At 44.8% G+C, this 72,089-nt stretch overlaps 1 protein-coding gene and 1 long non-coding RNA gene across 8 annotated transcripts; one reads left to right on the top strand and one right to left on the bottom strand.

Moving 5' to 3' along the window:
• Positions 1-1,633: 1,633 nt before the first annotated feature.
• Positions 1,634-52,502, bottom strand: LOC142924574 (uncharacterized). 2 transcript variants are annotated; one of them, XR_012941687.1, is made up of 3 exons: positions 50,669-52,502; positions 3,448-3,599; positions 1,634-2,246 (listed from the first exon to the last, which is right to left on the bottom strand). It is a non-coding gene; the product is annotated as an uncharacterized LOC142924574 (long non-coding RNA). The 2 variants fall into 2 exon arrangements; XR_012941688.1 differs by lacking the exon at positions 50,669-52,502 and adding an exon at positions 4,340-4,468.
• Positions 7,208-24,571, top strand: HBP1 (HMG-box transcription factor 1). Of its 6 annotated transcripts, none has more exons than XM_032954275.2 (11): positions 7,208-7,625; positions 11,204-11,423; positions 13,400-13,751; positions 14,158-14,272; positions 14,417-14,537; positions 14,804-14,931; positions 15,197-15,359; positions 15,857-16,001; positions 19,768-20,004; positions 21,144-21,285; positions 22,622-24,571. In XM_032954275.2, the coding sequence occupies exons 2-11, from the start codon at positions 11,264-11,266 to the stop codon at positions 22,640-22,642; spliced, it is 1,584 nt and encodes a 527-aa protein (XP_032810166.1). In that variant the 5' UTR covers positions 7,208-7,625; positions 11,204-11,263; the 3' UTR covers positions 22,643-24,571. The 6 variants fall into 6 exon arrangements, with proteins under 6 accessions (XP_032810166.1, XP_032810162.1, XP_032810164.1 ...); XM_032954271.2 differs by lacking the exon at positions 7,208-7,625 and adding an exon at positions 8,602-8,704; XM_032954273.2 differs by lacking the exon at positions 7,208-7,625 and adding an exon at positions 9,101-9,249.
• Positions 52,503-72,089: the final 19,587 nt, after the last annotated feature.

The following is a 72,089-nucleotide window of genomic DNA, read 5'->3' on the forward strand; positions in this document are numbered from 1 at the left end:
TCTGCATCCTGTACACCACATCCAGTATACATCTCTCTACGGCTGTGCCTACGTTTGTCACGTACCACCCCCTCCAATTTATTATTTATTAATTTCTTCTATTTGACGCGATAATTCGCGTGGACATTTAAAGCAGGCAAAAACTCTAAACGCGTGACGGTAATTCATTATAAATGTGGATGGAAAACTCGGAGAAAAATCCACACGACCACGGGGAGAGACACACTACAAAAACGCCAAATATACAGGTGTCAGGGTCAGGATTGAACCCCCGACCTCCTGTATACCAGGCGAGGTCGCTAACATGTCGCCAACGTAGCGCCTACCAGCAACACGAAAAAAAATCTACCAGCGATAGGAAAATCACGTCCGCACACGGCACACCGCATCCAGTATACCCTCTGGCTAGGGCTGTGACTACAGCCGACCAGCTACATGAACAATAATGATACATTAGACGGGTGGTGGGCGGGAAGAGAGCTCCAGACTAAGGTAGCAGTAGAGGCGAATGAGCGACATGGCACAAAGGAAAACGAACCACGGAATTGTGCTGTGGAATACATACCAATGCTCTGTACCGGGATCCGCCTTTATATGTGTACAGCACAGCCCCTTTTGTCAAACCAAAGCTGTATTAGGGTCTCCTCACGTCGTGCGTGTTGCGAGGGCTATTTTGACCATACTTCACCACGCTGGTCAGTGCGAGTCGGTGAAGTTGGGCAAGCATAGACGTTGTAGCATAGCACAGTACAATAGCGTTCACTACCCTCTTGAGTATGCACTACCCTCTTGAGTATGCACATTACAGTACTGTATATTGTATTCCACAATGCACATTCATGTAAATACGACTATTGCAGCCTAAATTAAATCACTTCCTATACAAAATAAAACAATTACATAATGTACACTGTTTTAAATACAATGGTATACTCATTTCAATTAACTGACCCATTGAGTATTAATTACAGTGATACTACGTTTCATTTTTCAAACTTAATAACGCACATCCTTTGCAGTGACGTTTTCACCATCTACTGTAGTTGGTAAAATGTTGGACATTTGAACGTCGAATAATGGTCACAAGATGCTCCCCACCTTAATTTCCAAAGAAACACAAATTAACTTCCATTATAATGTCTGCTATTGTATGGCTTCCATGAAGGGTATTCATCTCCAGTACGTAGATCCCCGTGACATCTAAATACCAGACGGTATCTTAGAAAAACTGAGCATTGCTAAGAGGGGAAAGTCCTGGAGGCAAATACTCCACGTGCACCACATTCCTCTTGAACATTAATATTCGTCTCTCTGCAAGGGCCTTGACGAACGAGTTGAGTTATTTTGAAAGTACTGCTTCAACCACCATCAGGATTCCATATTTACGTTTCATTTCCAACAGTGTACATCAAACAATACCAATAGGGAATATATCACTGTGTTGTACTGTATATGCAGGATCTTGCAGCAGTCGCATTGACTGCTAATATTAAAGGTTGGGGTATAAATAAGCGTGTATAAATTATTAAGCTCATGAGACATGTATCGAATCGAGTGTAAAAAGTTTCCCAACTCTTGAATTTACTGTGTAAAGGGTTCACATGACGCCACAAACCACTAAAAGCCATTACACTTATCACACGTTTTATTCTTTAATCAAATGATGACTTTGAATTGCAGAAATGTGTTGCATTGCAAGGACTAACTGCTACACCCTTTTTGAATTGGCATGTTCCTAGTGGAAACAAAATATATATTTAACTACTCATGATAACTGGGCAGACACTTGCAGTGGCGAATATCAGCAGCAATACGTTAACACGTGGCTAGCTGCAAGTTTCGATGGCATGCTCCCTTGTGTTGTAAGCCATTTAATATAACGGAGAGTAGCGCCCTCTAGCAGGCGAAGAACGCTAATGCAGACATCGTATAAAGACAGCTGCTCTTGGCACAGCTTTTGAAGGGTTGTTTCTGGACATGATAGCATATGTAACAGTATTACTGTAGTGGCATTCCAAACACAAATCAACAATGTCCCGCTTGATGTATGTGAAGTGAGCCTCCATTAATCGAATAGTAACATCTGTAAATGCTGTACTATAATCATCTACAGCCATGATCAGTCCACTGTTGTGGATGACGACCTTCCATACGCACCATCCGTCATGCTATGGCGATGGAGCAATAACATATCTCCTGCACACGCGTTCCCTCCTTTGGCTACCACCGAGTTGCCTCCTGCCCATCTGTGAAAAAAGAGATTTATAAGCTCATTGGATTCCCCCAGTATAAATAAACATTGTGATTCTATTATCTCCAGCCACCGGGTCTTCGAGCAACGTGTAATGGCGAAGTCCCCTCTTGTTACCATTGAAAATTATTCCTCGAACTTACACACGCGCCGTAAGCCACGCGCCCCTTTCAGTCGATGTATTAATAATAAATTACATTAGTAAGGTGCATTTCATCCGTAGATCCACAATGCGGCGTGTAGGGAAAGCAGGAAGTAAATATAATCAGGGTAAACGACCGATAACTAGGGGGTAAAGGCGAATTTAAAGAGGTAATATTTCAAGACAGACTTAAATATATCCATCGACTCTGTCTCATTAGCAAAGGCAACGCGTTCCATAATCTGTGTGAGCTGTACTGGCAAAAGCCAGATCACCCCAGGAAATGAGCTTTGACATCGGAGTACTGAGAAGGCGATCCCAAGGACCTCATTGGAATAAAAAAAATTGATCAGTTCCCGCAATGCCAAGGGCACAGCTATCCATGCTTCTTTGCAACACTTTTCAGCATTTTTATTCATTTCATTTCGCAGTATCCAAGTTTCTGATTCATGTGATAGATGTATTTTTATAACATTGTTTTTTTTAGTCGCTCACCCAAAGGCAGAGGGAAAAGGGAAGGCCTTAAGCCAGAACTTCACCTGCGAGGGTGGGCGAGTCAACAGTGTGACTGAAAGCCACAAAAAAACAGTGAACTCTGTAAAGGAGATTGGGAATTTAAAGATTTCAATGCCCGTTTTACTGAAAAGTGTAGCCAGAAAATTTAGCAAACAGCATAGTTCATTCATCATATGACTGGGACTGACAGCGCCGGCCCTAGGCGGGAGGGTGTGGGGCCCGGAGCAAACCCCACAGTGTGGGCTCTCCGACGCCCTCAAACTACAACGGAAGTATTCTTAGTTTTTTCGGTAAAGTCACGTTGAAGAGAAACAACAAAATAACAAAATATATATAAAACAATAAAAATTCTCACGACGTTTCGACCATAACTCAAACGGTCATCATTATGGTCGAAACGTCGTGAGAATTTTTATTGTTTTATATATATTTTGTTATTTTGTTGTTTCTCTTCAACGTGACTTTACCGAAAAAACTAAGAATATGAATTACTGCAGTCACGAAAGCTTTAAATCAAAATTTACAACGGAAGTATTACATTGAGACACCGTGACGTCGAAGTGCGGCCCCCCCCCCGCCCAAAGCGCGAGGCCCGGGGCGATCGCCCCGATTTTCTGTACCCAAGGGACGGCTCTGGCGACTGATGTCCAAGCCATGAGTAAGGGGCCGTCCATAAATGACGTCACGCACCTGGGGGTGGGGGGGGGGGTCAGACATTTGTGACGATGTGTGAAGAGGGGAGGGGGGGGTTGAGAAATGTGACGTCACATCAAAATGCGCAACTTTAAATAAATATAGACAACACGTTCTATTTAATTAAATAGACTTTTTAATAAATGTTTTCTCCTACAATATCAGAGTGCAGCGCCACATTAAATCCGCACTACAATGACAATAGTTTAAAGCGATTTGAAGCATGTTTTATATATTTTTTGGGGGGGGAGAGGGGCAGAGCTTTGTGACGTCATATTTGAGGAGAGGGTCTGACTTTTTGTGACGCCGTGTGACAAGGGGGGGGGGGGGATCAAAAATCGTCCAAAATCGCGTGACGTCATTTATGGACGGCCCCTAAGCTAAAGTATAATTTATGATTAATGTAACAGAGGCAATTAGAACATAAACTCTTCTACTTATTTCCTCGCACTGCTCGATTTTGGTATTCCCCTACCGTCGCATTTTTTTTAAACCCAAGTTCTTTTTTCTTTTCCTTCCAGAAACGTATTCAATTTGTTCTCAATAGCGCTACGGTAATTGTTTCTGGCCGCTTAAACGATTTTTTTTTGGGGGGGGGGGGCTGCTTCCTGCGGACCGCGATTGAACAGACACACGCATTCTCGGCTCGACGGCGCTCACGTGTGAAAAGCCCACCTATATATGACGTCAATAAGCGAATATCTTGCTCAGACGTTGTGGAATGTAACGAGACGTACCACACATACGACGTGCACGATACGTGAGCAAACACGTTTATCCGGAGGCAGGCCCAGCGAGCAACAAGTGTTATGAACCACGCAGTGTCACACAGGATACCTCAATTGGTTGCATGCATCACTCGTGGAAGAGCCCCCTTAGTTAAACGATGCCCCCACCCGCCAACCCCCTTGTGCCCCCCGCCCTGCCCACCCCCCTGCCCCCCCCACCAGCCCGCCCCCTTGTACCCCCCTCCGCCCACCCCCTTGTGCCCCCCACCCCGCCCATCGCCCAGCCCACCCCCTCGTGTCCCCCTCGGCCCACCCCCTTGTGCCCCCCCCTCCGCCCACCCCCTTGTGCCCCCCCCCCCGCCCACCCCCTTGTGCCCCCCCGCCCACCCCCTTGTGCCCCCCCGCCCACCCCCTTGTGCCCCCCCCCGCCCACCCCCTTGTGCCCCCCCGCCCACCCCCTTGTGCCCCCATCCCAGATGCCCCCCCACCCCCCTCGCGCAGCCTTCCCAATCTCCCTCCCACCCGCACAGACCCCTCCCCCACTCTCTCACGTGCCCCCCCCCCCTTGTGCCCAACCACCCTCCCCTCCCCTTCCCTCCACCCCCCCGATTTAAGTTGCTGCACTGCCCTCTGATTGCCCACAACGTCTTAGGCACCGCAACATTTGACGAGACAGCGATGTTGTTATAAATACTTGAATAAGTGTCACTTTTTTCTATCTATTCCAGTCCATTTCACCTAAGTTATACCTCTTTAAATACACGTATCTTTAAATGTATCGTTCAAGAGCAGTTGTATAAATTATTATTGATGCAACTTTCCTTTAAAATTTCAATAACATCATTTTTAGCACTCGCTGAAATGAGACGAAACTATGGCAACATTTTAAGAATTGTATTTCGCCGAAACGTCTTCCAACAAGCCTGCTCAGCTCGGAAGAGTAGACCAAACACTCGGGAGATCTGTCTCTCGTGGAAGTCCTTCCGTCAATAGTGGTGTAAGCAATTGCAGGGTTGTAGTACCTTTAAATGTAAATATAACCACACGGTTACCTAAAGAACAGTATTGAAATGCAAAGGATAGTACATGTTTAAAAAATGCCCCACTAAGATCAGCACGCCATAAATTAAACCTTTGTTTAAAACAATACCGTACATGACACTATATTAGTTCAAGTCTCAAGTTTATTTTAAACGGGTTAAAAACTCAAGCTACCAGGATGAACCAAATTTGCAAGAGTGCGCGCGAGCACCAACATTCTGAATCTTTATTCAGACTGGAAGAATCCGATGAGCCATGAAGCTCTTTTTCACAGATGTACAAACATTTGGCGGGTCAGCAAGTTACAACAGACAACAATTACAAAAGAAAAACAAACAAAATACAGAAAATCAGAGAAAACTGTGCCATTCAAACGTAGATAAATGTTAAGTTAGTGAGCACCTATTAAGGCCGGAACATCCCACGGAAGGGGTATTTACGTGTGGACAGCATACCCATATATTGAAGGTTATAGGACACTGTGATAGTGAATGCCATACCTATCAATCCAAACGCTTTATCCGTATTGTTTTAAAATCCATACGGCTTAAAGCCGATCAAATACGGGCAAAAAAGTGTTTTGTCTGTGTTTGTCCCTTGCGATGGAATTTTGTAAGACGAACGTTGAGATTCATAAGGGCACGGGTGGTGACCAAATGAGGTCTGAATTGGTCTGTAAATAAGGTAAGGGCACTGATAAGGGGCTTGACAGGTGTGGTGAATGGACTAATTGTTTATGCATGTGATGTTTAGATTTGTGTACAATGAATTTTTGGTGTATCTTGTAATTGTATTGTTTGTTGCGGTTGCACCCAAATCAAGAGCCGAATGGCTCACAGGATAAATCCTAATAAATGATACTGAAAACTGAAACTGTGATTTTTGCACACAGCAATCATTTACGGTGGGTTTTTCTGGAAGACTTTGCTGGTTTTTTCCTGGATTTTCCCGTTGTGCGTAGTCACTTCAAGATGTTCTTTGTTCATGTTTTTGTTTGTTGCACCCGAGTCAAGAGCCGCGTGGCTCACAGGGCTATACCTAATACATGAAATGAAACTGAAACAAGGGTGCAGACGAGGACGCGACGGAGTTGCGAAGAGACGACACAATGAGTGCGCAGTGTGCGTGTGTCAGCTGCCACTCAACCAGTGGGGGAGCGGTGAGCGTCGCTCTGCGCAACGAACCCCGGCCAACCGAGTTCCATTCCTGCTCACGACCAACACCACATGTGACGATTATCTTGAACCGGTACCCTGGGCCTCATCCCCCTAGGTCGACTCAGCCTCGAATGAGTTACCCGGGGGGGGGGTGTAGTAAACGTCGCCACTGGGGAGACAAAGGTGTACCTTCACAGGTGCTGCTCGCTAACTACACTTGCCCCACTAGCCCGTCAAGGCTACACGGGGGATCTTTGTCTCGGGCTGACCCCCCTCCCCCGTCCATTCATTCAGGGGAATCCGCCCTCGGCCACGCACGGCGACCAATTAAAGGGACCCCGCTCGAACCAATCACAGGAGAGGACTTGCAATGTTGCTGGGCCAGTCCAGCCAATCGGCGCGCGTCTCCAGCGTGCCAGCCAATGGGAAGAGCCCGCTTTGCTCGGTCGGCGTTTTACATTTCCTACCACGCACGGGCGCGCGTTGCGTACGACGGGATCCGATTGGGTGAAATGTCTGCGACTCGACCAATCGGCGTGCGTGTTTTGGTTTTGGAACCACGTGCATCGCGCGGTCCAATCGGGCGCGAGACGGTCGCCTTATACGCTGTAGGGAATTCGAGCGGGCCGCTCGCCCTGATTTAACATGGGGTAGGGGGAGGTAAGGGGCCGCGGCGAATTGACGCCGCTTTGTTTACGTTTCGCGGCAGGGGTGGCTTTAGAGTCACGTCCTCGGCTCTCTGGTTGGGAAAGAAAGGCCCGTTTCTCGAAACGTCGCCCGTTATATATGTATTCTTGGTCACGGCAACGGTGTTATTGACGAAATGCGTTTGATGTGTTTTTTGCTGTTATTTGTGCTCGGGTGTGCACCGTTGCAACCAAATAACTTGTTCCCTTGGGAATTGGGCAGGCGTAATTAAAACATTGCGACAGTGAACCACCGTGTGGTGAAGTATGGTCAAACAATTCCCCGATCAATGACCGATGGAGAGATGGCGATCGATTGGAGGGGAAGGCTTTCATCCAAGTGGATTCATGATTTGTGTTTAATATTTACAGGGCAGTTGTAAATCCATTTCCAGCCTGCCGAACACCAAGGTATCCATTACAATTAGACTACATCCGTTGTGGTACTATCTTGTTGGGGAAACGCTTCGTGTGCGTTTAATGTGTATCGCCCTAGACAAGATAGCTGGGCCAAGGTAAAAGCGACAATATGGAAAACTTTGTGTTTTTTTTTATTGTAGCTGCTCACTCCCGAGCTATAAATTCCCTGACAGTGCCATTGTCTTTGTACTGGTCGCCTTGTTAGCGTTCTCTGGTGTGACACTGCTGAGAACGAGGCCTTAAAGAAGGCTGATGTAAGCTAATACGTTTCAGAGACTGACATATATTATCAGACCACGTCTGTTTGCATGCACACCGCAAGTACTGAGTGCGGTTAATGCAGACGCGATTACTTGCGAAATGTTTATATTTGGTGCCTGAACATCTTAACACCATATTATTGAATCCCTGTAGTCACGAAAGCTTTAAATCGAAATCTTAACACCACTTGTGTTTTATTGCCAGAAAGGGTCAAACCGCTTCGTATTCATATTCTTAGCTCTTTCGGTAAAGTCACGTTGAAGGGAAACAAAATATATATAAAACACTTTATATGACTTTACCGAAAGAGCTAACAATATGAATTACTGCAGTCACGAAAGCTTTAAATCAAAATTTAACCGCTTCGTATTGTTTCGTAAAAGCGACAGTCCATCTACAGTATCTTTACATTAAATTATGTTTTAAGACATAAGTTTGTTTCTAAAACGGCTGCCCGCATGTTCACCACAAGTATGTGCGTTTAATGCAGTGACATGTTTCCCTGCAAAAAAAAGGTTTCAGTTTGGTGCTTTAACATCTTAACACAACTGTTTTATTGCCAGAATGGGTAAAACCTATTATGTATATTTTGATTACTGGCCAGGGAGGACCCATGATCTAAATATACAGCAGCAGCAGGCGTCAGGGTCGGGATCGGACCCACGACCTCCTGTATACCAGGCGAGGTAGTCAACATCTAGCCATAGGAGGTGGTGGCGGGGGGGGGCGAGCAAATCGCCGCGGTGCCTGACGCCGCCGTGGGGCTTGCTGCGTCAGCTGGCGTGACGAGCGCCATGGCGAGCGGCTCGGTGAGTCTCCACCTCCTCCTCCTCGCGGTGTTGGCGGCCTACAGCCGCCCTCACTCGCGAACCTGAGCGGGTCGAGAGCGCTCGCAAGGGCGGCGGTCCGCGCACGGGAATAGTTCCCTTCCACTTCTCCTTCTTCTTCTTACCCCGCGCGACCTCCAAAGTGGAGTTAAAACTCCGGAGGAGTCAACTTCGAGCGTCGGGGGCTCGCCAATTGTTTTTGTTTGAATGAAGTTTTTTTGAGTTCTCGAAACCCCTCCCCTTCTTCCTCCCCCTCCCCTTCTTCCTCCCCAACCCCCCTGCCCTCACCCCCTACCCCCCAACCTCTTACCCCCCTCCTTTCTCCCACTTCCCCTCGCCTCTGTTACCCCCCCCCCCTTTCTCCCGCCCCCTCCGCCCCTCGCCTACCCCCCCCACACACACACACCCTCCCCTCCACTCGCCCCATTCATTGATACGAGACTTCTTGTTTTGATTCGCTGCTGCCACCGCTGCCCCTAAAACTCGGACGGCGAGTCGCGCCGCGCGGCCGCCGCCGTCGTCGTGAGGTTCGTGGTGTTGTTGACCGCGCTTGGCCGTGTCGTGTGCTGCTGCTGCTGCTGGCCGCGACGACGAGCCTCCGCTGCGTCGGTGGGTGAAGGGGGAGTCCTCCCCCCCACACACCCTCGAGGCTTGTGTCCGAGTGGGGTTTGGGCCTCTTTGTTGCTGCTGCTGCCGAGTTGTGTTTACGAAAGGCTCTGGAGGAGACGGCTAAAATGGCCGCAGGGCGCCCCCCCCCACTCCTCCTCCTCTCGCTCGCCCTCCTCCTGTCCGCTTCGTTAACTGTCCGCTCACTTTTTGTTTAAGCGTTAGGACAACAACAACAAGAACAACACAGGCGCGCGCGGACGGGCACGTCATTCGCGATTGTCGTTTGGAGTTTTGTCCTTCCTTAAAAGTTTGAACTTAACGCGGCGCCACACCAAAGCGAGCGGAGGGGTCAGTGTTATCGATGTGTCGGAATTGTCCATCGCAGGCATAGGAGGACGGGGGTGCGTGCTAAGATGGGCAAAGGACATCATCATCAGCAGCATCATCATCATCAGCAAGCAGCACTTGTGGGTTTTAAACTCGAAGCTGGTGACGAAGACGTGCGGTTAACTTGAAATGGACGACTCGCGTCTGGGTTCCCCTTGTACCGTCTCGGTAGCCACTGGGACGTAGAATTGGAACTGTTGTGGTTTTTTTTTAATTTAAAAGTCGTACGTGCAGTCATCATCGTGAGTCGCTATGAGTGGGATGTCATTATATATTTTTTTTGTTGGGGTCGTTTTTCATTGTTGGGGACCATGTTGGCTTTTCACAGAGACGCCAGTAAAATATGCAATATGAAAGAAAAAACATTGTAATTTTTTTAAAGCGACGATTTCCACGTTGTTTTTGTATTCAAACCGACGTCTGTAATGTTCGTTCATAAAACTTGTACATAACGCTGGCTTATAGCTCTCGATGGGTTACAGTAACTTGTTTTTAGTTGTACTTGTGAAAGAAGACGGGGTTTTGTTTGTCGTGGCAGTTTACCGTTAAACGGGTTTTAATAACTAACTGCTTGGGATTTGCAAGACAAATTACATTCTTTTGGTACGTGTGACATGTCGAGAACATATTTGATTCATTGACATTTCGCGCAGCAGTTTTAAAACGAGGAGTTTTAACGTAGCGTTTTTATTTATACGCGTAACAACCGAGGCTTGCGAGAATGTGTGGGTTTTAAAACTGCTGCTTCTATCTTCTGATCAATCGACCATTGCCATGTTGCAATAATGGGGCTCACTAACGTAGTAATTACGTTTGCAAAATAATCCATACATTCCGTATAGTGTAGCTAGCCTATTACTGCGTTAGAGTACAATTTGGCGCAATACTATAGAATATTTGAAAACATTTAAGCAGCTGAGAGACTTGCTACCAAAACGAATATATTTTAAAGGGGGGGGGCCTGCATCACAATGACAAGTAAATTGCAGGAATAAAATATTTTTTCACAACAACGGTACGTTAAAGTATTTGAAAAAAAAAAAGAATCGCACGCATATCAAAACAATGAACGTGAACAAAAAACAACACTTAAGTAACAATGAAATAAGTTTCAGAAATATCGATCAGTATCGATTGCAATGAAACTTTCCAAGCAACGTGTCCATTTTGTTTGGAGCAGAGCGATTTCGCAATCCTTTATAATTTTCAACAGAGAACCATCCTTGGTTTTGTTTTGTAACACAATACGTTGGGACACTTGAACAGACAGTTGAATTCCATTCGCGTGCTTGCGGTATAGATATTCGTTTGCACGACACTAAAACTGTCACAGGACTTACTGACATGTCACGTTTGGACAGTGGTCAGTCGGGCTGTGTCGTGCGATCGATAAGACTGACCGCTGACTTTTGTTTATGTTGAGCTTGACCTCAAGCAAACCATAAAATACTCTGTCGTCTGCCCCCCCCCCCCCTATATACACAGTCGCTGCGACTCAAACGCCCGGTGGCCGGGCGATCCAGCAAGACGAATCCTGCTGCCAACATGCTACAAGAAGTTCGCGTGGTCCCAGAATCTGGAACGAAATCCAGAAGCAAATCGGTCTCGGACAGCTCGTACGAGATGTTGCGATGCGATGAGTGCCTTAGCCCCTGCTCTCCCAACGTCGAGTGTCATCGGACAGAAGAGTTTGGAGTGGAATACGGTGAGTTTTGTTTAGGAGTCCCTTGCTTTGTGAGTCAAAAGCCAATGAAAGTTGATGAGTTTATAATCAACTTTTGAGCCACCCTTATTGTCAAAGGTTTTGTTTTAATAACACTTTTTATTATCTATGTCAACACAGTAATGGAAAGACAGAAACCAACGGAAGGCCAGTGGATCAATGCAAATGGACTTATCGAAAACAAAGTCCAGTTTTTCCCCAATGAAAGTGTGCTGAACACTCACCACAGTTGCTGTGACGTGCCTTGAGGCCCTTTTAAGGGACACACAACACAGCCGACTCGCTTAACATCCATTCTAAACTACAACGCATGCACCGAATAGTGCACTTGGGTTTTAAAACTTGACATTGCACGTTAATTTCCAATTTGTTAATGCTTCGTCATAACCTATGGATTGTTGCAAGACTAAGTCTGCTTATACTTTACTCCTAAACAAAAAGAGCGCGGCTCCTGATAGTCCTGATTGTATAATCTTAAGTCAGACATGTGGCAGCCATATGCAGGGGATGTTTGCACTGATCTCTAGGGTTCAAGTTCAGTAGGTCATCTGACAAGCAGACCTGGGAAACCCAAACACTACAAATATATTCAGAGAAAGCTTTTTCCCTTTAGTCGCGGAATGCAGTAACAGCATATACAGAGGGCACAATTACTTTTTATATCATGCGTATATAAAAAAAAAATTCTCTCACATTTTTGTCCTAACAACAGAACAAAAATGCAGGCTAAGAAAAATAAGTGAGTTTCTTTTCACGAAGTATGTATGTAGAACGTCTCTGGCGCCGTACGTGTTAAAAGCCAATGTTCAGTGGGTTTTTTTTCATAGCCATCTCAAGTTACACAACACTGAGCACATGTGTTGGAAAGTAGTTGAGTATACAGCAGTCGCCACAGAGATATGAAACGTGTTGAGTCGGCAGGACTGTTAGTTGTGGGAATCTCGGGCAAGTGTGTTGGCTCACAGCCAGACATGCAAGGCAAGGTCATGGTATCATGGACTGGGCGAATAGAAGTACATCCTATTTACCATTAGCAGCAATTGTGGAAATTTTTAATTCATCAAAAATGCTTTGACTAGGAGCTGAGATAAAGATGGACAGCTGGAATGTGCCTTTTTTCACAGTTCTTGCACATGTACAATACTTTTGTCAATCCACTGCTGGAAGCATCCCCACTGTGCAAGTTGTGGGGGATATTTGGACCATACGTTGTTTGTCAGTGCAGATTGATGGGGAGGATAGACGTGGCAGCATGACACATTGCAAAATTTATTTTGCTGCAGTGCCATTTGCTGACTACTTAGCCCAGCAACAGCCTGCAACACCTGTGTTATGCATGGGGGTCACCTTTTCAAGCTCATTACTGCTGATGTTCTGTAACCTGACTATATCGGGTTCATTCCAGGTGATTTCGTCAATGGCTTCTGCAATTCTTAAGTAGCGCGTAATACCAGTTGCTTTAGTAAAGCCTTACGGTGAGCCTGTATCCACTTAAATAATGTAAACCAGAAGGTGACCAGTATGTACTATAAATATAGCATATGTATATGTACGTTGAACTTCTTTCGCACCGTACGTAGCCAATTGTGCTAATCGGGAGGTACGTGGAAGGATAATAAGCTAAACACAAAAAGCAGTTCTTAAGAAATTGGTTGAACGATGTTATACGACTAGGTTTTGTGCTTGCACTGTATGGCTTTCTAATGGGTTTTCGGGTTGTACCACATGTTATGATGTCCAACAATTTGTTCCATGTGCTGGGAGTTCCTTTAGGAACTAAATCAGTTCTGAACTGAATAATGTATTTAACAATCTGTTCCTGCAGAAGCTTGTAGAACGTAAAGCTAAACGTTGGACATGGCAAACTACGCAGCAATGGAATGAATCTTGAGTGCCGTGAAACAACGTTTCAAACCTGTCATTAAACGTCTAAACTATTGATGTTTTGTATCCTCAAGACGACTTGCCTGAACTACAGGAGGCAAGAGAGAGCAGGACCGTGCCTGCAGCGTTTCCCCTCGACTCGGGCGTCTCTCACTGTGAAATAGTCACCACGGCGTCAGAGATCGCGCACTGCTTCATTGCGCGCTCGTCGTCATCGTCGTCACAAGGGATGCACCCCTCCGTCACGATAACGGAGTGCTTTGTGAACAACGCTTCCGGGCCCTGTCTCGCGAAGGCCGTTCACGGCCCGGACTCGGTGGCACAGCCCTGCGGAAGTGGAGGCAGTGGCACAAACTGGCTGACGGAGCTGGCAAACATAGCCACCGGTCCCCAGAGCCCGCTTCTACAGAGCACGTCCATGTGCAGGTGCAGTGACGGAACATAGAGCAATTGTTCATTTGTAGCATGCTATATATTTAGATGATTAAACACCTTTCTTAAATGCGTCGATTCATTGTCACCATTATTCGATTCAAGAATAAACGGTTCTGTTGTATTTTTATTCTCCATGTTTGTACAGTTTTGGTCGCTCTGTCTAAATGTGTACAGATAATTATAATTTAATTCGCGTAAATTGCATCTAATTCTCATATGCATGATTCACTGCATGTACCATTAGAATAAGTGTTAATTTTAATCTCTGAATTGCATCGTTACATGTCTAATGTATTTCATATTGCATACATGTAATGTCACGTTTTGTCTATGAAGCTGTTAAGTTTTATTTTAAATCCCGAATGTCGTGATGTGCGTGCGTCTTGGCCTTCCCCAGGTCCCAGCCTGTCTCCCATGTGAGCAGTCAGAACTTGCACTCGTACGCTCGGCCTCCACCTTTAACTCTTCACCATTTATCTACCCCTGCCCGACACTGTGTAAAAATGGAGCAGGTACTCAATTGCTTACATATAAGCATAATTATCTGAGTGCTCATGTAAAATAGAATACAAAAAATAACAATCTTTTAACACAGTTGATTTCTATATATATAGCACTCGGTGCTTGTTATACCGAGTGTACTTTTTTCCATTCAGTCTGGAGAGGATACAGAGCCTGGCTTGATCTCAATCTCTCCTCGCTCCTCGATATCGGATGATGATGAGCTGGGATGGTCTCACACATGGCCTACCACCGCTTGGCACTGTTTCCTTAAAGGTGAGTCACGGGCACAACATTACATTTCATTTGTGTTGCCACTAAACACCGCGTACATTTGGCCACTCCCATTTGGGTCGTCGACATGCGCAATTATAAAAACCCATATTTTTATGCTTTTTCTCGACAGCAAATTTTGTGGCAAAAGCAAGTGCAGCAAAATTGTAATCTACTGATAAGTCGTTTTTGGAGCTTCAAACTGATGACCCGTTTTGATGTGTTTTTTTTACATGCGCTTCATTGATTCTTTCTTGCGCATCTGTCAGAAACGAAGGTAATATTCCACGTGGGGCCCAAGGCCGAGTGGCAGAGTGTGGAGGAGGTGGCCAGGCAGGAAGAGGCGGGGCGTCTCAATGGAAAACCGCACTGCCAGCGTGCAGGAAGAGCAAAACTTGTACGACCACCGCTTCCCTCCACAACAGTATTCATTTTGAGCATTCCCTGTTACGTAATCTGTGTGCTGCTGTTTATACAGCAGAGACATTGTTTTTCCTCGACTGCTTTAATCTCGTTAATAGCCTTCTCAATGGGTGTGTAATTGTATGTGTTTAAAACAACAATGGACTTTTGAGTACTTTAGCAAATAAAAATGGTGCTGATAATTGATGCAAGATGTTACACTTTTCAGCTCATGTCGGTTTTTACTTATATTTTGGCAGATTTTGAATTATGGGGTTGATGGTCTGACACTCATCAGTCGGGAGGAGTTTCTTTCCAGTGGACAGTCCCTCATGAGGTTGTCCTTTGACCCTGGCAAGCACGATCAACCCAAACTCACTGCAGACTGCTTCCTGGATCACCCGTTTTTTGTAAAGAAGAAAGGTGCGTGGCTTTTAGGGGTCATAATATTCCCTCTTAAAACACGCTGTGAAATTGTACGATCCTGTATGCCTTCGGTAATTTGATATTGGTGCAAACCAGACAGTGATGTTATCTCACCTCAAGAGGTCCTGTGGTTTTTACGTAATGATATTTTGTATTAACTTAGGCAGGTTGCAGTTTGTGGTTTAAAAATGAAGTACGTTTCCAAGCTATTTAAAAAAAAATGTTTGCAATATTCAATATTAACAAGGAACAGCTTGGGGTAATGGCTTTCATGGATGAAAAATAAGAATAGGTTTTACCCTTTCTGGCAATAAAACAGGTGTTAAGATGTTCAAGCACCTTTTGCAAGTAATCAAGTCCGCCACACGTATTTGTGGTGAACATGTAAACAAACAAACATGAAAGTGTTACACCTATTCTTACTTTTCATACTTTGATACTGGCAAGAAGGTTCCCATGATTTGGCTTTAATGGAGTTCACCTGGTCTCGGCAGGATGGGCGTCCTTCCACCCAAGCCTGACGGTAATAAAGTACGGCATACCCTGCAGCGACATGGAAGTCAGAGACGTCTGCCTGCCTCCTGACCACCCTCTGGCTCAAAGTTCCGCGGATTCGGGCGTGTTTGATGCTTTTAAAAGGTTTGTAGAAATGTGAATGAGGTTTTTTTTTCGTAGGATTTCAGATACAGTGAGGGAAAAAAGTATTTGATCCCCTGCTGATTTTGTATATTTGCCCACTGACAAAGAAATGATCAGTCTATAATTTTAATGGTAGGTTTATTTGAACAGTGAGAGACAGAATAACAACAACAAAATCCAGAAAAAACGCATGTCAAAAATGTTATAAATTGATTTGCATTTTAATGAGGGAAATAAGTATTTGACCCCTCTGCAAAACATGACTTAGTACTTGGTGGCAAAACCCTTGTTTGCAATCACAGAGGTCAGACGTTTCTTGTAGTTGGCCACCAGGTTTGCACACATCTCAGGAGGGATTTTGTCCCACTCCTCTTTGCAGATCTTCTCCAAGTCATTAAGGTTTCGAGGCTGACGTTTGGCAACTCGAACCTTCAGCTCCCTCTACAGATTTTCTATGGGATTAAGGTCTGGAGACTGGCTAGGCCACTCCAGGACCTTAATGTGCTTCTTCTTGAGCCACTCCTTTGTTGCCTTGGCCGTGTGTTTTGGGTCATTGTCATGCTGGAATACCCATCCACAACCCATTTTCAATGCCCTGGCTGAGGGAAGGAGGTTCTCACCCAAGATTTGACGGTACATGGCCCCGTCCATCGTCCCTTTGATGCGGTGAAATTGTCCTGTCCCCTTAGCAGAAAAACACCCCCAAAGCATGTTTCCACCTCCATGTTTGACGGTGGGGATGGTGTTCTTGGGGTCATAGGCAGCATTCCTCCTCCAAACACGGCGAGTTGAGTTGATGCCAAAGAGCTCCATTTTAGTCTCATCTGACCACAACACTTTCACCCAGTTGTCCTCTGAATCATTCAGATGTTCATTGGCAAACTTCAGATGGGCATGTATATGTGCTTTCTTGATTAGGGGGACCTTGAGGGTGCTGCAGGATTTCAGTCCTTCACAGTGTAGTGTTACCAATTGTTTTCTTGGTGACTATGGTCCCAGCTGCCTTGAGATAATTGACAAGATCCTCCCGTGTAGTTCTGGGCTGATTCCCCACCGTTCTCATGATCATTGCAACTCCACGAGGTGAGATCTTGCATGGAGCCCCAGGCCGAGGGAGATTGAAAGTTCTTTTGTGTTTCTTCCATTTGCGAATAATCGCACCAACTGTTGTCACCTTCTCACCCTGCTTGGCAATGGTCTTGTAGCCCATTCCAGCCTTGTGTAGGTCTACAATCTTGTCCCTGACATCCTTGGAGAGCTCTTTGGTCTTGGCCATGGTGGAAAGTTTGGAATCTGATTGATTGCTTCTGTGGACAGGTGTCTTTTATACAGGTAACAAGCTGAGATTAGGAACGCTCCCTTTAAGAGTGTGCTCCTAATCTCAGCTAGTTACCTGTATAAAAGACACCTGGGAGCCAGAAATCTTTCTGATTGAGAGGGGGTCAAATAATTATTTCCCTCATTAAAATGCAAATCAATCTATAACCTTTTTGACATGCATTTTTCTGGATTTTTTTGTTATTCTGTCTCTCACTGTTCAAATAAACCTACCATTAAAATTATAGACTGATCATTTCTTTGTCGGTGGGCAAACGTACAAAATCAGCAGGGGATCAAATACTTTTTTCCCTCACTGTAAGTGATATTGGCTCAAGCAAGTGTCACGATTTTTCGTTTTGAAACTTTCCAACTAAATTTTTATTTAAAGCTTTCGTGACTTCAGGGATTCATATTCTTGGTTCTTTCGGTAAAGTCACGTAGAAGGGAAACAATAACATAATAAAAATATACAACAATAAAATTATCACGACGTTTTGACTGCAACACAAGCAATCATCATCAGGTGTGAAAACCACAGCAATAAAATTTTTAAAAAGTGGCGGTTTTTTAACGTTAGCACCACGGAGAGCGATTTGGCAGTTATTCAGATGGACGAGTCCATCTATGTGTGGAAAAGGAGGGGGGAGACGAAAATAATGGATGCGGTCTGAAAGCCACCGTAAGCGTGAGTAATCAATTAAGACCCGAAATGGTTTATCAAATCCTTCCAATGATTGCTAAGCCAGAATCCATCTTCTCGGTTGAAATTGTCTGTATATGTGGATAGCCTCATGAACGAATCTCTCAAGGTAGCCAGATGGCTTGCAGAGAACCCCTCTGTCTTGGAGAAGTCAATGTCATGTGAGCCTACTGAATTATAAGAGTGATCTGCCACGGCCGAGGTGTTGGTCCTACCGTGTTTTAGGTCTGCTTTGTGTTCACAGATGCGGTCTGAGACATGTTTGGTTTCTCCAATGTAACTACTATCACAGAGGCAACTTAGTTTGTAGACGCCAGGGTACTATATGTCCGGAATCACATCTTTTACAGATGGAACCAGATCACGGATTTTATGTAATGTGTTGAATCAGACCTGGATCTTGTGTTTATTTAAGATTTTGGATATCTTTCCAACTAAGTTTGGAAATGTTATTGCATAAGCAATGTCAGTCCGTAGCGAGGTGAAGGAATATCTCTCGTAAAGATAACCCAATATGAACAACAATTTGTTTATAAAGTTGCATTGCTATTGGGGACTTATCGGAGAGAACTGGCCAAATTTATCAAAGAAAACTCTAAAAGAATTATCCTTGCTGGCCAAGGCGAAGTTATGTGTGACACCTCGTGTGGTTTGAAATAGAAAATATTGCGTATTATATATATTGGGACAAACGCATGTTGGAAAGTATTACATAATCTATGCCTATGCATGATGTTTCATGTTTAAATGCACATTGCAACGAATTAGCAAGTTGTGCATTCAAAAGTTAGAACATGAAATTGAACGTGCATGAAATGTTTTAACTTGCATGTCCTAATGTACTTTTTTAATATTACACTTGTGAACACGTGGTGGGCTGAACTGTATTTTTTTAAAACAAATTTCCAAGAAGATTAATAGCGTACTTATTGCTATGCTTGGTAAATATCTGATTTCATGACGCAAACAAAATCCTTAGCCAATTGCTTTGAAACATGCCACAATTTACCACGGTTCATGCTTCGATCGCTCCAGAGTTTAGGCAAGATTGTCAATTAAATGCATTAAAAAGAGCATTATATTCATTTTTTTACATTAGAGCATGGAAGCGCATGTGTTAGAAGCCAAAGGATATCTATGTAAGTGTGCGTACGTACCTCACGTGTTAAGCTACACATGTGCATATTTTATGCATACGTGTAGCTTTGTACGATTGAATCTCGATTAAATGTTCCTCCCTTAACTAGGGTTGTTAATCGACTATCGGCGTTTCATGGAATTTAACGTGGATTTCAATAGCCACGGAAATTATAATCGAACACAAAGTTCGATTTTAGTGACGATCGAACCATGACAGTAGAACGTTTAGATGGTATGACACTTTCGAAAGTGATTGGACACGTGACAATTCATTGAATGCAAAAAATATATAGAAATATACAGCTCTTGGTCATTGGGCTTTTTTTATAATTCATGCTGCTCATCGTGGGTTTAGGGTTGGTAAACTGGTGATTTTATTTTTTAAATGTGCATTGATTATTGATAACGTGACAAAGAATGAAAAGAACAACCCTACCCTTAATGCAGTGGCTCGCCAGATTGTCAAGTTTTTCTTATCGTAACGTAATTTATAGAGCGTCGTGACGAAGGCTCGCGTTGCAGAGAACTAACAGTGAATGTCACGTACGAATGTAGTGGTGAAGGTGAGGTGACGTCTTAACGCTCTGCACTTAACCCGCGCCGCAGCTTCGACTTCACGCCCATGGACTCGTCGGCGGTGTACGTGCTGAGCAGCATGGCGCGCCAGCGCTGCGCGTCGCTCGGCGGCCAGAGCTTGAGCCCCGGCACCGCCGGGCCCATGGCCCCGGCGCCAGCGACGCCGAACACGCCGATGCGGAACAAGCGGCCAATGAACGCCTTCATGCTCTTCGCCAAACGCTTCCGCGTCGAATACACCAAGATGTACCCGGGCAAGGACAACAGGTTTGTGCAGCTGCTATTAACGTGGTTTAATGGGAAAATGCACAGTTTACACCAGACTTTTGTTTTCACCGAGCCGGTTCATTTTATAACAAGTAGCTCTCCCGGTAATATTGTGTCGGCGCCTATGATCAAATGACCAGGATGCTGAGCAGTGTTGAGCCTGAAGAGTATTTTGGATGGGTTATCACCGTGCCTAAAAAAAGCATTGCTATATGATGCAGGTTTATGTTGTGGGCAGTAGAGGGCAGGGCGGTACAGCAAAATCTATTGACTCGTACAATGCTCCCACGTCTTTGCTCCCCGCCTCACCAACCGTTGCTGGCCAGCATTAAGTGTTCTCAAATAACCTCCGTGGTCCGCCACAGCATGGAGGCCCTCATCTAATGGTGGATGGGTAAAAGGGCTGTGCAGCAACACGTAGTCTGTCAGTGGCAAAGGAAATGGCGCAATATTTATGTGTGTGCAGCTAAGTCTGTCTTATTCCTAGCTTTGGAAGGGGCAACGTGTGTTGTATTATTGTGTGTTCAAATTGCAATGAATAATCTGTTCTAGAACGCGGTAGTTGCGTTCCTGAAGAACACTGCGTTAAGGAAAAATCGCGTTAAAAGTAAATATAATATACGGTAAAGTACATTCTAGATTTGAAGCTTTCGTGACTGCAAGTATTCATACTCTTTGGTTCTATTCGGTAAAGTCACGTAGGTAAAAAACAAATTAAAAATAAAAGAAACAAAACACGACGTTTCGGAGGCAACGCAAGCTTCCGTCTTCAGGTGGGACTAGTCACAGTCAAAATCACTGCACCAAGTACAGTCCGCGATAACACGTGAGATGCGTACGCAGGCTGAACAAAGACTGAGGCGCGTGGGTAGCATTTAGAAGCATCCAGCAGGATGCCTGCCATGTGTAATGCTACACCATGGCAGCAGTACGACCGCTTATTCCTTCTCGCGTGACGTAGTTCCGCTCGCTCATTCGCATTATATCCAATTCGCATTCTGCGTTCTAAAAAAACGTGTTCCCTAATGCATTCAACGCATTGTATTAAATATGCGTTATGAAAACGCGCTTTGCAGGAAAAGTTGCCGTAAAGGGGTTGATACGGAATGCTGCGTGCGATTCGGTTGGCGGGTTCACAGGGCCGTCAGCGTGATGCTCGGGGAGCGGTGGAAGCGGATGAAACCGGAGGAGAAGCTCGTCTACGAGCTGGAGGCAAAGGCGCTCGCGGATGAGCAGAAGCACCTCAATCCGGACTGCTGGAAACGCAAGCGCACCAACTCGGTCTGTGTGGCACCCGTGAATGGGGAATGCATTCATGCCTTAGTTCTTTCCGTCTTGTCTGTAGTAGGGGGTCATAACATGTACAGATAATCCATTATAAAATACCCAAAACTTGAGTATAAAGTCACAATGTTACTGTTTCTGATAGTGTAATAGGGCAGGTTTATGACAGTACTAGTATTAGCATACAGTACTATCCATGTGAACCCTCAAAAAACGCCAGGCAGCAATTCAATCTGGCACTTTAATGATAAACCTTGCCGATCGAGCCAATGATGTCACATGTCACGTGCTTTCCCCCTTCCCTCATGACATGAAGTGCATCATCTCGCGATATCGTGTGCCATGAGACGTTGTCTCACATGGCTCTGATGGTAACATCATTAATTAAATATGTTTGAAGACAAACACGATGGAGGAAAGTGTTAGAAAAACCCCACAAAAAATCCTGCTTGTAAATTAATGTCTATTATAGCCATTGTGATTTGACTGTTTCGTTGTATTTGAAACCATAGTTTCAGAAGTGCCAGCTCATTTGTCTGACATTTGCACAGCATTGGTCATCCGTGCTACCCTACATGCTAAATTTCCACATTCTCTTGCTGGCCAAAAGACAATAAAGCTCATTCTGAAATGTGTACATCACTCATAGTTCATTTTAGTTCATTTATTTGGTATAGCCCTGTGAGCCATTCGGCTCTTGAATCGGGTGCAACCGCAACAAACAAAAACATGAACAAGAAAACATCTTAAAGTGACTGTGCAAACAGAAAAATCCAGGAAAAAAACATCAAAATATTCCTGAAATTGCACCGTACACCAACAACAACAATGACGTTGCAACAAAATACTGTCAAATTTACACTTGTAAAAGAAAACTCCCTGAAAATATGTTCTTCCAGTGACATAAATCTGACTGTGTCGTTGCCTTAGGGTCACCGTGAATGCTTATTGCAGGAGTGTATTGTACGTACTCGCAGCATTTGTTCGACAGCCTCCATGTCCCATGATGTTAAGTGGAGGTTGTATTCTCCCGTGTATAGCAGCTGTTCCAACTATGACCCGCCTGTGTATTTCTGCCCTGCACCAAATATTGGCAGCCTCTTGTGCTTGGACCTGACCTTAACCATGTTTGGTCACGCAGCTCCACTTTACGCTCTATTCCACATGTACCTTGAAGAAGGTTATGCAGCACCATGTGGTGGTAAATAATGGACGAGGCGAGCAGTGAGAATTACGAACAAGTCGTATTGTTTAACGTGTGTAAAAATGCACTGAACAATATAATTGCCAGATGCTTTTTTAACGTTACTTTTGAAAATGTTTTATATTACAGACCAGCCATCAAGAAAGATGAAGAGGAAAAAGCAAATTCCCCCGATGATGACTGGAACACCATATATATAAATATTACACCTAATACTTTGCTTTTTAAAAAAATGTGCAAGTATAAAAATCAAAGTTACAACTCGTTTTTCTTACACACAAGTCCCTATTTTAAAGATATTTTTCTGTTTTAACGGTATGTGTTTGACCGGACGTGCCGCGTGTCTGCGCGCGAGGCACAGGCCACGGGCGTCTGGTTTTTTTACGTAGACAGCAGGGTCTGTTCGTTTTGCCTATTCGAGTTTGATTGACACTTTCAGGTATACCTCTGAGCCTCCAACGCAATTAGTAAACCAAAATAACTCGGATCGGTTAGAAAACTTGCATAATAGTCCGCTGTAATGCTAATACATTTTATAGTACAACAAACGTGCATGCAGCATAAAAAAAGGAGTTTGCCACGAGAGTGTTTTTTTTATTTCCTTTTCGGGGACACATCACCACTGGCCAATACAATTGCCCAAGCCATTGTGGCCGAGCGTTCTGGAGCGATTCGGACAGCCAGAGCAGACTGGAAGATGCTTGGAAATGGACCTGGGGACAGGATCATTTAATTGTTGTTCTTTTGAATAGGTTTGGACTGCAAAACGAACAGATCTAGTTTGTGCCCAAGGTTCAAAACAGACTTACCTTAGCACACGTTGGTAGAGCCAAAAGTGTATCATGTGTACACCACTAGAATTCTACTTCAGGTAAATTTCATAGAGTACTATAATTAATTGTAATCTAAAAATATATAAATATATAATTTTAAATGTGCCTTAAGATGTTAAGCGGTGCCTATATATAACAATATTAGTGTGGTGCTATTGACTAATCTTCGCATTGTTTGATAAAGATTTACGGATGGCAGAACAGTATTGCTCAATGTTACTGTTTCTGATAGTGTAATAGGGCAGGTTTAATGACAGTACAAGTATTAGCATACAGTACTATCCATGTGAACCCTCGTTTAAAAAAAAATGCTTCAGGAATACATCGAATAGCTGTTATTTTTGTACATTTTTAAATCGGACAGCAAGGCTGTTCAGTGCGTGCTTGATTTCTGGCATTTAAGCAACACTGGTTTCGATTCCATCGCGTAACGATGGATGTTAAATGTCATGATCGCAGCCCCAAATCTAACAAAGGTTTACAGTTTGTACTTTAACCTGCCAACATGCCTGCAGTAAAGCATAGGGGGGTCGTTAAAAATATTGGGTGAAAAGCCTTCAAATGATAACTCGTCTCGGCTTCCTTCATTAGGCCTTGTTCAATACTCGTATTCTGAAAAGGGTAGTAGTTAAGACTGCAGTGTACCGTGGGCATGTCTAAATGCCAAAGAGCTTTGCACTTTAAAAAAACATTAAACTATTATAGATTCAGAGCTTCACTTATGCAATATATATCTGTTCAGAATTGTGTGACTTCACTAATTTGTCAAACCACAATGGCTGTCCTTCCAGTTGCAGCCCGTCGTGAGAAACTTTGCACATTGTAGACAATTGTTTATTAGATGTTGCTTCGCATTTTATCTTTCTTGTTTATAGCATCTTTTAGTAAAACTGGCTTATGGTACAGGGATCGCACAAATGCAGGTTTCATTTTAGCATGTTTGACTCGGTTTCTCATTAATTTACCCAGCATAATTTTGCATGCATGTAATGGCCTTCGGTTTATTTTGACACTGGCGTTCAATTCAGAACCTTGATTTCCAGATACAAATGATTGCAGTAGCAGTTAATTCAATCTGTACGTGAAATCGGCTCACTTGTCTGGATGGTGTAAAATATGCACATCCTTGTATCAAAAATTGTAAGTGTTTTTTCTCTGTTTAAACGAGTGCGACCCCTGTATTATGTGGGATATATTACTTTACAGAATTTCTAGCACTTTGAATAAACTTTTTGCCAAAAAAAGACTACGTTTATAAGTATTTAATCTTTGCACCTGTCATTACTGGCAGAGGATTAAAAAGGTGCCTGAGGCAGTGAGAAAAAATATCTTAGAGCTATGAAGATGTTTTGTAAAATTTAGTTGGCTTCTTGATATGTATACACTGGAGATCCCGAAGTATTTTTAAAATTAGATGTCGATATTTTTCAAGGTTAAAATGCCATTGGCAGGCTTGTAAAGGGAACAATTTAGATTGGTGTATTAAAGCAAACTATTTTTGCTATGCATTTGGCTTAAAACTACCTATGCTGCTAAGAGCATGCCAAGGCACATGATAAACAGGGGATGCATTAAGGAAACTGGCCGATGTTCAAGCCCAGATGACCCTTTACCGATTTGCAACTGCACTAGTCACGTGACCAGCGTGTCCACTAGATGGTGCCATAACACAGTGTATTCATCACAAAGTACGCGTGCTATGATGATGCCGTCCAGCAATTGCAAAACGTGACGCACGCGATGGAGGGACTCAATATCCGAAGTTGTTCGTCGGTAAAGAGTTTCTTGTGAACCATACGTACACAAAACAAACAATACAACAAGATGTAAAGCTTTCGTGACTGCAGGGATTCATATTCTTGGTTCTTTCGGTAAATGCACGCAGAAGGGAAACAATAAAATAATAAATAAAAATATAAAACAATTCTCACGACGTTTCAACCACAGCAAGAAAGACATTTTCACACCTGATGATTGCTTGTGTTGCAGTAGAAACGTCGTGAGAATTGTATTATTTTTTTATTATTTTATTGTTTCCCTTCTACGTGACTTTACCGAAAGAACCAAGAATATAATACAAGAGTTGCAAACATCAGTGACCAGTTCGAACCACAAGACGTGAGTGAGATGAGTCGGAGGACATTAAAATCCACCACTCGGCACCCACAAATAATTCACCATTTAACTTAAAATAATTATAAATGGAAGCCAATTAGTGCACTTTACTTTCGCGGTTTTTGGACAGCTCATTTAGCAGGGCACACGTAAATTAACTCGTTTCATAAAGATGCATCATGTTGCACCATTATCCACTGTAGGGACGAACTCTAAAGGGTGCTTGATAACAAAATGAGAAAACAATTGAGCATTGTTGCATAAATTCAAACGATATGGCTTCAAGGAACATTTAAATAAGAGAATGGCATACATTGTGCCTACATGATAAACAATCCCTCGACCATGCAACACTCATGTTTTTACCCATGCTTGGTTTACCACACTAATTTTGCGAAGCTGACCTGTAACTTAATAGCTGTCAAAATCAGAGCATTGCCATGGAGAGGGAACTTTAGGCAATACAGTGGTTGTTTTTTAAAAAGAAAAAAAATACATAAAAGCAGCATAAAGCGTGAATGCGTATGATCATTTCACCGGGAATGCGCCTGATCCCGTCAGATATCGGAAGCTAAGCAGGATTCTCAGCCTGGACAGTGCTGCATCGCTACGTGGTGGCCTGCAGAGGGCCCTGCGGGGGGGAAAAAACAAATCTATCGTCTCACTTTCTTGCTCCCACGTCTGTATTCCCATGGCCTTCACAGCCCGTGCCAAGAGGCCCTCATCCAACGGTGGGTTGACAAAACAGCTCCACACTTACGAAGCGTTTATCGTTCGCGTTATTCGGTCTGCGCCAAGCTTGTTCGCAACCTGCATCTGGTGTGAGTGCAGAGGCACTGGGATTTTGGGTATTAGTTGCTCGTTGAATAAAAATTGTTGTGTGTGTCTTCATTCAGGGGTCCATTATACTATTCGTGCAGGTAGAACTTGGAGGTGGTTTTTTTTAAGTCGAGTAAATTGAGTTCAGACAAAAAAAAACGTTGTTACACTCCTGAAACATTCACTGTTGAAAAAAAAAATCAATGAAGTTAAATATTGTCTGAACCATTCTACATGCACATAGTGTACACGTGAATCAATGGGTTTTGCCTGTAGGTATTGTCATACACTCAAGACAAATACAGCCATTCGTGCAACGATTTTTCATCGTTCACATCTCGTTGAAGGTGAAGGCGCTGCCCCTACGATCGCTTGCCCACGCCACTGCTGGTAGAAGACCTTCAACCTCCATGCTGCCCAAACGTCTTAGAAAGGGTGGGAGTAGCCACCTCTTCTAAGAAACCGGGGTTTACTCTCCAACACACAACCGGTGTGCTGTACTAGTAACGAATTGGCATGTTTTGTTTACGTGACAAAACATTACTAATTGGCTGTATCGGGCGGTGGCGGGTTTAACGACACGTTTACGCGCTATAATCTAAAAAAAAAACCTCTTATCTCCACACTTTACCCCAACACACCCATTGTAGTGCACCAAATTGCTACGGCTGGTCGAACAAAGCTGGGCGAGATGCCCCAATGTTACAACTGGCGGCGCAGTTAAGCGAAAGAGACCCCGTTAAATATTTCTGATGAAATTATAATGCCGAGTAGGCGTGCCGATGCTCCAAATAAGGTTACCCTGGGAATGTACGTGGGCCGTGTGAATGTCGAAAGCAAGCCTGCGACACTTCATGTGGCCTCAAAGTGGACCTGGCCTGGCACAGACGCCATGGAGACGTCACAGTCACTTCGTGGCGAATGGCGCGTATCGGTATTGGTACGGAACAGGGCAATCGACGTAAATAATCGCGATTTCAATTCCGTGCTAGGTCCCGTGCTGCAAGTGTTAAAACACCACGTGTCTCACGCTAGCTCACGTACAACCACACCCAATGCTGGACACTGTGAGGTAACCCATGCGGTAACCCATTCATGCATAATCCCTCCATATTTCATGGAATCAAGCGACAGCGCCGGAGGGTCAAATCGAACCGGGCGACCTCTGGCTCTGCAAGTCCAATATGCTCACCCATTACACCACGGGTGCGAAGCGCACGTGGAATTGCAACAAAAACTAAAATCTAAGTACTTTAGCATGCAGCTCAATTAATGTGTGCGTAAAGGCAGGCTGTGTCAGTCACGTGCAAAAAATATGGACCTCTCGGTCACCGCCTGTGCGTGGGAAGCATACGGTGGGAAGCATTCCCACCGGTGAAAAGCAATCCGTAGCGGGGACCTTCCCTGTAGACTCACGCAAGACGCGTGACAGTCGAGCATCAGACAGCGCCAGAGATACAGAGAGAGACGAGGCAGCATAAAGGCCGTGCAATTATGGCGGTCGCTATTTATGACCTCTCATTAAAATTGAACTCCGCATTTACGAGACGATGTCCCGGTGAAATAATTTCTATCAATAAATAAAATGAAATTATGAAAAACATGTCAGAACGCCTTCCATGTGCGCGAGGAGCTGCATGACAATCCGGCGAATTGGATGAACGCGAACTCTCGACTGCGGGGTGCTGACACCTCACGCAATATTGCGGGACCGCATGCTTCGGCCGTGGCGAACCCTTCAGGTCACAACACCGAATGCTTATTTGGTAGTAGTAATAAATGCCTGAGGATGACATCGTGCCCTGACGGGAGCCCTTATCGGTAAAGAAAATTAAATGATGCATTCTTCTTCTTAAATAGATGATGACGATCGCCTGTGTTGTGATCGAAACGTCGCCGTTATTTTGTTTTTTTTGTTCTTTTCTTTGAACCTATCGACGTGACTTTACCGAAAGACCCAACGAATATTAATTCCTGCAGTCACGAAAGCTTTAATTCAACATTGAATTAATGTTTATTTACGTTATGCTGTTACAATCAAGTGGTATAAATGGGTGCGCCATAGTTTGTCGATGGGCAGATCGCGTGTGGTGGGCTAAAGTGTGGGTACTCTCACCACTTCTAAGACGTATGGCCAGCATGGAAGAGTAGGCCAAACACTCTCTAGTGGCGGCTCATTAGAGCTTCCATGAGTGGAGGCCCTTCCTCCAGCACTGGCATGAACGAGCAATTGCAAGGCCGCACCTTTACCTTACTGTTAAAGAAAATTGTTGCATTATGCATAAATACAATCGTGGGTGGAGTGCTTAAGAAGCTCTTCAAAATTGGAAAATTATTCGCCCAATCGATTGTGCCATCTCTTAAGTTGGTGGTCATCGATCCGCATCCTTTCCTTTGCTCTCCTTCTGAATAAACATTCTTCTGTCTTGAGGCCAATGTTCCATCCGTCTTTGCCTTGAGTGGGTCTTTCTGCAGACTTGTCTGCCAAACTCCGTGACCTAATATCGATCCAGGTGACTTTTCAACAATTTTCTCAACGCCCACATTTCAATTTAAAAAAAATCCGCTTACACAGCTCATTGTCTATGTCATGCTCTCTTATCGGAAAACATAATACAGCACACTGATTTTATAATAATTATGGAAACATTTTAAAACCATTGGTTCATTCATTAACAAGATAATCAGCATTCACCTCGTTGTATGGTGGCTGTTAAGCACTGGCAGGCGCACAACCACTGGCGAAGAGAGAGAGCCACGGTATTTTTGGTCAAAAACACACGGTATTTTTGGTCAAAAATACGGTATATTTGGTCAAAAACACATGGTAGTTTTGGTAAAAAAATACGGCATTTTGGTCAAAAATACGGTATCTTTGGTAAAAAAAACACGGTATCTTTGGTAAAAAAAACACGGTATCTTTGGTAAAAAAACACGGTATCTTTGGTAAAAAAAACACGGTATCTTTGGTAAAAAACACGGTATCTTTGGTAAAAACACACGGTATTTTTTGTCAAAACACGGTATTTTTGGTCAAAAACACGGAATTTTTGGTCAAAAACACGGCATTTTTGGTCAAAAACACGGTATCTTTGGTCAAAAACACGGTATCTTTGGTCAAAAACACGGTATCTTTGGTCAAAAACACGGAATTTTTGGTCAAAAACACGGTATCTTTGGTCAAAAACACGGTATCTTTGGTCATAAACACGGTATGTTTTGTAAAAAACACGGTATCTTTGGTCAAAACACGGTATCTTTGGTCAAAAACACGGTATCTTTGGTCAAAAACACTGGTATCTGGTCAAAAACACCGCATTTTTGGTCAAAAACACGGAATTTTTGGTCAAAAACACGGTCTTTTTGCGTCCGCATTTATCTTCCTCCATCAAGGTGACAAATGATGATTGTGCTGAATAAATACACGGTAGCTCATGAACACCCAGGAGCCACTGGGGGCATAGAATTAATATAATTATGCCGCATAACTCCTCTTATCCATGACGAATTTTGGGGGCGAACTTCGCCGATCGTATCTGTAATCAACCCAGTTTCCCTGCGGAAACATTCACAAGCAACACACCCCCAAAACTTCAAAAATGAGGCTGCATCCCTGGGCACGAGCAACGGCAAGCGGGGTTCTCGCTGGGAATGTAAAACGCTATTCTCGTGGTTTTCAAGCCATCGGCACAGAAGGGGGCTTAATTAGTACCATCCATGGCGGCAAATGCTAACAACGAATTTCTAGCCGGATCACAAATATAAACGACGGCAAGGACACCAACGTTTTGTTTTAATGCCATTAGAGTAGGGCACAATAGTATATTGTTGTATGTAAATATGTACCTAATACAAAACATTATGTTCATATGAGACCGACGGAATATGAACAATAACTCGGGAGTGTTTATATAAAACAGATGGTATGTCCACTAAGCTTCCGGCCCACTGGATACTGCCCATGGCAGATATATGCAGAATGCGTTACTCCAGGTGGTACCCGCCAAACCTTTGGCTCACTGGGCTATAAAGGGAGAGCGCAATTTGACAGCACCTCGCCCAGGGCCAATCGTTCCATTCAAATTGTAACCTCGAACAATCAATTGGGAAAATTTGCACAGAGTGTGATTGCGCGGACGTGAGCATACGCTTTCACACTTCTTAGCAGGAAATGGGTAATGTGGGCTATAATCACCGTATTCTTGAAATTACAAACTTCTGAGAGAGTGCAATTACAGTTATATACACTTTTCTACAACAGCAGGTAATTTGTCAGCACAATCATTTCATACGTATGCGCTACTGTGGATTTAAACACGGCTTTCTTTTACACCTGCTTAGTTGTTCACATCAAGTTAATACAAATGCGTGACGAATACAAACACATGCAGGCCATTCTCAATCCACCGATGGATGAAAGCTTCTCCATACCTGATTTGACCATACTTCACCATCCTGGTCATTGCAGGTTTGAGTGAAGAGGGGGAAGGGGATGGGACCAGTTTCGCTATTGCTCGCCGATGATGTTAGTCGTGGCCGAAAAATCGAACCCGGGGTGGCTATGTTTGTAGCCCGGATCGTTAAACACTGCATCAACCACTGCACCCGCAATGCATATACAGACGAATCAAACCTTCGTAAACAACACAGCGCATTTGAAATGCTTAGCCTTGGGTTTGTGGCAAAACAAAATATATTACACGCAATCCATGAATCTGTAAAAGAAATATAAAAATGGTCAGACCAAACAATAATATGGTATTGGTATCATTGCTCATTACAAAAAGGGTAATTTGTTGAAACGGTTGTTAAAGGAGCAGCCCTTGAAATTGCCTACTCACACTGCTGCTGGTGGAAGGGCATCGATGAATTAAGAGTAGGCAATATTTGGCCGACTCTTCCACGCTGAGCAGGCGTTTTGAAAAATATGGAGGCAAAAACTCACACGTTGCCTTACCACGTGCAGCCTTCCGATCGATTAGTTGTGGTGCACCAATTTATTATGCTGGGTGAACCAGAGGCAGAGGGGGAGGATTGAATCAATGTTCACTATCGTTTCAACTGCCCTGCTGGCAGAATGAACCGGCGACCCCTGGATTTACAAGTCCAGTGTGCTCACCGTTACAGTCTTGTTTTTGTTCTTTTCTTCATTGGGCACACAATGTTGTTGTTTTGGTTTCGATGAAGACGTAAAGTGCCACGGAATTTATTGAACGCGCCAGTCACGGCGGCGTGTCCGTGTGCGGTGGAGTGCTGTCATATCAAGAGAGCGGTGGTGCAGCGGTTAGCGCGCCTCGCTACGATTCCCGCTCACGGCCACCTACACCAGTGGCGATTATCTGAACCGGTCATGGGCCTCCCCTAGGTCGACTCAGCCTCAAATGAGTACTTGGTGCGGTGTGTAAATTTGCCACTAAGGAGACAAAGGCGGCCGGGCGTGGTGTTGGCCACCCACCCCTTCGTGTGCCGTGCCGGCCTTCTTAGGTGCTCGCTTACAGCACTTGCCACAACAATCTGTTAAAGGCTATACGGGGGATCTTTGTCTTTGCTGTAATATCAAGAGGATGGATACAATTACCGTGCGGAATTTCTCACACTGCTTCAAATTTCCCCTTTGAAGACGTCAATAATTAACAGACAGAATAAGAAAACAACTACCAAAGCATTTAAATCAGAACTGGGTAATGTTACATAGAGCATTTAAATATTTCCAATGAACACAGATACACTGTATTACTTATTTAAAAAAGCGTTAACAAAATGAAATTAGCGTAATGCCTTAAACTAATTTACTCATTTGGTAACAAAACTATAAAAAAACCATATATAGCTTATAAACAAATATGATCAAAGCCACTTGGAAACAATGAAAACCGCCATTAAATTACGTGCCCCATATTATTATCAAAGAGAAAACTAAAACAATTAAAGTTTGTAACCCTGTGGCAGTTTTATACTTTGAGATACAAAGTCTGATAATTATCCACCAGCGCAACACGGAATCCATTTGAATCCCGGCAGCTGAGTGAACAAGACGCGCCCCGAGCTGGTCGCCCCAGCACGATGGAGGCAGACGGGTGAGGGGGCGAAGTGGGGAGGGGGGCGGAGGGGGCGGGGGGGTGGAGGAGGTTGGAGGGCAGAGGGGAGCGGACGGCGGAGGAGGGAGGTGGAGGGCGGAGGGGGGTGGAGGGAGGCGGAGGGGGGTGGTGGAGGGTGGAGGAGGGAGGTGGAGGGTGGAGGAGGGTGGAGGGAGGCGAAGGGGGGTGGAGGGAGGCGTGGGGGGTGGAGGGGGAGACAAACAACATGGCCTTGCCTTGATCTGTACCAGCAAAGCTCGTCAGGCTGCTGAGTGTGGCCAGGAGACCGCAAGGCTCGCTCGCTCGCGTGGCGGCCTGCTCGAAGTTGAGCTGCCTGAGCAGCAAGCAGCCAGCACGCAGTTCGATTGAGGCTACAATAGACGAGAGTTAATACTTACTGTATCTTTAACTCGGGAATTGAGACTATGTGGGTGTTGGTGGGGGGGGGGAGGGGATTCCAAAGTGGAGCAGTGCAAGAGAAGACACAAACACAGATGCGGTGTGGCCTGCAAGTGTGGTGGTTGAACGCCAGCCAGATGGATGAGATGGCACAGTCTGGATGGAGGAATCCACGAGTGAAGTTCATGAGAACAGCAACCCCAGTAGTAGCGATGGATCCTGTTAGACCAGCAGTGCAGCCGGCATAGGCCCTGATACAAGGAATTAAATGGGTGAGCCCTACCACCAAATTTCCTTCTCTTTTCGAAGCCTGGCGTCTGGGACCCGAAAGCTTGTGGTCTCCGGCGCAGTTGCACTTACTGCACACTCAATATCTCTGCCACTGTGCCAACACAATATGTTATTCCGGTTGATTTCCCTACAGCCAAATGAAGCAACGCAACACGAATGCTCCCAGTCAAGTCAGATGTCAGAAGCTAAGGATGGGCCTGGTTAGCACTTGGATGGGAGTGCCTGGCAATACTCCGGATCTCGTAGGTTTGGGGCTGCGATGTGGTCAGAAGATGGCAGTACAGATGTGGGTGAGATCCCCTCGTATCTGTGGGAGTCCTCGGGTCACCACCATGTCCTCCTCATGTGCCAAATGCTCAATAATAAAACTGGCCCCACAATCTGACACGGGGGCCCAGCTTAAAAAAGAGGCCTGAGACTCAGTGAGACTCTCTTACGAGACTGTAATAATACATACGAATATGATTGGATAACTATATACCTTCTGAAAGAACAATAATATATATTTTTTTAAAACCTGCATATTAATATGAAACACTGCAAAGTAAAATAACAATTGTTTACAAATAATAATTTACTAAATAACCTTTGAAAAGCCAAGGTTAAAACCAGAAGATTTACACAACCATTTAGATCTTTTAGCAGACTCCGAGACAAAAAGGCTCATCTGACCCGAGTCGCTCACTTCTCTGAAGAGATGCCGCGACACCAAGGTAACACCGATCGCCATGTTTTTGTTTACATTCTGACCACAAGTATTGTGGTTAATACAGACATAATTAGCCGAGCCATTCCTGGCTCTGCGACCTGGCATTTATTTGCAAATTCCATCTCTAGCCCCACCCACCTCAAACATATATAACGTTTGGTTGCAGTAGCTCTCGCAATATTTCTTCCTGCCTCAGCAGTCCACCTGCTGTATTTGTTAACCTGAGGACGATTGCTTGTGTTGCGATCGAAACGTAGTGATTTTTTTTCTCATTTTATTATTTTTCTATCTACGTGACTTTACCGAAAGAACCAAAGAATAGAAGATTTATGTTTACGCGATTGCTCTGTTATTTCTGCGGATTTCTTTTTTTTTTCTCATCGCAAGGAGGGATGAAATACGGCGGCAAATAGACACACATTGTGAAATGTGTCAACATTTTAGCCGAGCATATTCAGAGTGCTGCATCTTATATTAAGCTGGGTGCTCAGGCACGCGCGTACAAAGATTGTCATCTGCAGCAGCAGTAGAAGAAGTACTTAATGCAGTGCCATTGTGCTTCTTTATCTCAGCGGCAAACAAAGCTGCATACGCGTCCAAAAAAAATATGTAAATACTACTAAATGCGCTGGAGGCTCAATGCCGGCTGAGCCTTTCCCATCCCACAAGGAAGCAATGCGGCCCGCAGAACCGGCAGTGAAAGCATCTACACGAGACTAAACATTTTATTTATTTTACCAGCTAAGGCCTACTGGGCTACATAGCTCATTTTCAGAAGCGACTGGTCGAAAACGATAGCTCAACGAAGTGGCTTATCATTCGGAAATGTATAGCGGCCAAATGTCACTGCTGGTGGAAGGGCCTCCATTAAAGGGGGGCACTAGGGAGCCGATTTTTTCACGCTGGCCAGACGCGTTATCCCACCACCACCACACACACGACCTCTCGTCCAGCCGCTAACTGTGGAGCACCCAATAATACGACTGCGTGGACTGAGGCGGCCAGGGATTGAATAAATCCGCGTCATCGTTTCAACTGGCACGCCGGGTGATCAAACCGTTACAACCTGTGTGCTAACTGTGACATCATGGCAGCAGGGTCCCGTTGAGCGACATTTATAACATTCTGCATCAAGTGTTGCAATATATTTTTGTGACTTTACCAGATAAGGCCCAATGAGCTACGTAGTTATTTTGAAGATGTGACCTGGCTATCACAAATGGTAGCAGCTCAACGAAGCAGATCATCATTTGTAAACGTACATGAGGCAAATACTCTAAACGCATGTTGATTCTAAGTGTGGAGGGAAAAAAAACGGAGGATCCGGAGAAAAATGTACGTGACCACGGGGAGAGAGATATGCAAATTCCAATTATACATACGTCAGGATCAGGATTGAACCCACAACCTCCTGTATGCCTTGCGAGTTAGTTAACATTTCAGCACCGCTACTATCTTTGTGTGCAGCCTATGAGCAATTAATTAGCCAGAATGTGCCCCATCTCATCCTATCTCCCATGCTAAGAAGGGTTATACCTGGAGAATGTTAATTGTTTTTTTTTTATCATGCACAAACATGTTGTCAGTGTTTTACTGTACAGTACTTCTATGCTTCCATGCCTATGCGCCCCCACTCTTGACCGATCCGCTCTGATCAATGCGGTGAAGTATGGCAATAAACCGCACGCTTTGGGGAGGCCCTCATCCAGCAGTCGATCAACAAAGGCCAGAACGATACTTATCATGTGTTATTCCTCTGCACTCAGGTCGGCAATTCTGTTTAAAAACCACTCATAGACGGGAATTACGGAGGCATCACTGCACAATGGCTGTCATTTTAAGAATGTCTCTTTCTCTAGATGTCTACATGCCACTTGAAAGCTGCAGTCTATGGATTATTATTAGTTTTCTTTCTGACTACCGTTTTAGGTCCTGAAATAAATATACAAGTTCGCTCTAACAAGGTCCATAATCTTCGGCAAGTAGTTTCAGTGTTATCAGCCTCTCGAGGAGATGGCGGTGGGGGGGGCGGATTTGGGCTGAAAAGAACAAGTTAAAGTAAATCATGGAGGAAGTGTGATGTAGCCCGGCATGCGGCCGCATGCGACCTCACGTCTCATCAGCAAAGCCTCCGGAGTTTCCCGCCTCTTCACTGGAACATTGGAGTTTGGGTTTTTTTTGGCGACCACATCTTTACTAATCCGTGAACAAAAAACAACCTCAATACATTCCTCAACAACACTGTCGCCTTAAAAAAATAAATGGTATTTCAGGACAATAGATTTCTGTGTTCCAAAAAATATATTTACGTGCGATGCATATGGACCATTGCCTGAAACGTCGACGATTACTTTATATATTTGTTCTATCAAGGCCACAGTCTTATTGACGAATGTGTTGAGTTGTTGTTAATTGCACTCGTGCACCACTGCCACCGCAGCTGACAGAAGCAAGAATCGCCAACAAAATTATCAGTTTTTATTTCCTCTCAGCAGCTCTCACGAAAACAATTAATTATTATTTCCCGAAAAGTTGCATTGCCACGTGTGATGGTGCCAGTTTCATGCAGTTTGTGATAAACTGACGCAGGGTAAGAAGCCGTCTCTTTTGCAAAGGCAGGTTTCTAAAAACAGCAAGAGGCCTTCAAGCGAGTTGCAATTGAAAATATATCGTGAACTGCAATCCCTATTACGGCACGGATGGATTAATCCATACTGCTCTGGATTCAACACAAAATAGCGGGTCAAAGGCCAATTGCTCTTCCATAATTTCGACCTCGTTGGTAAAAGAGCTTCATAGCTCATCAGAATCCTCCAGGATAGATAACGATTCTGAATAAATCAATATACACATTTTGAGATACCTACATATTATAAGCTTTCAAATGAAGCATTCATTCATTGACATAAGGAGTCCTCTGGACAAATATACATGCCTAGATACAAATACCAACATACGCAGAGATTATCCCCGAAACGTCATTTATTTCATTTTATACCTACAGTGAGGGAAAAAAAGTATTTGATCCCCTGCTGATTGTGTACGTTTGCCCACTGACAAAGAAATGATCAGTCTATACTTTTAATGGTAGGTTTATTTGAACAGTGAGAGACAGAATAACAACAAAAAATCCAGAAAAACGCATGTCAAAAATGTTATAAATTGATTTGCATTTAATGAGGGAAATAAGTATTTGACCCCTCTGCAAAACATGACTAAGTACTTGGTAGCAAAACCCTTGTTGGCCATCACAGAGGTCAGACGTTTCTTGTAGTTGGCCACCAGATTTGCACACATCTCAGGAGGGATATGGTCCCACTCCTCTTTGCAGATCTTCTCCAAGTCATTAAGGTTTCGAGGCTGACATTTGGCAACTCGAACCTTCAGCTCCCTCCACAGATTTTCTATGGGATTAAGGTCTGGAGACTGGCTAGGCCACTCCAGGACCTTAATGTGCTTCTTCTTGAGCCACTCCTTTGTTGCCTTGGCCGTGTGTTTTGGGTCATTGCCTTGCTGGAATACCCATCCACGACCCATTTTCAATGCCCTGGTTGAGGGAAGGAGGTTCTCACCCAAGATTTGACGGTACATGGCCCCGTCCATCGTCCCTTTGATGCGGTGAAGTTGTCCTGTCGCCTTAGCAGAAAAACATCCCGAAAGCATAATGTTTTCACCTCCATGTTTGATGGTGGGGATGGTGTTCTTGGGGTCATAGGCAGCATTCCTCCTCCTCCAAACACGGCGAGTTGAGTTGATGCCAAAGAGCTCCATTTTGGTCTCATCTGATCACAACACTTTCACCCAGTTGTCTTCTGAATAATTCAGATGTTCATTGGCAAACTTCAGACGGGCATGTATATGTGCTTTCTTGAGCAGGGGGACCTTGCGGGTGCTGCAGGATTTCAGTCCTTCACGGCGTAGTGTGTTACCAATTGTTTTCTTGGTGACTATGGTCCCAGCTGCCTTGAGATAAATGACAAGATCCTCCCGTGTAGTTCTGGGCTGATTCCTCACCGTTCTCATGAACTCCACGAGGTGAGATCTTGCATGGAGCCCCAGGCCGAGGTAGATTGACAGTTCTTTTGTGTTTCTTCCATTTGTGAATAATCGCACCCACTGTTGTCACCTTCTCACCAAGCTGCTTGGCAATGGTCTTGTAGCCCATTCCAGTCTTGTGTAGGTCTACAATCTTGTCCCTGACATCCTTGGAGAGCTCTTTGGTCTTGGCCATGGTGGAGAGTTTGGAATCTGATTGATTGATTGCTTATGTGGACAAGTGTCTTTTATAAAGGCAACAAGCTGAGATTAGGAGCACTCCCTTTAAGAGTGTGCTCCTAATCTCAGCTCGTTACCTGTATAAAAGACACCTGGGAGCCAGAAATCTTTCTGATTGAGAGGGGGTCATATACTTATTTCCCTAATTAAAATGCAAATCAATTTATAACATTTTTGACATGCATTTTTCTGGATTTTTGTTGTTGTTATTCTGTCTCTCACTGTTCAAATAAACCTACCATTAAGATTATAGACTGATAATTTCTTTGTCAGTGGGCAAATGTACAAAATCAGCAGGGGATCAAATACTTTTTTCCCTCACAGTACGTGACTTTACCGAAAAAACCAAAGAGTATATATAATACAATTAACTTTCCCTATTGAAAATGTCTCCAGCAGCAAAAGCTATGGTATATTTAAGTCTGCTTTGAAAACCCATCTCTTTAAAGTGGCCTTCCCTCTTAAGTTTGGTTGGTTGCCCTGGTTCTGTTTTGGTTTCCTGCTTTTCATGCATTGCACATTGGGATCCTACGATGGGATGCGCATTATAAATTTGAATAATTATTATTCGAAACAGGTATATTCACTGCAGTGATTTCTTTAAATATATACAGTATACTGTGTACACACACACATAAAAGAGTGACCCAAATAAGTAGAGCCCCCACAATTACAATTAGTGCCAACCGTGCGAATTAATTATCAGAGATCACTGTTGCATATAAAACCTTGAGTTTTACCCACCCCAGGGCCCATTATTTCGATGGATTACGTGGGCCACAAGTCGGTCTCTTTACAGTTCTAGGGCGGCGTTTTCCCTTAGCATGAATGACAGCACGGCTTCAGGTAGGCGCTCGCCTTACAAGCGCTTTGATTAAAGCCCGGCACTAATCAGTTTTTTTCTTACACCGTGATCTGACTTTAATGCTTCGTGTAACACCACTGCGTGTAAATGGCATTCAGCGATTGACACGGCCACTGTTTCACTGCACTGGTGGAGTGGGAGGGTGGTGGGGTGAGCGTTAGATATGCTGAAGACGTTAGGGAAAAAGCCATTTATTTAAAATGCGATGCAAATTGCCTGATCCCCCCCCCATCCATACCAGCCCCTACCTCTGCCGTGTACACGCCTGCATGTGACTAAAGTGAAAATAAATATAATTCACAATAACATGGTAATTGATGCGCAAAATTGACATTGCTAATTTTGAGAATAGTGAGACTGTAGGTAATGTAATCGTGAAGGTGGGGAGGTGGGGAGGGGGGGTTAAGGGTGGGGGGAATGGCCTCCAGCCCATTTGGCAAACTGGGTAGTAGACAATAATCCTTAGCTCCCTCCACGACAATATTTTTCTGCAAGGGTAGAAGAAAATTGGGATAATGTTTAGAGTAAAATGTTATATATATATATAACTATCATATCTAAAAAAAATGTACATAAAAATACATTTATATGATAAATAAGTTCGAAATGGCATGTGCAGCAGCGGACAGACACTATAGCCACGGGAGTGGGAAAAAAAGCAAATAACTGCACTTTGGAGGAGGTCCGTGTTCAGACCCCAGTCAAGCGTTCAGCCCAAACTTCCCGGTGCGCCACCCCCCTCGGCTACAGCACCTCCACAGCCATGAGACGCAGCTTTTATTCTCTTACTCAATGCTTACGGCACCATCCCAGCATTGCTTCCGCTGGCCGTAACATCCCATCGCCCCCCTCCCCTTCGCGGAGTCGGTTTTGCCCGCCCCCCCCCGACTTGTAAAACGATGATGCCGAACACGTTTCGAGAGCGTGTCCTCGGAAGAACTCCGGACGCATCAGGATACTCGCCAGAGCCTCGTCGCGTGTTCTGTTATTTTATTCTAACGGCCGGTGCTCGGGCGTGATGGACTCATCAGGCGAGCGCCGTTAAGGGGCACTCGGTTGAAATGTGTTTGGGACGAGACGAGAGAGGAAGGGATCTCAGCGCTGCCAAAGTGAGAACGCGCGACTTAGGGCGACAGCGACATCCGTACTCACTTATTCACTTGAGCTCTATAATGTTGCCCCGTCAATAAAATGCGCCTGACACACACAAGCACGAAGCAAAAAAAAAGTAATCTTTGTAAGTGATACAGAGGTTGTCTGGAAAAAGGTTTAGCTTAGTATTCATCATCGCAGGCAGCCTACCTTCTTAGCTCTCGCTCACCTGCCTGCCTACCACCCATGCAACGGACAATTTTGTGAAGACATTCCCGTGATTTTGCTTTCTCTGGTAAGCCACCCATATGATGGGACCCAAACCACTTAAACCTTGGATATTCGGCTGCCTGTACGGTATTAACATTCCCTACAGCAGACAACAGATCCACTGCAGCTGTGACCTTTCCACATCCTTGGGATGGCGGCTGCGGCCACCGCGTTTGAAATCAAATAATCCACTCATTGCTCACTCTGTAGACCCGTGCTCAAGTCTGCTAATGTGAAAGTTGTGACCTAACCAGTTCAAAAATATATCGCATGGAGGCATGCATATAAGTATCTAATGCAATTTCTTCGCATGACACGGTACAAAATTAACTCTAAAAGCGGAGAAACTATATTTAACAACCATAATAAATGGGTGTTTTTGGGTTAGATCGTGTAAATATAAATGTGTCATGAACCCACCACCATCTGACACGGCCAATTAGTAAGGTTTTTCACGTAAGCAAAACGTGACAAATAGTAACTGTTGAGAGCACCGGTGTGTTTGGAGAGTAAACCCACAACATTTACAATTTGAATAGGACGTTTCGCTGGTGATTACAACAACAACCAGCTTCATCAGGCGATTTGCCGGAATTGTGGAGAAGTCTTCCTGTTAATTGGCTGTGTCAGGTGGTGGTGGGTTAATGACGTATTTATATTTACATGCTCTAACCCCACCCCCCCCCCCAAAAAGCGTTGATTATGGATTATATTGGTCGTGAAAGCGTCGCGTGTTAAACTACATATATAACATTACATATGTTTACAGTAATAAGACAATACATATATATAGAATAAACTGTCATAGAGAAGAAGAGAAAGGCCCTTCAGCTGGGACTTGAACAGGGACAGGGAGTCAACAGCACAGATGACGGTGGGGGGAGGATGGAGGGGGAGAATTCCTGATTACAGAGGCAGCAGAGAAAGAGTGACCTCCCACCGGAGTGGTTGACTGTGAGGGTTTCCACGAACAGCCGACGGAGCCGATGCAATTAAGCAGGGCGAGGATTTCAAGAAACTTTCGCCGTTTCAACTGCCGCGCGGGCACGATGAACCGGCGACCTCTGGCTTGCAAACCCACTATGCAGACCATCTCACCCAGGGTAGCAGCATCTCTGCTACAGGGGAGAGGTCGTATCTCCCTGACATTGAAGTCGCAATTACAGCACCAACCATCCCCCGCCCCGCTACCCCCCCACAAAATGTTATCTTCGAGCCACACACCCACACCTGTGCTAAATTATACGCAACAGGTTTTATTTTTGGCACCGTTCTTTATAATGTGTTCGCAATCATTGATGCGTTGTTTACAGGAAGCAACATTCCCTGAGCGATTCCCCCTTGTGAGTAACGATTGTAATGGAAAAAAAACTCGCAACAAAAATGTTAATTAGATTTTACGTTTCACGAGAATGTTTACAATTTTATATATTTTTAGTTAATCCGAGGGTGTACTGTCCTCTGGAATTTCGGACAAAGCGCGTTGGACCGAGTGGTTGAAGAGTCCCTTTTTGAGGCACATTTTGGGCCATTGGTAACAGTCGTGAAAAATAAATAAATCGGTAAATTATATTAATAACACGCTATTGAGCGGGGGAACGTGACAAAGACGCATCTCTGGAGACGGCGTTGAGAACGGTGGCGTCTGGTGCCAAGGGCGTTGCAAAAGAATATATACGTGAACTTTATTCCGGGAAAAATAATCATCTTCTTTTTTTGTATTCTTTTGAAAACGTTGTCAGAACTTGACACTTTTGCTCTGTCTGTCCTGCGACCCTTTTAAGAGACTCTGCCAGAGGGTGGAATGCATGATGGCACCTGCAGCTCGTATTTATGGAAGAGGTGACCTCTACGGCATTTGAAAATATACACGCTCCACGGGGCAGCGTTGAATATACACGTTGGCTTTCGCTAGACTTTGTTGGAATTTGGAATATCTTCATTCTGCAAATAGGAATGACATGCCTAGAGGTAATGTGCGTGTTTGTCGCTGCGGGAAATGTGGTGGAGTGGTTCGCGCACCGCACAATGATATCCGGCGTTCCGAGTTAAATTCCCGGGCGAGTCTGCCATGCGTCTGCTGCTGAAGCGAAGCGTAAACTGGTGCAGGCTCTCCCTTTACCAAACCCCACTGGCCAGTGTGGTGAAGTATGGTTGAATATGCCCCTCCCGTAACCCCCCCCCCCCCCACGCCCCCCATAACGTGAGAAGGGAAGGTCTTCATCCAGCAGTGGATTGACAAAGAGCTGTAATTTATCGCATGCTGTTGCTGAACAAATACCTCATGTGGTGTCTATTTCACGAGGCACTTTTCTTTAATAACGGTTATCCGCCGCCAATTGTTAAAGGGTACCACCTGAAACTATGATATGTGTTGAACATGTAAAAATCGTTGCCGATTTGTGCGAGTCCAAGTATATATCATAATATGTACAAGTACATATTTAACCTTTGGAAGGCGTGCGCTTTAAGTGTTCCAATGTTTGGGTGAATTTGCGCCGTGCGATGTGATATCTCATACTCAAAACCACTCGACAAAAAAAGACGAATCCATACAACATTCTTTAACAGGTGGAATGAACAACCCCGAGACATAGAGTGCTATTGATCTGCACAGTTTTTTTGAGAGTTACACTGATGTCAAATGCTTTTTTTTACGCTCTGGCTAAACAGTGGTTCGTGATAATGCGAGGATTTTAAGTGTGCTAGGTGGAGTTCCATAATTCCACTCGTGAGTTGCTGTCGTAAAAAAAAATTCTATAAGCTCGTTTAAAAAAAAAGCTAATTAAACTTAAAGACAACATAATGCACAACAGAGATACTACACATACGTGTTTAATATACCGTTTAATCTCATTGCTATGAATGCTTTGTGAATGTGATTAGTAATTCAGTTGGAACTCTTTGTAAGAACATACCAACAAAATTGTGCTTACGGTTTTTGAATGTACCCTAAGTAACCGAAAATAGATAAACTAATAACTTTTTTAGTCCGAGTTTTGAAAGGGGGTTTTTAATATGATCAAAACTACCTTCTAAGCAGAACAATTAATCCTTGATTAGATTTTTTATTAAATACCTGAGGACCTAAAATGGCAACAAGTAACACTGGGTAAGTTAGAGCCACGTTCATAAACAAAAAATGCAAACTAATTTAAGTGAAAATGAATCATCTTTTAGAAATGAATAAATATGCCCATAATGAGGGCAAAGGTTGCCGTGTGACGTTCAAAGGCATTCTGTGATTTTAATTTTACACCCAACTTCATCAGATTCTTTAAATAGAACAACGAATCAAACATTCACTTATGAGCAGAACATCAGCCAAAGAAAGACGTGAACGTGGAAGCAAAGGGGGCATACACCCCCCCCCCCTAAAAAAATGCAATATCTCTAAATAGGGAAAGGGTGTAGTCACTGACCCATCAGCTAACGGAACCTGCAGTCAGACGCTCTCTCATGGAGCCCCCGGGACCATGCCTCATGTCGCATCAGCGATTGGATTCAGGACCCTGCGCACGAAGGGGTTCAAGGTGACATTGTGGGGCACATAATGAGTTGGGAGATCGCAAGCCTCCGCTCTATTATCTCAGCTCGTTTCACGCCACTTACGGTTTCATTGCTGAAATGATCGGCGCTCATAGTGCAGCGTGTTACTAAAAAAAAAAGTAATTTCTCTTATTTTATTGCAATTTTGGTGGTTGGTTTTATTTATTTATTTTATCTTCTCCCTCACATTTTCTTCGATACGAAACGTATCGAAGCGCTAAAGAGAATCACGATTGATTCAACTTTACTTCGGAGCTTTGCGGTGGCTGGGGAATATAAGAAACACAGTTTTGGATGTTTAAAAGAAAAAAAAAAGCTGCTCAGGGCAGCCACGTATATATTTCTTTCAAAAGTGAATAGCTTATGAGTGCAAAATGCACCACGATAGGTTACAATCAATAACAATAAAAATTCATTTTTCCCTGATCCTATTATGGAGCGTTCAGGACAAATCGGTGTTGGTGCAGGATTTATTCTCAACACAAAACCAATAACCGTTTTGCTTATCTAGCTCGCGAGACCGTCAGATATTTGCGATAATAGGGCAGCGTGGTAAAATTAAACGGAGTTAAACCAAATCGGTTGCGGGAATAGATTTGGTACACTGCAACAAGAGCCTTCTAGCGTCACGTGACAGTAAGCCATGTCATGCTAAAGCACACACACACACAAAGTGGGATTGCATTAAATATTGAATACGCCCAACGCCAGACACCGGGCACAGTGGTCTAGCAACAGCATCACGCTGCGTGGATCTGTCAGTCCCATTCCTACAGGACCCAATTAGCCCAAGGAACTCAAATTAATCGACTCTTGTCAGCAACAGGGTAGTTAGAACGCAACGCACGTGCCACGCTCAGCTGTTAGCCGTTGTAAAACAAACCTAGGCAAAACTTTCATAAACATGGGTGGTCAGTACAAAAACACCGCTAGTGCTATTCCCTGTTGACCTTTTTGCCGCATTAATGCAGCTCAGAGCATCGTTCGCCCACCCCTCTCCCACAATGCCAGTGGGTACCCCACAGCCTCACGGGTTTAAAACTAATGATGCAACACCAGCATTGGAAATGTCACGAAGTCGCTTTATAGGCCAAACGAAATCGCGTTGGAGATCAAGCACTGAAACAAGACGTCTGCACATGCATCCCATAACCCCGTGCACAAGTACCTGCACAACCTTTTTTTTTTATAAATCCACTGCTGGATCCGGGGTCCCTCCTCTGCATCATTGCACGAGTCAGTGGGGGGGGGGGGGGTTATTTGACCAGTCTTCACCACGCTGGTCAGTGCGGGTTATTGAAGGCAGGAGGACTTAGACGTAAAATACGATATATTTTTCTCCACTCCCCCTCTGCTGCCCACCGAATAGCCTCGCCGCAGCCTCTAACAACCTGGCATGCGTGGTGGCCGCCCATCCAAGCACTCTGCAGGCTCAAAAATGCTTAGCTCCAGAGATCTGACGAGATCGGACGCATTCTGGATGATTTTCGGCAAAGGCCAGACTAGTGTAAGGTGCCCTTAAGAACGGAACTAATGTGTGTGTGGGGGGAATGTGCAGATGATATAAATACTAATACAGCAGAGATTTCTCAACTTTACACTCCAGAGCCTCTGTTTTCCATAATTTGTCAGGCCATCTTGACTCTCATACCATTGCTTTGGCTTTTAATATTTAAAGGGTGTCCCAATGTAAAAGCTGTGGCTTTTTTAACAGCACTTCGCCTATTAATTTATTTAAATTAGCACACACAAAACATTCAGAAATGTGTTTTTCCATTGCTAAAAATACATAACTATCAGACCATCTGGCAGCGTCCCACCGGGGCCAGGTCCTGCCCCCTCCCCAAAGGATACACCACGCAGCATTAAACCCACCTCCTACCTCTCCCCCACGAGGAACAGATAAAGGTTCAGCCCTGCAACTGCTTGCTCATGCCACTGCCGGTGGAAGGGCCTCCACTAAAGGGGACAATCGGGAGCCGATTTTTTCCACGCTGGCCAGACGCCATGAAAGGGGTGGGAGTACCCACACTTTATCCCACCACACGCGATCTCTCTTCGATCCGCTAACTGTGGAGCACCCAATTATACGACTGGGTGGATGGAGGCGGCAGGGGATTGAATAAATCCGCGTCATTTCAACTGCCACGCCAGGAGATCAAAGCGACAACCTCTGAATTGCAATCCCGGTGTGCTGTTACACAATGGCAGCAGCGTCCCGTTGAGATTTAAAATATTCCGCATCAGGTTTTGTAATGTTATTAAAATTTCACCAGGTAAGGCCCACTGAGTTATTTAACTATTTTTCAGAAGCGAACTGGCCCCAAATGATAGCTCAGCAAAGTGACTTATCGCGTGAAAATTTCTAGCAGCCAAATACCATTAACCGGAGGGCCTGGATAAAAATCTATACGACCACGGGGGGAGAGACACGCACACTCCGCATATACAGGCCTAAGAGTCGGGATCGAACCCACGACCTCAAGTGAGGTAGTTAACATCTCCTAGCCACCGTGGCACCCCGATATGGCCATCGCAGTGGGCACCTCCAGTGTAATGCTTTGTGCTTGTTCCTTTTTCTGTTCCTTTAGTTGCCCGAGTTCGGCAGTTCGGAGCGGCAGTGACCACCTGCGATCCGCGACCCGACACATTTTGGAGGCAAGGGTTTGGTGGCGCCCTGAAAAAATTTTGTTCAGCTCCCAGGACGTGGCCTTGCAGCAAATGTGCATTCTTTGAGTGCTATCAACCTCACATGCGTAGGTGGGGGGTTCCTGGGTATTCTGGTTTAACGTCCCCACATGCCAAGCACTCATTAACGGCTTTTGATTAATAAAAAAAACACACAAAGAGGCTTGCGACTCGGTGAAGCTGTTCTGGGTAAACAAAAGGTAATTTATTTATTAGAGTTTGGATGCTTGGACATGCCATTGAATCATAAGTCACTCCATTCCTAACTGAGTTCAAAATTGAACTAATTAATTACAGTTCATACTATTTAAATGTGTAATTCTTACAGGCGTCATATGAAATCACGTTCATTGCTAAGTTGCCTATAGGGGAATTGTGGCACAATGGTTTGTGTACTCTGCACTGAACCCAGCAAAAGAGTGACATTTTTGGCCACGGTTAACATCAGTGGCATGGAATATCTGAACTGATCCTGAGCGTCCTCCTCTCCCCCTTCTACTGGACATCTGTGAAAAAGAGCTTGATAGCTCATCGGATTCCTCCAGTATACATTTAATATTCAGGTTCTCGTTCACAAACGCACAATGGCCAGCATAGTGAAGTATGGTCAAACAACCCCCATGACTGGCACGGCATGGAGAGGCCTTCATCTAACAGATGCTTGCAAAAAGGGACTGTAAAATATAATTAACTTTTTTAATATATATGTCACCTTACTTTGAATCTAAACACTTGGTTAGTGACTTACAAAGTGTCACTTTTGTAGTTCGAACTCATTGCGGGGGAAGGGGGGGTTACAAAAAGCATCTAATTTACTTTACGAGAGGTGAAATAGCATAACCTCGAAGTCTATTAATAGCTTCTCCTGTGTATAGATAACGCATCTGCATAGCGTGTTCAGGCACAATGCGCAGGCACAGCGTGAGTCATGCTGTGTCCTCTCATGAACAATTGAAACGCGCGCAAGGGCCACCTTGATTGAATAATGTGTCGCAGCCTTTGCAAAATAATTGCAGGCATCAGGCAAAGTCTGAACAAGGTGACTGCTATCAACACTCGTCGATAAGAGAACTCACATTGTGATCACGATCATTATTTTGATCATAATAATGATTTATTCACAACATATTGGAGGTTTTTGTGGATTTATTTTGACTTTGGCAATCAGATGCTGATCGGCTCAACCTTGGGAGCCCAGTACCGTATGTCCTGAACAAGCGCACCTTCGCCATCTTTCAATGCCCTTCAAAAACATTACACTTTTAGATTGAACATCTAAAATTCAGAATTAGTTATTTCGAACATGGAATGTTGCACTAAAAATTATGTGGATGGAAACTTTTTGCAGTTGAATTGTTAATATAACTAATCATCATCATGATCATCTGCGATGCTCTATCCAAGTTCTATCCACTGCTGGATATAGGCCTCCCAATGTTGTTGCTATCCATGGTCCGGTAATCCCACAATGCATCTCACTCCTGGACATGAGCTGCTTTGTGTTTTATTTGCATCTTATTCATTTACCTTGAGCTCAACTTTAAAGCCTTATATTTTGTTAAATATTTAAAAATACTATTTCCTTCGTTGTTATAAATGACTACGTTTACAGAAAATCTAAGGACGTCAATTGTTTCCTGTACGCACATGTTGATTTGTCTGAGTGCGTTGCCGGACATATGCGTTGAAACAAATGCACATTTTCTTAGTTCTTTATTGGGATGTCACATGCGGCCGCGTGCGTCTACAGACCTACCGAGGGTGATATATAAATTGCATTTTAAGTGCGCAAGTAAGCAGATGGGGCGAGTGGACTTAGCATCCTCTCCAGCGACAGGGCACATATTAATAATGCACTCGAGGCGCATTGTTGCCGTCTGACGGTTTAAAGCCGGGTGGTTGGGACAAATAAACAATAGTGTCCCAGGGTAAGTGCCATTGCCATTTAGCCAGCCAGCCAGCCATCCCGGAGTGGTACAAAAGTTATTACTCTCCACGGGAATTAACCAAGGTCTCAGGACTAGCCAAGGCGACAAAAGAAAAACAATACACGATTTTTGTTTATAGAAGTTAAGGCCCACTGAGCTATAAAGCTCTTTTTCAGAAGCGACCTGGCCACAAATGATAGCTCAACGAAGTGGCTTATCACGTGGAAATTTATAGCAGCCAAATACTCTAAATGTGTTTCTATGTGTGTGGGGGGGGGGGGGGGGCGGAGGACCTGGTGAAAAATACACGCGACCACGGGGAGAACATGCAAACTCCAAATATAAAGGCGTCGGGATCGCACCCCCAATCTCCTGCATGACAGGTGAGGTTGTTAACATCTCGCCACCGTAATCACAAGCGGGTCTGCATACTCAATGGTTTGAAGTCAACACAACAAGCCACGCGTTTTGCTGCCGACGGTGACGCGAGGAGGGCCGTTGAAACGAGGCACACCGCAGCACAACATAAATCGTCCACTATTCTTGGGCATTCTTACCGTGGCCGATTTTGCTATCGCAGACCATAACGCTTCAGTGTCCACACCTGTTGCATTACAGCCGCCGGTGGTTACAAAGGCACCCGGGCTCGGCTCGATATCATCTCCCATTACATCAACTGCCTCCCGCTCAGCGCAAAATTCTAAAGCAGTTACAAAAAAGCTGGTGCGCGGTGGAAGCTTATAGTGAACGATCGCTGTATGCGAAATAACACAGGGAGCTTGGCAAGCAATGTAGAGAATTTGTAAAATGCAGAATGAAGTTGAACGACCTCTTAAGTACGAGGGGATCCGTTTGTAGACGCACTCCAACAATATCGAAAAGAGTACGCGGAGGAATAAGGAAAATGTGTCTGCCAAAGGCCGGTTTACCCATTACGTGCGCGCGATGCGAATGTTTCGCGAGCATCCCTTTGTGGTACGTCGGTGTTGATCTTCAAGCTGCATAAATTGTCCCACCAACTTCCCGGGAACAAACACCCACTGAGAAACCGGCATCGCAGCGGCACTGCGCGTTGCTGCGACTGAGCGGTGGCTTGCGACGCTCAGCCGCAAGTATTCAGCATTCATCACGCCGCGTGATGCACTGCGGCATTTTGGTGACATGCGATACAAGGTTAAGAGCAGTCTCACTCTCGGTTCCAAAGGGCTGAAACATTTGCCGCGACGTCCGTCACAATGAGTGCAAACTCATTTATTAATATCGCTTATTTATTAATAAACGTATTTTCTGCCAGTGTACACACTTGGCCTTCCCCGAGTTGTTTTGCCCCACCGCTTGTGTGCTCGACGGCTGCGCCCACGCCCCCCCCCCCCCCACGTGTCTATTCTGACGGGTGGGTTTACGCCGGCGCGTCTGCCCAGGTCACATGTGCGGCACGTTGGAGTGAGCTCGGGCCCGGGGGTCAGGATTGACGGCATGTGCACAGGTGGTGTCGCTCCAGCCCCCTCGAGGGAGCGGACGCCTCTCGTCACGCGTTATCGTTACCACGCGACGCACTTTTTGCCCGCGCCATCACCTTGAGACGAAGGACGCACTCCGAAATTCCTTCCTGCCCAGTCCGCCACGTCCACTCCGGCCCCCACGGCCGCGCCACGGTCGAGCGCGCCCGAACTCACCGCCGAAGGTTTTCGTTTAACCACGCGACATTTCGGGGTGGAACGCTTCTATTGATATCGATCGCACATTAAGTGCCCGGGAAAGCATTACGGGTACGGAGCCGAACTATTTCTGTTGCACGAGGTGCATAAATACACACGGCCTCGATCGCCGAAATGATAACGCAGTACTCAAAGTGAATTCGTAGCCACAATCGAGGTCTCCGTTGTGCAATGTACACAAACGTCCCATTAATCTCATTTTGTATATGTTTCACCCAGTGCCCAATTCGCATTCATCCAGCTAGAACGACACTCCACAATATTTTAAGTTTTCAGCTGACACGTGCGTGGGCCCCGCTCTGTGATTTTAAGAGCCGTGCAACTGCAACCTCCCTGTGTAACTCACACTGGGTTTCTGGGAGAGGCTTGGTAGAACATTCGGCCCCGAGTATCAGATAGACCCCCTCTCCTTCGAACGTACAAGCCAATTCGTTCCAGACCAATGAAAGTACAACCCACTTGGCTGTGCTTTGGTTTCCGTTAATAAACACGGCCTCTGTGATGTTGGGGATGCTGCTGTGGAGCAGTGGTTGGCACACTGTACTTACAATCCAGAGGGTCGCCGGTTCGATCTTCTGGCGCAGGAATGTTCTTCTTCTTCTCCTCCTTCTTCTTCTGTAAGGAACAGTTAGTTAAGATGTCATAGTTGAATGTCAAGGTTCTTCAATCAATCCAAGGTGGCAATACAATCAACGGTGCGTGATTCTTAACTCCTCCCACCTCTGCGTCTGCAACGTTTTAAAAAAAAATGGGTCCTCTGCAGCAAGTTCGTCGATTGGCAACTCGTGTGCGGTAGAGTAAGGCGTGGGTACTCCCACCTCTTCTAAGATGTCTGGCGAGGGTGGAAGAGGAAGCCAAATAGCCTCAAGAAGGGTTTTATAGAGCTCCCTCGAGCGGAAGACCTTTCGCAAGCAGGGGACGTGAACAATATCAGCAGGGCTTCACCTTGAACCCTTTGACCTTTATATAAATTTTGTTACACTCAACATTTTCACTTGAATGCATCGACATGTGCCATTAAGGCTCGTTTTACATGACGTTACAGGGAAAAGTGGAACATTATCATACTTTGATTGTCTCCGTCAGATGTCCGAGCAACGGGCGAATACGTTCCACTGACGAACCCTCGCAGAAGGCGCTGCAGAGCAACGCTCGCAACGACCTCTGGAAATAAGCCTCGAAGCACATTACAAAAAAATGATACAAGCCAGACCCATTGGGGGTCAAGCCTCCTGCTTGATGCCGTGCTAAATCCAACACAGACGCAGATACACGCGAGTGTTGCTATTGATCCATTTAGCACCGACTCCTGTTGCAAAATCCATTCCAACAGGAGCAGCCTATCTTTATCGATGACCTTGTATACACATACAGCAATATTTGTTTGTTTGTAACATTATTATTCAGATTTGTTTGTGATCTTTCCAATTAACTCATCATCAGCAATGATCGATCCACTGCTGGATGATGGCCTCGCCTAGTCATATCTCTAACATTTCTGTAATGTAAAAAAGACAAATATCCCCCGTATAGCCTCAACAGACTTCAGGGGCAAGTACTGTTAGCGAGCACCTATGAAGTCCGGCATGGCACACGAGGGGGTGGGTGGTTAGCACCACGCCCGACCGCCTTTGTCTCTCCAGTGGCGATGATTGTACACACCGCACCAGGTACTCATTTGAGGCCGAGTTGGCCTCATATAATTGGCTCCATCTCTGCGACAGGAAATGCTCGTGGGCGTGCCCGATTCCTCGGCTCCTCAACAACGAACAAAGCAAACAACACGGTACATTTTCCTGGGAAGAAAAAAATGAGTCATCTTCGCAAAATTTGTTGGGTATTTACCACCGCAGAAAACATCCATTCCGACCCGCAAGGACGCGTCGCTCTGGAGAAGACGCGTCGCGACACAGACCGTCGGATTTCGACGAACGGGGAACGAGGGACTCTGGGGACAGCCCCCTTGTTCACTTGCCTGTTTCAAGCACCTCGGGCGAACAAACCGAAGACACCAAAGAGCCCAAAACCACCGCAGTCAAAACGCGCGGAAGCCGCCTCGCAACAACACGCAGGGCACTTAACGACAACGCCCAGAGACCCTGCGACCGCACGTGACTTGTACGTGACGCGGGAAGTGAGCCTTGCACACCTTGGCGCTGAGATCAGCGTGGGCATCGAAGGCGGTGTGAACAATTTCCCCGACGGGAGTTGGTCCACAAAACCAGAGCTGCTCCGACTACTGCGGCGGAGAGAGGCCGACCGTTGCGACACCTCTCGTTCTAATTTAAGTAACTATTTTTTTTTATTTTACCAGGTTGAGGCCCACCTGAGCTATACAGCTCTTTTTTTTTCAGAAGCGACCTGGCTTCCCCAAATAATAGCTCAATGAAGTGGCTTATCAGATGGAAATTGATAACAGCCAAATTCTGTTAAATGCACGTTGATGTCTAAATGTGGAGGGGAATAAAAAAACACAGAAGACTCAGGTAAAAATCCAAGCGACCACGGGGAGAGAGACATGTAAACTCCAAATATACAGCAGGCGTCAGGGTCACTACCAAACCCATCCTCCATACAGGGCCGGATTAAGCTTTTGTAGGCCCCTGGGCTACAGGTACTGAGTCCCCCAGTGATATTTTCAAAAGGAAAACAAAGTTAAAGAAAAATAAAATGTATTTTTACAAGGCTAACAACAAATAAAATTCAGCATTCAAAATTGAAATAACTTTTCGCTTCATCTCTGGAGGCCCTCCAGCTGGCAGAGGCCCCTGGGCTGCAGCCCCTAAAGCCCCCGTGCCTTAATCCGGCCCTGGCTCCATACCAGGTGAGGCAGTTGACTTCTCGCCACCGCGGCACGTCTGCTCGCTGCTCGAGGAAAGGCCCCATGTGCTGCGCGAGATCTTGCACTCAGGCCACCAGCAGGTGCCGCTGAAAGGGACCTCTGACCTTTCGACGCGCCTCACCCTTTTCACTCGCGTGTACAATGCCTCAGGACAGCGTACTTTTGGTGCTTCTCCTTTGTAACGAAGTGGATAGCAGTCGAGGGCCATTGTTTCAACGACTCTTGATCAATACAGTTGCATAGGTTTACCGAAGTTGTGCTGCGTAGCTCTCAGGCGTGTTTCGGGGGTTGTACCAAGTGCTCCATCCGCATGCCGCCGGAGGTTTCACTCCGCTTGCCGGAAGCGTCTTCAGCACATGAAGCAAATCGCCGGACACCATGCCAAAAAACCCCAAGGGTAACAACCTGAAAATTCACTGAAGAGCTAAACAGTTGCCCGAGGTCATAGTGCATTAGATGTGTGTGTGTATAGCAATGGTTGCTTCTACACACACACACCGATACACTTAAGAGTGTTAGTGTCTGCCGGGAGGGGACGAGTCTGCATTGGCCAGAACAATATCACAATCGCATCAGGAAATCTACTGCGAATTCCACCGGGAACTCCAACGGCATGGAGATGATGAGAGCTATGAGCGAATTCCTTGCGTCTGACGGCATGGTAACATCACGCGCCGTACCTTTAACTCCCTCTGTGCACTGCCAGTAATACCAAGCAAGAGAGATCAGCCTCCGCTTGTGAATTCAGCTTTCAATTCCCAGCAGGCCAATTCACCACACAGTTAGCAAATGCCACTGCCATCAGGCAGATGAAGGGCATCTCGCAATACTTCATGGCTAAGCAGTGGCGTTACAACTATAAATATTTTGCACTGTGATGATCCGTGTGAAATTATTGATGGCGTGACGCAAACATCATATTTATTTAAAACATTAATTTCCCTCGATGCCAACGTTCAAAAAGAACCGCAAATGAATGCTGCGTGTCCTTTGACGTTACGGGCTTAATTGACACAGATCTATGATTTTAAAAAGTAATTCTAAATTATCACACGAGGAAATAATTTTTTTAGCAGACCTCATATAATCGTAACAGCTTGTTAATATCCACGTAATGCAGTGACATCAATTTTATCATTCGGCTTCTCCACCCGTCAATTCCCTTGCCTGTCGAATTGGAATGTTGCTGTTAACCGTCTTGTTCCTGCCCGCAGTTAACATTGTCCTCCTGCTGCCAATGACGACGAGCAACTTGAACGGCAGCACCAGCCTCTCTCATCGCTCGCTGTGGATGGAGAAACCTCGCGGAGCGATCCGGGGTTTGTTTAACACCTGGTAGGCTTTCGTGACCAATATTATTCATAAGGTTTTTTTTGGTTCGATCGTGTGAATATGATTGTGTCGTTAAACCCACCACCACCGGACACAGCCAATTTGTAAAGGTTTACCACGTAAACAAAACATGTCAATTGGTTACTAGTTCAGAAATTATGGCCGTCGCCTGATGAGGCTGGTTGTAATTACCGGCGAAACGTCGTACTCAAATTGTAAATGTGGGTTTACTCTCCAACACACCTGTGTGCTGTACTATTAACTGGCACGTTTTGTTTACATGACAAACGCTTACTACTTGGCTGTGTCTGGTGGTGGCAGGCTTAATGACACAATTACGCGATCCAACTATTAAAAAAAACCTCGAATATGAATCGGAGATTTGCTTCGTGAGAATCAACGCCAGTGCCGCTTCTAATTCCTCTGTTCGGGGCGCCGTCTGCTTCACAGTGGACGTTAAAGATCCCGCTACCTATCTTCTTGTTTTGTTTTAAAGAGTGTGCTAATTAATCGCAAAGGACCCAAATTTGGCTCACACAAAACAACACGCACCCCCTGACTGTGAAACCACCGCAGACGATGCCTGTGCAACGTAGCGCCTTCTTTCATTATAGCCTTGCGCTGGAAGAACGGCGTGAATAGCGAATGCATTCAACTGTTATTATTCACGATTGTTATAGACTCCATTTTTGAAAGAGGTGTTCCATATCTTCACGTGCAAATTGCAAAACTTACCGATCATGCAACTGTCTCTCCTCCGTGATGCTAATTTGCATTCCATTATGTTGTCACGTTTCACCCTCATTTAGATGTTGGTTACATTCTTCATACCTGTGGTCTACTTGTGTAATGGTTCGACAGAGGCGCACACACTCGCGTGGAGGCAACACTATTTATCGCAACTGCAACACAACTGTAACACAGCCTATACGTAAGGTGGTGACCACCGTCCTAATCTCACTAACACTCGGGTACTGCTTGGCGTGGCCAAGCCAGGAGGGCTCTTGCTTGGCCACGATGGTTGGAGGCTTCTTTCTTCAGAGTCTTCATGAGGCGTCTTCATCCCAGGCACGAATAGCCCAGCTCTCTGTGCTGAGCCATCTTAAAAGCCCCTTAAGCGTGGCCGGCCACGCCCTGGCCACGCCCCCCTTCTCGAACCCTCGAGAAGGCTCCACTCCCCGACCACATGACCCCCAAGGTCCCCCGCGCCCCCACCTTGATCCGGCCACGTGTCCAGCCGGGGTCACTTAGAGTGCCATGGCCTGACACGACCCCCGTGGCACTCGTCAACAGCCTCCATACCGCTCTGGCCGTGACGTCACGCGTACAGACCCAACATAGCAGTGACGTCATGTGTGTACAGACCCAACATAGCAGTGACGTCATGTGTGTACTGAGCCGACACTGTAGTGACGTCATATGTCACTACACTTGTATCTATGTATGTTGAACTTATTTCACGCCACACGAAGCCAACCGTGCTAATCGGAGGTGCGGAGAAAGGACAAGAAACTAAACACAAAAAGCAGTTCGAAATAAATGAGTTTGTCTGTATGTTGAACTTCATTTGCACCGTACTTAGCCAACGGTGCTAATCGGAGGTGTGGGGGAAAGACATCAAACTGAACACAAATAAATTTCTATTTAAAGCTTTCGTGACTGCAGGGATTCATATTCTTGGTTCTTTCGGTAAAGTCACGTAGAAGGGAAATAATAAAATAATACAAATAAAACAATACAATTCTCACGAGGTTTCTTGCTGTGGTTTTCACACCTGATGATGATTGCTTGTGTTGCAATCGAAACGTCGTGAGAATTTAATTGTTTTATTTTGTTTTCTTTTATTATTTCCCTTCTACGTGATTTTACCGAAAGAACCAAGAATATGAACGCAAACACTTCCACATCTTCACGGCGTGTTCTTCGGAGCATAACCTCGCTCTCGTAAGACAGAGGCGTTATCGACCAATTAAGTCGGTGTTTACGTGCGGAGGAGTAACCCACAGCACCCGGAGATTGAACAGTTCCGGTCCACATTTCGGACTTCTCGTGTCCCGTCTGAGTCTGTCCATTGCCTCGACGCCCATGGGAAGGGAGTTTCACAACAGCTGTGCGATCCGCCACCGCCCGGATATGGCATCTACAAATGCCCCGCGGAGTGAAACGAACGAATCGTGTTTATTGTTATTACGTTCAAGCGTGGCACTTAACACGCAATGACAAAGACTCAAGACCCATGCCTCAGGCGCAGTCAAAATAAAATAAATGTAAATCTTCCATTTAAAATATCTTGCTTTCGCTGATAATGTAACCGCGCGTGTTGTAGCTTTGACATGTCAAACGTGGCACTGTGACACGTGTGTCCGTGGGCACTCAACACTGCTGCTTATGCCAAACGACATTGGACACCAAAAGGCCAAGATCCTCCGTGTAGCTTACACAGCGCTGTTAGTGAGCACCTATGAAGGCCGGCACGGCACACGAGGGGTGGGTGGCCAGCACCACGCCCAGGCGCCTTAGTCTCCCTAGTGGCGATGTTTACACACCGCACCAGGTACTCATTTGAGGCTGAGTCGACCTAGGGGAGGCACGGGACCGGTTCAGATAATCGTCACTGGTGTTGGCCGTGAGCGGGAATCGAACCTGTGTCGCCGGGTTCGTAGCGTAGCGCGCTAACCGTGATGGCATGGAGGAGGCCGCGATGACGGGGAGGAGGCCGTGATACACTCACTCATCTTACACTGACTCACTCACACATCATACACTGACTCACTCACACTACCACTGACTCACTCACACATCATACACTGACTCACTCACACATCATACACTGACTCACTCACACATCATACACTGACTCACTCACACATCATACACTGACTCACCCATCATACGCTGACTCACTCACACATCATACACTCACACAACCACTGACCCATTCACTCATCATACAATGATTCACTCATCATACACTCACTCATAGTACGCTGACTCACTCACATATCATACACTCACTCACACTACCACTGACTCACACATCATACACTCACTACCATTGACTCACTCACACATCATACACGGGGAGTGTCATGTTGAATCAAAGTTCCTATGATTACTGTTGTTACATTGTATTTTATAGCTTTATTTTGGTGATTTCTAAAACATATGGTTAAGCCATGCTTCTTGCGGAAGTGCGGAGTTGGCCTGATAACTTGAATCTAAATTGTCTTATGGTTGTTATTGTTTGTCTTGCATCACACTGGGATTTTTGCACACAGCGTTGTAATACGGTGTTTTTTTTTCTGGAAGATTTTCTGGTTTATCCAGGATGTTTCTGTTGCACGTCGTCGTCGCTTTAAGATGTTCTCTGTTCATATTTTGTTTGTTGCGGTTGCACCCGACTCAAGAGCCGCATGGCTCACAGGGCTATACACCTAATAAATGAAACTTGAAACTTGAACCACCGCTACCCGCATACACACACGCACACACACACGTGCGTCACACTTTCACTCGCATCCTCTTCGCTCTCGAGAAAGGACTGCGGGTGGAGTCGAAACCCACCCTGAGTCAGCGGCGGTTTGATCGCAGCCGATTGTCAGAAGCGCTCCCGCCGAGGCCAATCCTGGAGGTGCAATTCCACATTAAATTGAAAACGGATCAGCGGGGCTGAAATAGGATTTCCTTTGCCCGATATCCTATCAACAGTGGGATTTAAAAATTATTGCATACGTCAAAATATAAAACACGAGCAGCAACACACACACATATGCAAAAAACGCGTGGGTATTAAACAGCCCAATTGTTCTCGCTAAGCATTTTGCCCAACACCCGCAAGTAAAATCACAAAGACAAAGATCACCCATATAGCCTTAACAGACTGTTGGGGCAAGTGCTTTTGGCGAACACCCATTAAGGCCAGCATAGCACACGTGGAGGTGGGTGGCCAACGCCACGCCCGGCCGCCTTTGTCTCCCTAGTGGCGATGTTTACACATCGCACCAGGTACTCATTTGAGGCTGAGTCGACCTAGGGGAGGAGGTCCAGGGCCGGTTCAGATAATCATCACCAGTGTTGGCCGTGCTGCTAAGGATTCGTGGATTTAACGTCACTTCATTTAATTTCACTTAATTTATCTTTAATTTCACTTCATCACTCAGATTTTGTGGCGTACCCTCACCGGGGGAGTTTTTTCAAGAACATCTCGCAGGTCAGATTTTATTTTATGCTTGTTTCTCAATCGGCTTACTAAATTATTGTAGATAGAATATATATGATATTCCGTTTGGGTTTTTTTTCTTTAAATGTTTTACATTCCATAGTCCATCCACTGGTGGATGAAGGCCTCCCGACACTGTTGGTTATTGGTTGTTTATTTTTTTACCACACTTCACCGTGCTAGTCGGTGTAGGTTGGTGACGGCGGGGAGCAGAGAAGTACAGTACAACAATAAATTTGTATGCAATGACCTCAGCTGCCCATCCCGTAACTCTGTACGCCTCTTGATGGGTGACCAGCTATGCATTGTGAATGCTGCTGATCTCCCTTGCGTGTTTATGTTTTACGTATGTGTTAGTACGTTGAACTTCTTTCACACCGTACGTAGCCAAACGCGCAATATCAAGGTTCAACTGTCCTTAGGCTTTTGTAATCTGCGAGCGACCAGTTTATATGTCATTCTCCGGGGATGTTAAGTTGCGGTCCGGGAATCGAACTGGGGTCATGTGGGCGGGCGGCAGAGGGGGGTCTGACGTGAAAAATCAGCCTGACATTGAAACTAAAAAAAAAATCTAAATCCGCCTTAAAACAATGGTGCAATCAAATGCGTTACTTTAGTTGCACACAACGAGCATCAGTACGAGGCACCGTGGCTGGGACAAGTACAAAGATTCCTCCCGTATAGCCTAGATTTTAATTTTAACACGAAGTCTGGATGTAATTACCAGCGAAACGTCATATTGAAATGGTAAATGTTGTGGATTTACTCTCCAACACACCGGTGGGCTGAAGCAGTAAACTAATTGGCGCGTTGTTTACGTGACAAACCTTACTGGTTGTGTCGGGTGGTGGAGGGTTACGACACAACATTTATACTTAATGCGATTTAACCCAAAAACCTTTTCTTATGAAGATTTTCATTTTAAAACAGGAATCAATCTATCTCCAACGTGGCCAGGGGCGCTTTCCCATACTGTTTTTCCTTTCTATAAGACATCTAATTGTATATAGATGTCTCTTACCCAATTGACTACACACCACAACATGGTTTTCGGTAAATATATTAGACGCGGGTGAGCCAAGTTTGCGAAATGTCACCAATTCCAAATAAAAAGTTTGTATCTTTTGTTCCCTCCTCCCTTCCCGACAGTGTCATACTGAGAAGAACGGTGGTTCATCGAGAGCCAAGTTAGAACGCCCCTGACTCTTTACAAAATATATACTGATTGCCAATTTCAGGGCTTATTGGCCGAGCCGCTTCTAAACACCGTGATCTTGACGCGGTACTCGCGATCAACAGGAGACATCTCACACGTTGCGCAGCCCGTCCGCCCATTCACTGCTGGATGATGAAGGCCTCCACCATACCATGCAGGTCATGACCATACTTCACCATGCCGCTCTGTGTGGGTTGGTGAACGCAGGAAGCGTGGATGTTGAAACACAGTAGATATTAAAAACGGTCTCCTGTAGACACACACACACACACTTATTGATTTTCATTATTAAGCCGAGTTTTACAAAACTACCCACACAATCTGTTCTTGTACACCTCTTTATTTCAGCAATATGATCCCGGCCTGTCTTTCTTTCGCAAATTCTCTCACTCGTTCGTGAAGACTGTGAGGTAACGGAAGAACGTAAAATGCAAAGGCCAACCAATAGCACGCGCAAGCCAGGTTGAGGAAAGGTTTCTCTACCATGGCCGGTGACCGAGACCAATGATGGAGTGGCAGCAACGGGAGGGGACACGCCCAAGAACTCAGCCACCGCAGCGATGGAGCAACGTATCGGCTCGCGCGTAGGTGCCGGATGGATCGTGGTGCATCGCAGGATCGTTAGAGATGGAAACTGCTTGGGCAGGCGTGGCTAATGGTGACAATGAAGAGGCATTTCCTGTCTAGGCATTACTGACTTTGGTTTTTTTCATGCAAACTGCTTTGCTCATTGAGGATAATGGTTGAACGGTTTCGATTCCAGCTCATTTGAATTTAAGGAGCTACCGGCAAGTCAATACCGTGCGGTCAATCATTCAAACAGCAGCAGGCTTTGATTTTGCACGATTCCATTACGCGGCGGGCAACCAGGTGTGCCGCATCTCCGTGTCACTTCTGCGGGGCTGCTACCCGGCAAACAACCTACCCCCCCCCCCCCCCCCACTTTCATTTGCGAGGAGACATCGCATCGCGCCGAGCTCTGAAACCCTCCAACGACGCTGGAAACGGATGATAAATTAGGGCCCGGTGCATTCGTGCGTAATTTATTGCTTAAATTTCACCTCTCTAAGAATATTCAAAACGGCCTGTGAGTTGGCACCCGAGTGTACAATGACTCAAGCCCCCGGCTAATGCCACCGTGTTTAGGGGTGCCTGTATTTGCACGTGGCCATTTGATTGTGTAAAAGCAGTGGTTCTTATTCGTTTCATACTGCAGACCTTGCACCCCTTTGGCTCACAATCGTTCAAAAATGTACACTGTTAATAAATACATACATAGGGTTTGATTAAAGAAAGTAGTTGTGCTTACGTTCCCGTGCTTCATTTGTGCTTTCGATTATATTATTTACCTTCTAAGCAAATCTCTCCGTGTCTCGTTACTCCCGGGGGGAGAGGGATGTGTGCACCCTAGGTTAAGAACCGCTGGTGAAAAGCCACGTTGCTCGGAGGTAAACACAAAGAGGGACTTCTATATTTAAATTGCCGCTGTTATTTCAAGGCGGGGTATGTCTTCATGAGCAACCGTGCCGAAATACGTCCGGGTTTAGACTCGAATTTTAATTTAATCTACGGCCATCTACTTTATAAATCTGCGGAGTGCAGTAGGGGCTCGAGAACTCGCGAGTGATGTAAGAGCCGTGAATACAACTTAGCCATAATTGTTTGCAAACGTGCACACGAATGCATCGAAATGGATTGAATTACCCAGAAACCTCCATCTATAAGCGGTGTTAAGTTCGTTTAAAGAATCATAGACGAATACAATTGTCAACAAAGGGTTTTTTTTTGCTTCGGCCAACAATGACTATTAGGTGGATGGAATTGATCAATGACGAGGACAGCTACAACTGCTACACAACCAAAGAGCGAGGAAAAACTGACTATGACGGGACCGAATTAAAGGGTCCGAATGTAGACGCAGACTAAAGTAATTGCGTGACGTTATTTAGACACTGCAGTGTGAGAGAGGCCACAAATGGCAAACGGTAATATGTGTTTACAAAGATTTACTGAGTTTACTGATGAGCCGACCTGATCATATTTGGAGAGGGGGGGGGGGGGTGAATATAGCACACCCTCAAACCAACATTTAATAACTAAGAGTGGACCAGATGTTTGACCGCTTTAATTGATTAGATTGAGATGATGGACGCAGCAGTGCCCTTTATTTAATCAGTTGATGAAATATAGACCTGGTGAGACACGTGACGCATTGCCTTCTCTGCAAGGGCACCCTGGGTTACATCAATGTATTTCGAATGCGCGGAATATTTGAAAACATTTGATATTTAACAGGATGACGAAATTAAATCCGCAGACTGAGACTTTCACAGTTTGTCGTTGACCCATATTGACGGTGATGTCTCGCTCAAACGAGCATTGAGGTGTTGGTGCTCGTCTCGTCTTTACAGCACAGCTCCAGCACTAAAAATCCCACGTTTCTATGGCAGGGGCAAGTATATCCACAGGACAATCACTGCTTTGTACGTATGTATGTTGAACTTCTTTCGCACCGCACGTAGCCAACTGCCCTCATCGACCCCGGAGAGATGATGGGCTGAGTCATTCCCCCGAACCAACCTTCCGCTTGCGAGCTGCCACCCTCTCTCTACCGCTGATGCGCCTGGTCGTCGACGAGGCCACGGCTGTGACTAAAATAAGAAGTGTTGACCGCACGATTAACGCCCGCTCCACGTAGCACGCTGGGGTAAGCTGACGGGCGCTCGCACGCGGAGACCCAGGTTTTGCGGGGATGGGCGTGGGCGCAAGTTTAGCATGCGAGGTGAGTGAAGGCCACGGTTAAAGCTCTGGCAGATGGCGCGGCTTCTTTGATATTCCCCGAATATATTGCAAATGCACTTGTTACAATGCATCTAAACGTGGCTTTTTTTTTCGCTCGACAAAAAGGGGGAAACTGCTTGTGCATTTGATTGAATAATTAGCACGTGTAATTAGCAGGGTTAAATCATGGAGAGAATAATAACCCACATCGCGCTTGCCTTAAATCACTTGACGTCAGCGATTATATGATTAAGAGCAATATGACAAAACATAACCTTCTGCAATCAACACAGTATTTATTCAATAATGAACGAATAGTTCATCAACATAGTTGTTGCCATGTGCATCACTGCAAATGTTAGAGGAAGCTGCAGAGAGCCCCTCTAGAGGGTACTTGGCCTACTCTTCCACCCTGACCGGACTTTATCACTACGTACTTGGCCTACTCTTCCACCCTGACCGGACTTTACCCCTCCACACACCGCCTGTCGATTGACGAACTATATCACTACATAGTACAATTATACTCTGAACAAGACAGACATGCGAACGGAAACATTTTGTTGGGCCGTGAACTCAGAGGTTGTGAATGAGATTCAATCACAAATATCCATCTCGGTTCACCAGGGAGTATAAATGGGTACATAACCCACATACAGTCACTGGGCAGCTCGTGTGAGGTGGGGGTAAAGGGCGAGTACTCTCATCTCTGCCAAGAGACGTCTGGCCGGCAAGGAACGGTCAGGCCTCCAGAGCTGTCTCTAGTTCAGTTTCAGTTTCATTTATTAGGTATAGCCCTGTGAGCCATTCGGCTCTTGAATCGGGTGCAACCGCAACAAACAAAAACATGAACAAGAAAACATCTTAAAGTGACTATGCGCAACAGAAAAATCCAGGAAAAAAACAGCAAAGTCTTCCAGAAAAAGCACCGTGTATCAACGCTGTGTGCAAAAATCCCAGTGGGATGCAAGTCAAACAATAACAACCATAAGACAATTTAGATTAAAGTTATCAGTCTAACTCTGTACGACAACAAACAAATATGGCTAATCCAAAACGTTTTCGAAATCACCAAAATAAAGCTATAAAAACAACGTAACAGTGATCATAGGAATGATTAAAATGTATCAATAAACGATATACATAACATGTACGACCAAACTTTGCAGCCATAGCTGGCAGCATGAGTCACTCCATAATAGCAGGAGGATCAGTAGGAGCATCAACATTTTTCAATGCACCTTTAAAGATCAGCACACTATAATAAAAACTCAAGATCATACTTTGCAGCGGTCATCCGGAGCGATACATTGATTTCAGGCCACTGAATAATAGCAGTTGAAGGCCCTTCCACCAGCAGTGGCGTGAGCAAGCAATCGCTACCTTTATTTACGGTGTACTGGGGGGGAAATAACAACAAAATTGCTGCGTTTTCACAGCAATGCATCTGCGCCGAACTCGCTCTTTCACTGCGCGCTGCCCTATATGTAATGTGCCCGGGCTGTTATGAAATATTAATGCAGACACTGCGTTCCGTGGCACCGGCACGCCTAGACGTGTGCTCGGACGCTAAGGGACAGAAGGTGGTCGCACGGACAGAGGTTACAACGAGTTCAGTCCGTAAAGCCGCCAGTCCCGGATTCGTAAAGGTTGTACCGGTGCCCTAAAGCATTGCCAAGGTCAGTAGGCGGGCCCTACGAGCAGCAGGCTAGGCTAATATCAGAAAGATGAAAGGCAATTGGCTGTGTGAACGGGGCTAGTGGTTGAGTGGGCGTGGATATTGTAAAAGTGGGCGGGGTCGACAAGAGGGAAAAGCTTTCCGGCTCATCCGTGCGTCCCGGCTTGAGTCTCGTGGAAATGTTGGTAGCTTAACCCATTCAACATTTACTGTGTGATCGCGTTCCCCTCCTCCCCCAGTTCCCGCAGCAGAAATAAGACGCACATTTGTCAACCTGATCCCATAAAACATTCAACGTCGTCACAGCTTGCCTGCAGCACTGGGATGTTGATATTCAAAGCAGCAGGATGGATATTTTGCACGAACAAAAAATGATAACGAAAACATATATCAAATTAAATCTTTCATAGTGGCCACACATTGGCTGGTATGCAACAAACACGTCCATTATATTATTTTACTCTTTCTTTCCTCAGTTTAGACTCACAAAAGTAATCTTGTTTACAGCAAATAGTTTGCTCGAATCGAGTGATACTTATCACTGTCAGTACTCAGTGTAAATAATGTTTAGTCATTCAAGGTGGAGCTTTACGCCAGTGGTTCTTAACCTGGGGTGCACGCACCCCCTGGGGTGCGTGATGCCCTTTCTGGGGGTGCGAGACACGGCCAGCATTGTTTAGAAGGTAAATCATCAAACCCTATGTATATTTATCAACATTATAAACATTTTTACGATTGAGAACGAAAGGGGTGCAAGGCTGCTGTCAAGGTTAAGAACCACTGCTTTACACCAAGCCAAAAAAGATCATAGAGATTAAATGTCCCCCATGCTTTAAGAGTATTGAGTAATTGATCATCTCCATCTTCTGACCTGAACCAATAAGTGTCGCTCCACATTCCTCTGGTAGGGCCAAGTCCATCCACATGATACCCACTGTTGACGTGTCATAATCTGAGGCAGTGCCACCGCGTGCTGCTCACGTCATCGATCCTGGAGTGGAAATGTGATGAGTTAACTCCAGCTGAAATTTCAAACTCTTACTCTCACTCCAGCACTAAATCACGAAAAAAAAACCTGTCATAATGCCCTTCATTTATTCACGCTCACATCTCCGAATCCAAATATTCTTCTGAGGAGGGTCCTGCATTGGGAGGTTTGGCCAATTCCAGTAAGCCGTGTTTAAAAGTCCAAGGAATTTAGAGTACCTGAAATATACCGAGTGACATTAGGGCATATCACTCAAAACCTCGCAGCCCAAACCTGAAAAACGTTAGCAATCCCACGCAGTCTCCCATGCAAGTAATAACTAGGCCCCAATCGCGCTTAACTTCCAAGATCTGATGGTTATCGGTCAATTAACCAACTGGGCTCTTTCCAAACCGCGCCTGAGTCCCACACGCCTGGCGATGGCTCCGTCGCCGCATTAGTGAGCGCCGCTCGTGTTGTAATTAGGGAAGTCGTTTCAAATGCTGTGAAGTGTGTCAAGAGGACGATACGATCTCTCCCTCCCACCAGATGGCAGCAACAAGGGGAGCCCCTTATTTCGACAACACTCCCCTCTGTTGCGATTTGGCATTGCGAGTGCTTCACTGAGCATCTCGTCAAGATCATCATCAGCAGCAGCGACCGTGATCTATCCACTGCTGGATGAAGGCTTCCCCAGAGCCTTCGCAATTCACCCACGGCCTTGCGATGCGACTATCCACAGGGGCACAAACTGACGCCGTGGCGAGCGTTCTATCGTGCGAGCTCTCTCGTTCGGCTGCCACGCCGTCGGGAGTCATAAACCCAGTGGCCGTCATCATCCCTTCTCGCGGTGCGTCCTTTCCCACATCCAATGACTTTTGTTGTCAGTCAATGCGGTGGCACAGCTGCGCTGAAATTGTACGAATGAAGTAGTAAGACAACAATATTAGAAGAGAGTCAGCCAAAGGGCATCTCATATTGTGACACAACAGCAAAAAAACCGGTGCGATGTTTTTTTTGGATCAATGTCTAGTTGTTATATGTTAAGCCAATGGATGAAGACCCCCCCACACACAATGGGAATTTTTTTTGTTAAACCATACTTCACCATGGTGGTCAGTGCGGGTAAGCGACGATAGTGGAGGGGGGTGGTCGCCGGGTTCGTAGCGAAATGTGCCAACTTCCGTGCCACCACTCCGATTTCCCGTTGAATTTCTACCACCCGCCAGCACACAAAAAACCCTCCCCTACTTCTTTCAATAACCAAAAACGCACACACACACTCGGCGCATCTAAACTTGTGCAATCCATTCACTAAATTATTGGAGTTTCCACCGAGGAATGTCATAACCGTACATAATTCCCCAGAGCGCCACTCCCACGGTGGCCACGTGACTGTCTGCAGTAATAAATCAGCCCCGTGTGGAGCCACTGCGGATTTTCTCAAGGTTTTATGTGCCCTAATGCTGCAATTAAATGCATTCCCTCCCCCACTGTAGAATTAAGCATTGGTGCTCAATGACGATGAACTATTGCTTTTGTTTGCTGGTATAAAGTATGACTCGTTAGGGAAGGAAATGTATTAGGAAGATTTACGATTATTTATATGATAAACTTGCTCCTCTTCTGTGCTATCGGGGCCCATGCAGTAACATTAACAGAATAACAAATGCTCACCATCTTAATTTCGTGTGTTCTGCAGCTTCCGCAAATGTGTTTTGGGGTCACAAAGCAGCGAAAACGGAGTTAAAATGTGTTTAAATTAAAGAAACAGGCAACTGATTAATCAAATCCACACCTGATTACATGCATGCATACGTATACTGTACCTACATACATATTATCCATGGTACACTTTTAAAAATAGAATTTAAAATTCAATTATGAAGGAAGCCAGTGAGGCTAAAGAAAATATTGAGACTTAGGAATCCTATCAAATGTATGGGCTCTCAGTCCATACATTTGACAGTTAATTATTAATTATTCTAATTACCAAATAATTAATTGCACTTTTAATTCATTCTTAATTTAAATACACAATAAAGTTCCAGCTCGGTCAGATTGTGTTTTTCCCTCTTTTTTTACAATTTCCTCAAATTTTGTTCTGATTGCACTATTGGCAGTCAGATCACGTGGCAAAGTATCCAAACGGATCTCTCAGAGCATTAAAGAATAATATTCTTTGGTTCTTTCGGTAAAGTCATGTAGGTGAAAAAATAAAATAAACTAAATCACGACGTTTCGATTGCAACACAAGCAATCATCAGCATGACAGAACCTTACAGTATGGCCCATGGAAGTGGATATCGCAGAGCTACACTGAGTAATGTTTGTCACATGACAATCAAACAGATATGTATGTAATTCTCAGAGCTGAAATGTACCAAATTAAGTGCTAAATGTGATGGGGTTTTTTTACGTGGTCATAAGTCACTAGGCTGAGACCATCAACTCACTCCACTTGAGAACCACGGTTCTTCCTGGATTAAACCCAGGCTTTTTGTGCGGCGTCAATTTCAGTACCCTGAACTCTGAGCCATCTGACCACCTTCAAGACGCATAATTTTAGTGCCATCATTCGTAATGAAACTCGTGTTTGATGGCAATCAGTGCCGAGGGGACATAATTTGGCAATGACTGACACAACACTGACCTATCAGCTCATAGCGGAACTAGCTAAGAAGAAGCTGATGAACACTCCTCCGTAGGATGGCAGCAACTGGACTGATGACACTGTTTTTTGGCCAGTTAGATAATAAAAATAAAACTGCACAAGGAAAGTGATGGTTCTGCTCTTTATTCACACAGTTTCCACAGAATGCCAAAGGTGAAAATGTATAAGAACAGTATTTCAGTAGTTTATTATATCCAAGAGCAAGCTTCATTTAACACCCTTCTCGAATAAAGCACGTTATTCGGATTCCCAGTTGCAGCCCAAGGGATGGCCTGACATTTAATCGTATTCTGTAATTGTTCATGCTACTACGAGCAGAAATTTTCCGCATACTCACCTTAAACTCTACGCAGTGCATAAAGCTGTCTTGAGGATTCTAGTTTACACAGCTAAATGGAATACCTCCTTAAAATGCATTCACCTTTTCTCCATTTCCCTAGCATGTGTTTAATTTGATCCCGTTGGACATTTCCGCACTGTGCTTTGAAGCTGCTATCTGGAGTTCAACTCCCAGGCATGGCAAAAAAATAGTGGCAAACATTAGTGGCCAACATTCGTGGCCAACATTAGTGACCATCATTAGTGGCCAACATTAGTGGGCATCATTAGTGGCCACCATTAGTGGACAACATTGGCCAACATGGCCAACATTAGTGGGCAACATAGCCAACATTCGTGGCAAACGAAATCTGAACCAGTCCTGGACATCCAATCTTCACAATATTATTTTACCATACTTCACCAGCGTGGTCAAGTTTGTTTTTAAAAAAACATTCATGGCTAACACGGCTTGGGAAGGCCCTCATCCAGAAGTGGATTAGCTCAAGAATCATACTGGAGGAATCCGATGAGCTATGAAGCTCTTTTTCACAGATTCCAGTAAGGGCGGGTAATAACGTTCCAAAAACAAACAATTCAAAATACAACATGAGTGCAGAGTACAAGAAAGGTCAACAAATCACCCACACACATACAAATTAAACCATCCCCATCCTACCAGGCAAAGCCCAATGAGGTACTAACTTATTTTTCAAAAGCAACCTGACCACAAATGATAGTTCAAGAAAGTGGCTCATCATTTGGACATTAATAGCACCAAAATAATCAAAATAACCTCAATGCATGTTTCTAAAGGTCTGTAAGTTACAGACAAGCATGAAGTATGTCACACTCCAGGCGAGATCTATATAGAGGGCAATTAAAAACAAAGTGTGAAAGTCAGACAGAAATTAGACAAGTACATTTATTTACTGTACTAAACACTGTACAGTAATTGAAGTAATTTGGTTTTCAAAATGAATGCCATTTGATCGATCTAGCCTTGAGCATCAATATTGTTAAGTTAACTTACATTCCCATCTGTTTGCAAACATGAATATGTTTAAAGTCTTGAAACATAGTTAAAAAAAGACCACACTAAAAGGAATGCAACATTATAATTGGGATAAAACATTTTTACGTCTCATTTCACTTTTAATGTTTAATGGCCACGGGAAAAAAAGGACGAGAATGGAAATAAAAAAATAAAAAAATGGAATGTTATGTATGTGAGAGTGGGTTTGTCACAGAGAGCCAATTAAGCAAATTCCAGCAGAGTGCAGCATTCATTTGACCCATCGCACAAGTCAGCTCCCAACACCGCGACAATCGCGGTGCTCTGCTTTCTTTGCGGTTGAATAATCATTATCAGCATCATCATCATCGGAGTGTTATAGTGAAACAGCGCAAAACCCGTAAGGAGCATTTTCAACTCAAAATGCAAATACATTGTCTATCTGTATGAGAAGCGGAGTTTTAGTTTCAGAGCCCCCAAAGGCAGGAGACGATTGATTCATTAAAGTCAACCGCCAGCGAGAATAACGTCAGAACAGAGATCACCGGGTGGCTAAGATGTCAGAATACGATAAGCCGACTCGTCTGAGATCATGGATTTTAATCCAGGCAGCCGATTGTGAATTAAAATGGATTCTAAAGTCAAGAGAGTTTATGGTCTCAGCCTGGTCATCAATATCTGCACTAAAAAAAAACTTCATGTTCAAATTATTTTTGGACTTCATTTTGCTGAATTCCAGCTCTGAGAATGAAACATATTGGTTTGGCTGTCACGTGAAAACAATTTCAAAGAAGAGTGTGTGAGAAAGTGGAACCCCGAAGGTCTCTAACAAGTGAAATTTATGAAAAAAATGCTGCCTGTCATAACATGAGAGCCAACATCACAAACGGAATATATTGGGGGAGGGATAAAATAAAAATATATATAACGATTATAATCAGCCATGATCAATTCACTGCTGGACGAAGGATTTTCCCCAAGCCATCGCCATCTCTCACTAGTCTGCAATGCAAGAAGCCAACTGGCACCTGTACATGAGCTAATACCATCACTCCATCTCTTCCCCAGCATACGTCAACTTGGTCGGTGCCATCCATTGGGCTACCACTCCATCATTAAATAAATAATACTTTAAAAATACACCACACGAACTCGATATTCCAGTATTTTCGAAGGGTGGTTAGAAAAATGGTGGGTTGGTGGGAAAGGGGAGGGGGCCTAACATCCTGCAATCAGGGCCCCCTGGTATAATAATAATAAACTAGGAGCATGACACAGTACAAAAGCCGCCACCGCATTAATGATGAGTTTCGAGTGGAATGTGAAACACCGCGTGGAAGGAAGACGAGGCGCTCTTCGCCCCACCCCCCTCCCCCCCATTTGTAATGACGGCCATTTGGCATTTTATTTGGCGAATGTGGAAGCGAACAGTGCGGCGTGATTATAGGAGGGCAGGAACATCGGCGCTTTAAAAGACTCTGCAATTGACTCCCCATATGATTAATCTAACGGTAGCCTTAGAAGACAGCCCTTTTATGTGCCGAACCGCGCAAGGCAATTAGAAATTCCAAAAGATAAATAAGTAAATATATCGCCTCTAACCATAATTGAATCATTTCTAAAAAGAAACACCTCATGACACTAACCTGTGCTCTTTCAAACAACACACACACAATTGTATTTGTGATCTGTTCCCAGCAATAAAATTTCCACAACAACTCTACGTTTTATATTTGTCATTTTTCAAATAAAAAAGTTTGTTGAGTTGTGTCAGCCGCTACAACAGCAGTACACATGTTATAAATATGAGTCTCATCCCATTTGGTGCACGTGGATTGATAGGCCAGACACGAGCCTTGTTTCCTGCACCTCTGGTGAACTGAACACTGGCGGAAGATACTCTTTAGATGACCGCAGAATTTGGATCGGCTGGGGAGATTTTATCACGAATCTCTCTCTCCAGCTATGGGTCACTTCAAGCTAACATTTCCTTAGTATTCCCTTTAAAATATATAGATATATAAAAGGGTCAGTGGTAAATGCTAGGGTGCCGATTGGATTTATGGAAGTAAAGGTCTGTAATTGGGCTTATAACCCCCCCCCCCCTTCTCGGACACTTACATTTACAAGCGCAATGAGTCTATGTGCAAGTTCTTCAGGTGGCAGCGGTGGACGACCACTGTCTGATTAGCCCACACTGAACAAACCTTTGTTACGGCAAATTGGCTGAATGTTTCGTGTAGATTGTGACAGATCTGGGTTAAGGAGTGCGTTCCAATTACGCTCGTAGGATTTACCACTTTTTTCTAAGGCGCCTCTTTTGATGGTCATCGTCAAGTTGGAAAGAGAATTTTGTGAATAAGAAAAAAAAGGGTAAATCTATAATATAACAGGAAATGCGAAGGAAATCATTTCACAGCTGGAATAGGTTCCGAGGAAGTCTTGATTTGTTTTATATTAAAAAAAAACACTTGTGCCAATGTTTGCTCGAACTTTCAATTGTAAAGATATGTCAGCTAGTAAATAATATGCCTCATACGACCAACAAAGTCGACTATGCATTAATAAAAATACGAGTTTTGAAAGTGTCGGTGATTAAAACAAAAAGCGCCAATCTCTTGCCAAGACGAGGCTCTTACGAATGTTTATTTTTGCCGTCGCTTTTTTGAAACGCACAATCCGTGGTGTGGGATATTTGCGACTTACTTTGTGCAATGTTTTACATTCCGAGTCACAATTAAACTGCGCTTCAACCCACACTCGGTAACAAATGAATCACGCAACAGTGTCCAGGCGTCAGCGTGAATCATTCGCATTGCAAGACTACACAAAAAGAAAGTCATTTAATATACTACGTCTCTCCATAATTATATCCACGTGAAACTTAGTCCTTATGATTTACACGTGCAAATGGATATGCACCATGC

Source organism: Petromyzon marinus, chromosome 14 (genome assembly GCF_048934315.1).
Source record: "Petromyzon marinus isolate PM22_M1 ecotype Great Lakes invasive population chromosome 14, UKy_Petmar_22M1.pri1.0, whole genome shotgun sequence".
In the NCBI taxonomy this organism is placed as follows: domain Eukaryota; kingdom Metazoa; phylum Chordata; class Hyperoartia; order Petromyzontiformes; family Petromyzontidae; genus Petromyzon; species Petromyzon marinus.

Coding starts and splice junctions, on each gene's coding strand:
- HBP1 (XM_032954270.2), top strand. CDS start 9,745: ATGGGCAAAGGACATCATCATCAGCAGCATCATCATCATCAGCAAGCA. Junction 14,932..15,196: donor GTGCAGGAAGAGCAAAACTT/GTACGACCACCG, acceptor ATATTTTGGCAG/ATTTTGAATTATGGGGTTGA. Junction 15,360..15,856: donor GTTTTTTGTAAAGAAGAAAG/GTGCGTGGCTTT, acceptor TGGTCTCGGCAG/GATGGGCGTCCTTCCACCCA.